The 69,994-nt window shown below is 47.1% G+C and overlaps 5 protein-coding genes across 8 annotated transcripts; 2 read left to right on the top strand and 3 right to left on the bottom strand.

Annotated features, from left to right (window-relative positions):
- Positions 1-33,228: 33,228 nt before the first annotated feature.
- LOC311312044 (ectoderm-neural cortex protein 1-like) lies at positions 33,229-35,004 on the bottom strand (the record flags this gene model as incomplete). The annotated part of the gene is made up of 1 exon (XM_084441901.1): positions 33,229-35,004. The coding sequence occupies one exon, from the start codon at positions 35,002-35,004 to the stop codon at positions 33,229-33,231; it is 1,776 nt and encodes a 591-aa protein (XP_084298027.1).
- A 3,315-nt stretch (positions 35,005-38,319) lies between these two features.
- hexb (hexosaminidase B (beta polypeptide)) lies at positions 38,320-49,077 on the top strand. 3 transcript variants are annotated; one of them, XM_084442105.1, is made up of 14 exons: positions 38,320-38,682; positions 38,948-39,093; positions 39,822-39,887; positions 40,353-40,399; positions 40,667-40,777; positions 41,071-41,172; positions 41,938-42,070; positions 42,306-42,486; positions 42,648-42,734; positions 42,900-42,972; positions 47,244-47,424; positions 47,925-48,015; positions 48,178-48,282; positions 48,789-49,077. In XM_084442105.1, the coding sequence occupies exons 1-14, from the start codon at positions 38,438-38,440 to the stop codon at positions 48,850-48,852; spliced, it is 1,632 nt and encodes a 543-aa protein (XP_084298231.1). In that variant the 5' UTR covers positions 38,320-38,437; the 3' UTR covers positions 48,853-49,077. The 3 variants fall into 3 exon arrangements, with proteins under 3 accessions (XP_084298231.1, XP_084298233.1, XP_084298232.1); XM_084442107.1 differs by lacking the exon at positions 47,244-47,424 and adding an exon at positions 45,057-45,231; XM_084442106.1 differs by lacking the exon at positions 47,244-47,424 and adding an exon at positions 43,338-43,512.
- A 152-nt stretch (positions 49,078-49,229) lies between these two features.
- gfm2 (GTP dependent ribosome recycling factor mitochondrial 2) lies at positions 49,230-56,946 on the bottom strand. The gene is made up of 20 exons (XM_084441693.1): positions 56,686-56,946; positions 56,509-56,587; positions 56,349-56,394; positions 56,147-56,244; positions 55,918-56,043; positions 55,732-55,820; positions 55,504-55,592; positions 55,316-55,376; positions 54,990-55,175; positions 54,786-54,866; positions 54,411-54,559; positions 53,692-53,832; positions 53,446-53,545; positions 51,936-52,131; positions 51,641-51,717; positions 51,136-51,274; positions 50,709-50,885; positions 50,226-50,341; positions 49,767-49,949; positions 49,230-49,560 (listed from the first exon to the last, which is right to left on the bottom strand). The coding sequence occupies exons 1-20, from the start codon at positions 56,731-56,733 to the stop codon at positions 49,432-49,434; spliced, it is 2,310 nt and encodes a 769-aa protein (XP_084297819.1). The 5' UTR covers positions 56,734-56,946; the 3' UTR covers positions 49,230-49,431.
- A 284-nt stretch (positions 56,947-57,230) lies between these two features.
- nsa2 (NSA2 ribosome biogenesis homolog) lies at positions 57,231-59,834 on the top strand. Its single transcript, XM_084442256.1, has 6 exons — positions 57,231-57,366; positions 57,896-58,083; positions 58,353-58,503; positions 58,745-58,924; positions 59,166-59,358; positions 59,550-59,834. The coding sequence occupies exons 1-6, from the start codon at positions 57,364-57,366 to the stop codon at positions 59,615-59,617; spliced, it is 783 nt and encodes a 260-aa protein (XP_084298382.1). The 5' UTR covers positions 57,231-57,363; the 3' UTR covers positions 59,618-59,834.
- A 180-nt stretch (positions 59,835-60,014) lies between these two features.
- On the bottom strand, positions 60,015-66,004 carry tor1 (torsin family 1). Of its 2 annotated transcripts, XM_084441931.1 has the most exons (7): positions 65,909-66,004; positions 65,607-65,818; positions 65,254-65,574; positions 62,898-63,163; positions 62,564-62,739; positions 62,101-62,228; positions 60,015-61,524 (listed from the first exon to the last, which is right to left on the bottom strand). In XM_084441931.1, the coding sequence occupies exons 2-7, from the start codon at positions 65,680-65,682 to the stop codon at positions 61,280-61,282; spliced, it is 1,212 nt and encodes a 403-aa protein (XP_084298057.1). In that variant the 5' UTR covers positions 65,683-65,818; positions 65,909-66,004; the 3' UTR covers positions 60,015-61,279. The 2 variants fall into 2 exon arrangements, with proteins under 2 accessions (XP_084298057.1, XP_084298058.1); XM_084441932.1 differs by having other exon boundaries at positions 65,254-65,818.
- Positions 66,005-69,994: the final 3,990 nt, after the last annotated feature.

Genomic DNA, 69,994 nt, shown 5'->3' with positions numbered 1-69,994 from the left:
TTCAACCCCCGCCATAACATCGGCCTTGCTTTCAGGAAACCGAAAATGGACTTGGGGATTTGAACCGAGCCTATTGGGGGTCGTGAACCCTGCAAGGCCGGGCTGGGGCGGATCAGGATTTGAATGCCAACCAGAGGGTGTTGTGACATCGAAGTCCGTCTGTACTTTCGGTCACAACACCCGTTCTGTTTTTCCATAACACGATACAGTGCAGGTTAATTGGCAGGTTCTAGTGTGATTTATTCATGGAACCGCTCCTGTATTATTCAGGAGAACACAACTCATCTCTGTTGTGAGTTCAACGGTAGAGCTACTCTGTCCTGAGATGGCTTAATGTTACCTGAGACGCTTCCTGACACCCTCCATTCTCTCTCTCTCTCTCTCTCTCTCTCTCTTTCTCTCCATCCTATTTTCCTCTCTTTATCTTTATTGGTCTCTCTCTCCCTCTCTCTCCCTCCCTCCATCTCTCTTTCTCTCTCACCCCTCCCTCTCTCCCCTTTCTCTCTCCCCTCTCCCACCCTCTCTCTCTCCCTCTCTCTCCCCTCTCTCTCCCTCTCTCTCCCCTCTCTCTCTCTCTCTCTCCCCTCTCAGTCCCTCTCGCTCCCTCTCTCTCCCCTCTCGCTCCCTCTCTCTCTCTCCCTCTCTCTCCCTCTCTCCCTCCCCTCTCGGTCCCTCTCGCTCTCTCTCTCCCTCTCTCTCCCCTCTCTCTCCCTCTCTCTCCCTCCCTCTCTCTCCCCCCCCTCTCTCTCTCTCTCTCTCATTACTCTGATGAATGATGCTGACATGCTCCAGTCAGGAGTCATACATCAGCAGAGCTCGGCCACAGAGACAGAGATGGCCATCAAATATTAACGCTCTTTCCCCCTCCATGCTCCTCCCAGTCCTCCCTGCACCAATCACAACTCCCAGACATATGGCCCTGTGCATTATTAAAGCCCCCCCATTAGCACTTTCCACTGCCACACATACCCTTGGACACGCCACTTCAAACTGTGAGCACATTCACTTAGCACAAGATGTCCTAAGGGCAGATCCTGGATCAGCATATACACTAACCCTAACCCCATTTAATGAATGTTACCACTGGAGGGAATGAAACACTGACCTTAAATCAGCATGGCTGGGTGGGAACTTGGTGATACTCCATCCCAGTCACTTACGTGAGCCCTTAGAGGCAGACGAGCTGTCATGTAAATCTAACTCATCAGTCGACTGAGCAGGATTTGGACTGAGCACTTGGACTTGGTCCCTGGGTGCCCCTGGCGAGGCTGCCCATTGCTCCTGGCTGCCCCTGGAGGAGGACGGCTGGGATGGGTTAAATGCAAGGAACAATTTCGACCGGCGACCGCAGATGCATGTGTGTGTGTTGTGTGTGGTTGCTGTGTGTTGTGTGTTGATCACTGTGTGGCAAATTAAAGACAGAAAATTATTAAAGACCTGGACAATAAATATTATTATTATTATTATTATTATTATTATTATTATACAGTATAAGTTGGAATATGTACGTGCTATACATGGATATAAATACATAATAAATAACCGGGGGGGGGGATTGGTGAGTTATGTACATGCTATAGCTATAATAAATAATCCCAGGGGGTGTATGACTTTTGTGCTGTAAGTGGTTGCGTTATGTATGCTAGATATTGTGCTCCCCTGGGTATAGTTTTACTATAAGTTAGATTAAGTCATTAAGGAGCCAGATGGCTTGCGGAAAGCAGCTCTTCCTGAGTCTCTCCGCGCTCGCCCTGTGTGTGCGGTATCTTTTCCCTGACCGTAGCAGAGAGAACAGTCCGTTGCCTGGGTGTCTGGGGTCTCTCGGGATCCCGTTGGCCTTGGTCCTTCATCTTCTGGAGTAGATGTCTTCAAGGGGGGGGGAGTGCCCCCCCCCCCCCCCCCATGGTACCTTCATCTGACCGTACCACTCTCTGTTGGGCCTTGCAATCCTGAGTGCTGCTGTTCCTGTACCAGGTGATGATATTCCCAGTCAGGATGCTCTCGATTGTGGATGAGTAGAAGCTCTGGTGGGACGCTCTGAATTTCTTCAGTTGTCTGAGGTGATACAGTCTCTGACATGCTTTCCTCACCACCAGTGTCTATGTGTGTTCTGTGGTTGCCCACCTTCACCGCCTGGGGTCTGTCTGACAGGAAGTCCAGGATCCACAGAGGGTGCTGCTTTGCCACAAGACCCTGAGCTTGTTGTCGAGTTTAGGTGGGGTTAGATAGTGTTGAAAGCTGAACTGTAGTCAGTGAACAGCAGTCTCACATAACCCGACACGTTCCCCTTGCTCTTGTCTACAGGTAGGTGGGATAGGGTGGTGTGGAGGATGTGAGCTATTCCATCTGCTGTGGATCTGTTGGGTTTGTATGCGAACTGTAGGGGGTTTAGTGTGCTGGGCAGTGAGGAGCAGATGTGTTCCTTGACCAGCTTCTCAAAACACTTCATCACCACGGATGTGAGAGCTACTGTAGTCATTGAGGGAGGCTGGTCTTGGCTTCTTCAGTACCGGGATGATGGAGGACTTCTTGAAGCATGTGACGATGGACTGGGCCAGGAACTGGTTGAATATCACTGTGAACACAGGAGCCAGTACCGTCCGGTCCCACGGCTTTCCTGGTTCACCTGTTTAAACCCCCTTCTGACGTCTTGTTCAGAGAGAGTGAGTGCTCTCTCCCCCTCCACTCTCCTCCACCTCAGGTGCGACGGTCGTCCGGCTGCTGCTGGTCTCAAAGCGTGCATTGAAAGTGTTGAGGCCTCCTGAGGAGGATGGAGATCCCTTGTAGTCAGTCATTTGATCCCTGCCACACACTTCTGAGGTCACCTTGCTTGAATTTCAATTCCATTTTCTCACCGTATTCCTTCTTGGCTTCACTGCTCTCCTTACGTTGTATGCTGTGCCTTATAATCGTCCATGTTGCCAGTCTCTAGTCCTAGTTTGTGAGTAGTGGTGTGTTTCTTTAGGGCATCACATGTTTTATTGTTGATCCAGGGTTTCTGGTTTGGGTAGATTTTGATGGTCTGTTTGGCTGCATTCTTCTCTGTAGCCTTCATGATTATTTCAATTACTTCCTCTGTGAGTGTGTTTATATCCGTGTTGTCTTTTAGCAGTTGGTCAACAGTTGTAGCCTATTAGTGAACCTACACCTAGCGTGTCGTATACCCTTCTCTTCTCTGCGTGCAGTAGGAATCACAGAGACCCGCGCCGTTAGCCTAGCTTAGCCGCAATCGCTGGAAGTGGCTTATACCAGTTTGCCTAGCTCCCTCAAAAGTGGCACAAAAGTAGACTTTCCAACAACTCCAAAATGTTCTTATTTACATGTTGTGACTTGTGTATTTACGACATGTAGAAATAACAATGTTAAATGAGACATTGTAATTTTTTACTCGGAACTATTTTCTTCTTGCCGAACCACCGCTGCCTGAGCGCAGTGATTGTAACTTTGCTGTAACTTGCGTCAACAAAACAGTTGGTTTCTATGATTCCTACTGCATGCACAAAGAAGAGAAGGGTATGTATCTTCTTGTCTGACTCTAGGGAAGATGGCCAATTTCCCAAAAAGTTGGCGTGCGCCTTTAACTATTAGCATTACAGCAGGCCTGCACACTGCGGCCCTCATTCATATGCATCAGGCTCTATTATGAGGTGGTTAACCGGGCGGAAGCTAAGCTAATGACCAGTCATCATTCTCACTGCGGCGCACAATGGCTGTCAGGGGCATGTGTGATGCCCAACCTCCCCTATTCAACCTCAAACACAGACACACGCTAAAGACAACTTCAGTCTATCATTCAGTTCTTTTGAGTGCCTGGCTGTTGTACGTGAATCGCGAGTAAGAATGAGGCTCGTTATGTCGAGCACAGGGCCCCCCTCTGCACCCCGTCATGCAACCCTGCGCCCCCATCTCTCTCCTTCTCTCCCTTTTCCTTCTCTCCACCTCTCTCTTTCTCTCCCTTCCTTCTCTCCTCTTCTCTCCTCTCTGTCCGTCTCTATTTTTCTCTCGTCTCTCCTCGTTTCCTCTCTCCTTCTCACCCTTTCTCTCTTTCACACTTTGGGGTGTGAGGGGGGGGGGGGGGGGGGGGGGTTGCAGACCAGGGGTGTCTGGAGGGGGCGTTGGTTGGGGGGGCGGGGGGGGTTCTTTCTGTTGGCCCCTGTCCTCCCTTCCCCCACAGATGGGACCCTAGCGGGAGGCTAACAGGCGGATGGTAGTTTGTCCAGGCGGGTGACACGTGGAGCGGACACGCTCTGCTGAGGAGGGAGGGGGGAAGAAGGGAGGAGGAGAAGGATGACAGGAGATGAGAAGGGGGGGGAGTTAGGGGTACGGGGTGATGGGTGGATGGATGGAGAGGATAATTGGATGGATGGGTGGTTGGATGGATGGATGGATGGATGGATGGATGGATGGATGGATGGATGGAGAGGGCATTTTTACCCATATCCTTATGTCTGGTGTTCTAAGGAAATCAATAAATAAGGATGGCTATAACACCAAGGCTGGATAACCTTATCCTTGAATGTTTCTTGTATAAATCCGCTGAACAGGGGCGCTCTATTCCTGCACACACACACACACACACACGCACACACGCACACGCACGCACGCACGCACGCACACACACACACCACGCTCTCTCACACGTTTTTATGAATGGGAGCGAGGGGTGGGGGTGGAGGAGAAAGACTAGTAGGGAGTCTGTTTCCTCACGCTCGCCTCATAGAGCACGTCTGTTCTAGAGGGGATTAATCAGCAGAGTCGGGTCCGTTTGGGGGCCTGTAGACCCTGCCACTGGAGCCCCAGGCCTCTTTCCAAAACATGTGTGAGTGATTACCTCAGAAGAGCGGACTGTTGTAGGAGAGAGGGGTCTGGGAAGGGGGGGGGGGTATAATGAGGGTTAGAGGTAGGTTTGAGGAAGCGTGACTCTTTCTGTGTCATTGCACTTGAACTGAGACATCGGGATGACTTAGTCCGATCACTATGACTGTGTCTGTCCCTAATGTTTGACTGGCCCATCGCCCCGGCACTCAGAGAACGCTCATCTCCTTTATAGGTCTGCTCCGGGAAGCCAATCCCTTTTATTTGAGGAAGCTTATGAGCTGTTTCCTGTAAACAAACAGTGGACAGTCCTTCTGGTGCCAAACAGCTCCCTCTGCCCTCTCTGCACCACGCTAAGGGTTGTGTTGAGCAGGGCTGTGAGCAGACTGAGTCCGGCTCTCTCTGGACCAATCCACCTCTGCTTAGAGGAAGTATTAGTGTTAATGGGTAAACAAATCTCTCTCTCTCTGTCTGCCAGTCTCTCTCTCTCAATCTCTCTCAGTCTCTCTCTCAATCTCTCTCAATCTCTCTGTCTCTCAATCTCTCTCAATCTCTCTCTCAATCTATCTCTCTCTCTGTCTCTCTCTCAGTCTCTCTCTCTCTCAATCTCTCTCTCTCTCAATCTCCCACTCTCTCAATCTCTCTCTGCAGAGGTATTCCAGCTGCCTCGCTTCACTCAGCTGTGGTGGGAGAACATTCAAAGCGTCGAAAAAACAGCAGAAATCTCATTACTGAGAAATAATATTCAAAGGAGAAAAAAATAAAATAATACCAATCCGCTCCAGTACAAATTAAAAGCGCAGTGGTGAAGAGCGTAGCGGAGGGTCGTTAGTGAGTCAGCGTGCGGAGCAGAGCGCATGGGAGAGAAGGTTTCACGTCCACAGAGCTGCCTGTACATGACTGCTTTAACGAGTGGGGTGAGCTAACATTTAACCTGTGGTCTCTAACAACTGCACCCCCCCCTCACCTCCGCCTTTCTCTTCTTTTCCCTCTCTCTCTCTCTCTCTCTCTCTCTCCCTTTAGAGCATAGTGACTGATTTGCATCTAAGACGTGACGACTGGAATTTCGGTGAGAAGCAATAGCCTGGAGGGCTTCGCAGTGAGGCAGGTGTGTGTGTGTGTATGCATGCATGCATGTTTGTCTGTGTGTGTGTGTGTGTGTGTGTGTGTGTGTGTGTCCGTGTGTGTGTCTGTATGCATGTGTAACTGCTCCAGGTCTCTCTAGCTGGAGAGAAAAACACACTGATTTCTGGGTCAATTAACATTCCAGGGTAGTTTCACAGGCCTGTGGACCTTAGCAGGCATGACCCACAGCACCAGGGCAGGCTGGGATAGAGGAGGCCTGGAGGAACACGGAGCCACCCAACCATTCTCCTGACCTCTGACCTGTTCCTGCGAGTCAGCCGCAAGAGGAACACTGGAGAGAACCGATAATAGTTAGTGTGTTCGAGGTCTCGTGCTGTATAAGGCTCTAGGCAGTGTTTAAGAAGCAGGAAGAATGTTAAGCCTTGAGTCATGTGTATTAGTGCATTAACATGTTTGAGTGCATTAAAATGCACACACACACACACACACACACACACACACACGCATACACACACATACACACACACACACACGCACACACACACACACACACACACTCACACACACACATACACACATACACACACACACACACACTCACAAACACATACAGTACATTATATGGACAAAAATATTGCGACACCTACACATTACACCTACAGGAGCTTTTATGACCTCACATTCTAAATTCAAAGGCATTGATATAGAGTTGGTTCCCCCTACGCAGCTATAACAGCTCCCACTCTTCTGGGAAGGCTTTCTACAAGATTTTGGAGTGTGTCTGTGGGAATTTTTGCCCATTCATCCAGAAGAGCATTTGTGAGCTCAGACACTGATGTTGGATGAGAGAGCCTGGCTCGCAATCTCCGTTCTAGTTCATCCCAAAGGTGTTTGATGGGGTTGAGGTCAGGGCTCTGTGCGGGACAGTCAAGTTCTTCCACACCAACCTCACCCAACCATGCCTTTATGGACCTTGCTTTGTGCACTGGGGCACAGTCATGCTGGAACAGAAAAGGACCTTCCCCAAACTGTTCCCAAAAAGCTGGAAGCATAGAATTGTCCTGTTAAGCTGGAGCATTAACATTTTGGATAATTCGAAGCTTCCAATGTAGGGGCGTGATATTTAAATGCCGATTGTTTTCATCCGCCACATTTATCAACGCCCGATCATTCTTACGATGGGATTGGCGGCATACGAATGTTTGATAGATCACACGTGGACGCTGTCGAACCATCATTCCTGTGATCGGATCTGACCTCGGATCTGCGCTCCATTGATAAACGAGGGCCACGGTCTGCCTGACGTGACAGGGAACGTGAATATTAAGTGATGACCTTTTGAGGAACCAGAGAGACCCTTGGCTCGCTCCATCCTGATTGGACCACTGCCAGGACAGGGTCACCCCCGCTGTGCTAACATGGGCTCCTCCGGACCGGACTGAACCAGACCTGAGCCAAACTGATGACTCAGTCAGGAGATCCCCAGAACTGTGGGCCCTGCTGACGAAGAGGACAGGAGGAGAGGACAAGAGCAGAGAAGATGAGAAGAGGAGAAGAGGAGAAGAGAAAAGAAAAGTAAGAAAGTGAAAGAAAAAAAGAACAGAGGTCTGGAGCAGGATTCTGGTGTACTGTGGAGCAATGGCCAGGGAGTTGGACTGAGCACAGCAGCACCGTGCATAAGTGAATGTTCCATTAGTCATCACTGATGGGTGCATGGGAGGAAACCATGTTTGTTTTCAGATAGGATAGCTAGAGATGTATGAGTCACCTCAACTGTCCTAGAGAAAGACAGGGAGACAGAGAGAAAGAGAGGGGGAGAGAGCAGAGCTTTTTGTGGGATCTCTTTGCGTGGGAAGGACAGTCTTTTAGGATGAGCGACTGTTCCGGGTGATTGGTTGCTGGGGAGGTCTGGGATGGGGGGGGGTACTTTCTGCGTTTCGCAGGGTATCTGATAGATGGAGGATGTCAGCCCGCTCACACAGCAGGAGTCAGGCAGAGTTGAAAGTTGAGAAGTGGGTCAGCGTCTGGGAGGGATGGGGAACGTAGAGGAGGGCTGGCGGTCGCAGGCAGAGATAATAATGCAGGAGGGAGGAGTGCAGCACATACAGTAGAGTATTAGAGCAGTGTTTTTCAAAGTGGGGGCCGGGGCCCAGAGGGGGGCCAGTTGGGAGGGAGAAGAAAAGGGAAAAAGCAAAAAAAAAAAAAGAATATATATATATATATATATATATATATATATATATGTATATATATATATATATATATATATATATATATAAACAAAATCCACTTCAATTAGAATTCAATTCATAATATTTTTGTACCGGTTTAAAATAAAATATGAATTGAATACTGTAAAATCCATTCATATCGAAATGCCCTTTCAGTCATGCCGAATCTATGCGTCTGCCTGACAAAAATTCAAAACATCAACCTACAACTGCTTGTGCTAGCTAGCTCACGTTATCTTTACCGGATTCAAAAAATGCACGACCACAGAACTCGTCTTATATAGCCTATGCCAGTTTTTTGGTTTTGGATTTTTGCCATCTTGTAATAGGGGGCCGCTAGCCTATTCGCTATTCGCAAATGCGGAGAGAAACAGAATGTGAGCTCACGTCATCAGGATGGCATTGCCAGGCTAGGGGGCCGTAACCAGAGGCTACAGTTATTTGGGGGTCCTTGGCATGGCAAAGTTTGGGAACACCTGTATTAGAGTATTAGAGGTGCAGCTTTTTGTAAATAAAAAATAATGATCTGCAGTAAATATATATATATATATAGTCTATATATATACATAGACTGCAGACCATTGTAGAAAGGATAAAAAAGCTGGACCTCTAATACACTACTGTGTGTGTGTTATGTGTCTTATAATATGCTACTGTAGTTGTGATGTTATATTTCATAAATGAAGTCTCCGACGCAAATTCAGCCAAGGCACGTACGTCAGCCGGGGTCAGCAGAGGTTAATCTGTCACGCATGACGCAGCACCAGCTGACTGTAGCTGTCATAGCATTGTCAGCTCACCAGAGCGCAGGTATTTAAGCTGTCAAAACATGTCATTATTCGCGCTTGCTTACTGCTGTCGTAATTGCATGCTGCCATTCTGCTATTTGCTCGCTGCTCCGCGTCTTGCTCGCGTTCCGTGTCATATTGTGTCTTGGTCAAGCCCCCAGGATCAGCTTGGCGCATTGAAGCCACCATGGGCTTTCAGGCCAAGCCCGGTATTGCAGGGCATGCGGCCCAAGAACCCTTATTTCCCATGTTAGTGGATGATGATAGATAGGGCTAGAAAAGGAAAACAAAATTTTTCTGGGTATCATTCAGCATCAGAGACCAATCTTATCAATATAAACTTTTAGTTTTAGGGGTTTTGGGGTTTTTGAAGCCACCAATACCTGTATTGAGCCATTTAAACATGTGCTGTGCACGAGCCTCGGGGACGCGCTGGTCGCGCGTTCGTGAGTCCTGCGAGCTCGGGAAAGCACGTGACCATAGGAAGACCCGCCCTACTCTGCCTCTGATTGGATAGGAAGTCATGTAATGACGTCGGTTAACATTTGCAATGCGTTAGCAATGAAGCTTATGATCATGCTAATCATAGATATGAACGTATGTCTATGATGCAAATGATCATGACATGTGGTTACTTTAGGACATCGTTGGAAAAGATCTAGAGGGTAAGTGGGTCAATGTTGAATAACTTAGCTAACATTACCTAATGTTACATTTCTTTATATTAACATCAACTATATTGATAGGCTAGGGAGCTATGCTAACGGTAGCTAATGCTAACGGCTTAGGGTTAACGTTAGTTAGTTAATGCTAACGTTACGTTCGGAGGTCTCAGATGTATTTCAATTTTAACAATGTTGAGCATGATCAATGTGACATTGTTCATACATTGATTACAGTCTGTAATCTTGTCTGGCATTATTTAGCTATAGTGGGCTGATGCTTGCTGCTGCTACTATAGCATTTGCCACATTATACATCAAATTAATCAAGCATAGTGTTATTACCTGAAGGCATTATTACCATTGCAAGTAAGCATGCCATGTATATGCCATGCCTGGAAATCAAATTAATAGTGTAATTATTCCCCATCATAGCTCATTGTACACTGATATAATCATTCTCCTTGCCTTTGCTAATACTCATCTCTTTTATCAAACTTTGTGCTAGGAAAGAAATCTGGCTGTGATTCGTCACTAGTGCTCATCCAGGCTGTTGTCATCTCCCGCCTGGACTCCTGCAACTCCCTACTTGCTGCCATCCTGCAGCGTTGGCCATCAGACTCCTGGAGAAAGCTGCTGCTAATCCCGTGTTCAACGGCCCCATGCTCTTCCACACAACTTCCCTACTCCTATATGTATAGTCTATATGTTTTTACGTGTTTCTTTACATGTCTTTACATGTGTATTTGTCAGGGTTTGTCTGTTAGTGATTGTCGTGTCCCCACTCTTGGCCTGCACCTTGACGTGGTGAGTGGGCTTTAAACCAAGCCAGGCCTTTTATAGTTGTGTTTTGTGTTTTTCTGTTTGCTTAAGTGTCTAATATTGAAGGTACAAAACCTTTAAAAAAAGAAAGAAAAAAGAAGCCCCTTCCTTCCCATAAAATTCCTGCGATTGTAACAGGTGTATTGATTCCACCACACTTGCCCACACTGGGTTCAAACCCGGGTCCTCTGACTTAGGAACGCACATGACCACCTTTCTAGAACACTGCCACCAGCTATCCCAATGAAAAGCTAGCGAATCAATTGTGCACATGGGCAGTACTAATACTGAGGACAGAGTTTAAACCAGTTCAACCAGATATTCACTGAGCCTGACGGGCACCTGCCAGCTAAAAACCTAGTACTGTCACCCTCGACTTCTGCTGCGCCTGTATCCAGCCATAGGGGCTGATTATTTATAATGATGTTGATGAAGTTTAAAACCTTATTTACACATAGTGTTTGCTGTTTTAAAAGATAAATGCAGTGATATGAGGCGCCACCTATTGGTGAGGACAAAATCATTTTTTGACTGACTAGATGAGATAATGAATTCCTGATGTGCATAATGATGTCACTAAATCCCACTGTGATTGCTTTTTCAGTCAGTGAACAGGAAGCAGAGCAACCCCTCTGTGTTCGATCACCTGATAGAAGAACCTCCTAGGTGAGACCACACTACAGTACGTTGCTCCAGTAAACATATGAAGACCCAGCTGTATTTAAGCTGTCTTGTCTAATTTGAGCTGTCTTGTGAAGTCCCTGTTTTTCACATACTCCCCCCAACCCCCCCCCCACCTACAGATGTGTAGTGCTCTGATCTACAGTCCCCCAAGTACAGGCAAGACCCCAGTGGCGCGGGTGCAGACTAACGAGTGTAGGCAGGGAAACACAAAGGTGTCTATAAGGAAAGGAGCTGACTGCCTTAGCAAGTGGGTTGGTGAATCAGAACACATAATCAGCTCTGCCTTCTCTTTGACCAGGTTAGCCAATGGGGCAACTGTGGCGGTGGGGGGAGGGGGGTATAATTATTGGACAGGACACCTGACCATCATCCTCAGTGTTGACTGAGAGCTTGTGATGGCTGTTTGTTGGTCTCTCCCAAGGTCAACCTAATGAGACCCTCCTTCATCTTCTTCCACAAGATAGACCGGCTGGCCCCAGTATGCTCCAGCAGACAGGACCAGATACACAGGTGAGGCCTGTCTGTCACGGAGCCACCGCCTCGCTCCGCCTCTGATGTAACTCGGTTCTTCAGCTTGGCTGCGTACTTGATTGATGTTGCACATGGGCGATTGGAACTAAACTAACCTTGCGTTGCATTTGTCTCTCTCTCTCTGGCTCTATCGTGTCCACTCTGCTGGCGCTGATGGATGGGTTGGACAGTCAAGGGAGCCAGCCAGTGGTCCAGTTCCTGTTCATGCTTGGTTGTTGCCTACTCACCTTCCCATCTCCTGCATCACCTGCCACCTGTCTCCACTCTGCCCAGCTGCACCTCATCCCTCATTACTCTTATCATTAATACCAGTCAATTTCCCTTGGTTCTCTGTAAGATCATCCAGTCATCTACCAAGTCTGCTCAGCTCTTCTGTCTGCCATATTTTGGAGTTGTTTATTGAAATTGAGTTAAAGTAGTTTGTATGGGTCAAGCATCCTCCAGTTTGTATGACTCAAGATCTGTTTACTGCCATGTATATGGTTCACACATACTAGAAATTTGACTAGGGTTAAGGCATACACTGGTGACATGTTTTTAATTGTTTTGTGATCACTGTCTTTGTGATATTTTCTGATGACCAAGCCTTTGATCTAAGCAGAGCCTTAGCACATTATGGAGGAACCATGTCCCTTTCTTTTACCGATCCCTGAGAGCAAGACCTGTGAATGTCCTGAACAGTGTGGTGGCCACATTTGTTGGGAATTTGGGTGGAAACAGTGTGGAACATCATTGCATAGTTTGACTGCCATTTCATACCAACATTAAGAGAAAGTGGAGAAGTAGGCTATACCTAGAAAATACTATAGTTGTGCAATTCGTTTGTACAGTCTAGTAGTTAAATGGTTAAAAATGGGCAAGCAATAACATTGGAGGGAAATGTATACTGACACTGATGATTGTTTCAGAAATGGTCTGAGACAAAATAATGAAATGTTATACATCAGTATTGTGAAACACTGAACATATTTTAATGACTGACAAGGAGAGAGGAAACAGTCCAAGTTAATCAATAATAACTAGGCTCACTATGAACAGTGTGTATTATTGGCTCTGTTCTGACATCAGTGCACAGTTCATTCCACCACTGAGGCCAGGACAGAAAAAAGCCATGGCCGTTACAATCTGCCGTAGGGGGGCTTGGAGCAACTGGGGAACCAATCACCTCAAGGCAGCAGAGCTTGACCACAGCCTGGAGGTCGGAGGGAGCTGTTCATTTGCCCTGTAGGCTCGAACCACTGTCCTAAACTGGATGGGACAGCGCAGGGAGCCAGTGCAGAGAACAGAGTAGGGAAGTTTTGTGGAAGAGCATGGGGCTGTTGAACACCAGGTCAGCAGCAGCTTTCTCCAGGAGTCTGATGGCCAACGCTGCAGGATGGCAGCAAGTAGGGAGTTGCAGGAGTCCAGGCGGGAGATGACAACAGCCTGGATGAGCACTAGCGACGAATCACAGCCAGATTTCTTTCCTAGCACAAAGTTTGATAAAAGAGATGAGTATTAGCAAAGGCAAGGAGAATGATTATATCAGTGTACAATGAGCTATGATGGGGAATAATTACACTATTAATTTGATTTCCAGGCATGGCATATACATGGCATGCTTACTTGCAATGGTAATAATGCCTTCAGGTAATAACACTATGCTTGATTAATTTGATGTATAATGTGGCAAATGCTATAGTAGCAGCAGCAAGCATCAGCCCACTATAGCTAAATAATGCCAGACAAGATTACAGACTGTAATCAATGTATGAACAATGTCACATTGATCATGCTCAACATTGTTAAAATTGAAATACATCTGAGACCTCCGAACGTAACGTTAGCATTAACTAACTAACGTTAACCCTAAGCCGTTAGCATTAGCTACCGTTAGCATAGCTCCCTAGCCTATCAATATAGTTGATGTTAATATAAAGAAATGTAACATTAGGTAATGTTAGCTAAGTTATTCAACATTGACCCACTTACCCTCTAGATCTTTTCCAACGATGTCCTAAAGTAACCACATGTCATGATCATTTGCATCATAGACATACGTTCATATCTATGATTAGCATGATCATAAGCTTCATTGCTAACGCATTGCAAATGTTAACCGACGTCATTACATGACTTCCTATCCAATCAGAGGCAGAGTAGGGCGGGTCTTCCTATGGTCACGTGCTTTCCCGAGCTCGCAGGACTCACGAACGCGCGACCAGCGCGTCCCCGAGGCTCGTGCACAGCACATGTTTAAATGGCTCAATACAGGTATTGGTGGCTTCAAAAACCCCAAAACCCCTAAAACTAAAAGTTTATATTGATAAGATTGGTCTCTGATGCTGAATGATACCCAGAAAAATTTTGTTTTCCTTTTCTAGCCCTATCTATCATCATCCACTAACATGGGAAATAAGGGTTCTTGGGCCGCATGCCTTGATTTGACTTGCAATACCGGGCTTTGGCCACTACGTCAAATGGCTTCATGCGCCGGTGAGCAACTTTCATTGAAATGAATAGGCAGCCATTTTCAATGCCGTCTCCAGTTATATTATACCTCCATGGTCTTGGTGCGTTGCTACCTGCCGCCCGCGGTGTCCTCGCTGCTTCCGCGTTCCCCTCTGCCCGTCGTCTCTCCGGTCCGTGGTTTGGGTGTCCGTTTAGTGGCGTCGTGGAGCGCCGGCTTCCGAGGCCGGGGAGCCCGTCTCCCTGTAGCTCCGTGTGCCATACTTGCGTATGGTTCGTTGCTCGCTTAGCTTGCGTTGGAAGTCCGTTAGGCATTGCTACGCGCCGGTCACTGGGTTTCATTCATGAGCCGCTATGTCGGTGTTGTCCATGTCGTCTGCCGCGTACTCAACTGTCGATGTGCGCCGGGTGCATTCACCATTGGAATGTTTGCGGTTCGGGCGTGGACGTGCTGTGTGTGTTCTCTATGTATTTGGTTCATCTCGTGGTGCGTTCGTTTGTAAATGGGAGGTGGCTAATTGCGGCTTGCTACTAGGAATACTGAAATACACCACCGCATGAACTCGCACTTCCTCGTCGCACATTCGGATATGTTCTCAGCCCCCAGTTGCTCGATGCACTAGATATAACTAGGTGGCTGTGATATTATGTTGTATAGATATAACTAGGTGACTGTGATATGATATTCTATAGCTCGATGCACACCGGTCGGAGGTAGGTATTTTGCCACTGCGACTTGCCTCCTCCGGCCACTAACGACTGCGCCATAAGTCCTCCCCTCGCGGCTCGTTCGTGGATTCGCTGGCCGCATGACAGGCTATACTGCTAGTTGCTATCTAGCTGGCGTTCGTCAAGGTTCCCGTATTGCACGTCGGGGCATCATTATGTTGGATTGCATACTCGCTCGTGATTCATTTTGTTAGATTGCTAATACTAGCTCATGATTCATTATGTTAGATTGCTAAATACTGGCTCATGGTTCATTATGTTAGGTTGCTAATGCTGGCTCATGATTCTGTTACTGGCTCATGATTCTAATGCTAGCGCTTGACGTTCATGATCGCTTCGGTATTGCTTCCGGAGATGCGAACCATGTATGCTATTTGAGGGATTAATTGATGACTGTAAGTATGTGATAAGGACGATCGATGTTATGGTATTTAAGGCTGTCTCGCCTGTCTGGTAGGCCTGGGTTGTTTGGCCGATTGCTTCGGCATGTCTAACCTCGTTCGGGGACAACGACGGCGATGATGCCTTACCAATTATTGCGTTTTGGCTTTATATAGTTCGGGTCAGTAGCATCGGGCTACTGCATGGTTCTTAGGGCATCGTACTGTAACCTGTGCGTTGTCGTCTATTGTTCAAGCATTATGCTGCAATCTGCTGGGTGTGCGCGACTATCTGGCTGTTCGGTGTAACGCGGTGCTTCTTCCGCCATTTCCGTTCGTCGCCTGCTCCTCCGCGTTGTTTGGGGGCAAGGTTTACGGGCTTATTTCTGATGTAAAAGGGATGTATGCTGCGCTGATCACGCTCGATGTCGGATGTGTCATTTTACGCTGCGTTGGGATACTGCATTGCTCTTCGCATTAGCCCTGCGTTGTTTCAAAGACTAATCACCTTATTATAATCCACTACGCTGCTCAATATTCAATGTAAACGTCATGCTGTGGATATTCATACTATAGCATTCATAGTTCATTGTGTCGTGTCTAGGCGGCTGCGGCCTCAGTCGGTTATGAGTTTGTTGCAGGTGTTCATTCCACATGCGATGCCTGGACCCCTCCACCGTTTCTCGGCAGGGGAACCGATCCGTCCAGCTCCTCCTTAATGGCATCACGGAGAGCATCCCCAAGGCATGGATGTACGTCTTCCCTTCACTCCTTCGCTCGTTCGACGGTTATCGCACGGTTGAGGCAGGGGTGTTTTGGTGGTCACTCGTATTTAATGTTAGAAACAGTCATTCTCACGGCTTTCTATGGGTTCCTTAAGGTCGGTGCATATTCTACACGCACTTTGTCATTCGACCCCGCGCACGACCTCACTCGGGCAGATGTCACGTTGCACGCGCTCTATTTCGTCCTGCGCTGTAGCATTCAAGGCGGACGGAGCTGGTGCCGGCGTGACCGTTTGTTGTCAGGCAATAACACCTTGTTTTGTCCTCTGTCCTCCATGAGCTCCTACCTGACGTGCAGACCCCAGGCCGGTGAGGAGGAGCCCCTCTTCATAAGAGAGGCAAAGCCATGACCGGTGCCTGGTTTGCCGCCTGACTCCGCGCCCTCTGCCAGGCGTGCGGGCTCCCACCGGTCCAGTACACCGCACCCTCCCTCCGTATAGGTGCGGCAACCACCGCCGCCGCCATCACCCCGGTGTATACCCTGAAGTCCATGGGCCGATGGTCCTCATCCGCTTATGAAGCTGCCTACGGCCTGGAGTCCAGGACATTCCGGATGCCCAGAGGGCTATGAGTGGACTGTGACTTTGGGGTTGGGGGGATACTGCGTTTCAGGTGATCATGTAGCTGTTGCACTATCAAATGTTGTCTGACATCAGTCAGAGCGCTCTCCGTCAACCCGCTGCGCATGCGGGCCGCGGAGTTGCTGGTGTGTTCTTGGGGGGTAGTTTGCAGGTATTCCACCGGCGTCGGCCGGTGGATGCCAGAGTAGCCGCTAGCTGGTCTCTGTGGCTATCCGTGGCGGGCGCCATGGACACAGAGGCGCGAGTGCTGTATCTCCCGCGGAACCCACGAAGCGTCGGCCCGTGGGGACCGGGGACTATAATGTACAGCAGTCCTCCTGTGGCACTCTTTGACGGTCTTAGTGGGCTGAGTTACCTCCGAGCGTTTTCCCGATCGCGGCCTTTTCCCGATCGCGGCCCACTCTGATCGTCATTGAGGCAGGGGGCTAGATGCCGTTCCCCCTGGCTGTCTGGGCCAAGGGCTTGGCCCAGAGGGGGGGAACACCTAGATTGCCTCCCCCTGCTAACGCGCTCCACGCGCGTGGAGCGCTTCCACGCCGGTGGGCAGGGGGCCCCCCGGACAGAGCACACCGCCAAAATTCATATGCATGTATTATGCCGCTTGTATAATTATGCTGTTGTATAATAAATGTTCAAATTTGACAAAAGTGATCTTGTCTGAAATGAAGTCTCCGACGCAAATTCAGCCAAGGCACGTACGTCAGCCGGGGTCAGCAGAGGTTAATCTGTCACGCATGACGCAGCACCAGCTGACTGTAGCTGTCATAGCATTGTCAGCTCACCAGAGCGCAGGTATTTAAGCTGTCAAAACATGTCATTATTCGCGCTTGCTTACTGCTGTCGTAATTGCATGCTCGCCCCACCACCTCCCCTGCTCCTCCTGCGTATGTATGTCGTCTGTTGTCGTCATTGCTCTCTGTCCGGGGTAGTTTGCAGGTATTCCACCGGCGTCGGCCGGTGGATGCCAGAGTAGCCGCTAGCTGGTCTCTGTGGCTATCCGTGGCGGGCGCCATGGACACAGAGGCGCGAGTGCTGTATCTCCCGCGGAACCCACGAAGCGTCGGCCCGTGGGGACCGGGGACTATAATGTACAGCAGTCCTCCTGTGGCACTCTGACGGTCTTAGTGGGCTGAGTTACCTCCGAGCGTTTTCCCGATCGCGGCCTTTTCCCGATCGCGGCCCACTCTGATCGTCATTGAGGCAGGGGGCTAGATGCCGTTCCCCCTGGCTGTCTGGGCCAAGGGCTTGGCCCAGAGGGGGGGAACACCTAGATTGCCTCCCCCTTCTAACGTGCTCCACGCGCGTGGAGCGCTTCCACGCCGGTGGGCAGGGGGCCCCCCGGACAGAGCACACCGCCAAAATTCATATGCATGTATTATGCCGCTTGTATAATTATGCTGTTGTATAATAAATGTTCAAATTTGACAAAAGTGATCTTGTCTGAATGTGGTATTATGACTAACGTTCAACATAACCTTCGGGCAAGTCTAAATCTAGACCCATATAGGCAGATAAGTCTCTATAGTTAATTCAACATTTTCCGGTAGCTTGCGTGTAAATGTTTTAGTGCCTTTTATAATGTTTCTAATGTGTCATAGTGAGAGTCACACAATGCTCTGGTTTCTCATTAGAATGATCTGCTGCTACATGCAGCTTCTAAACCTGCTCTATACTATACCTGCTAGAAGGGGAGAGGTGGAGAACCTTCTTGTTGAGCAGCGTGGGGTGCTGAGAGAGAGAGAGAGGGGGGGGGGCATATTACAGGAACATATTTCAGGAAGAGGAGCGGTAGGCCCTTGTTAACGACTCCTCTGGTTCCCAATCTACCCGGAAGTCTCGAAGCAGAGGAACCTCCTCTTATCCGGGGTTTCTGGGTACTGGTGTAAATTGCCTTTGATGTAAGTACGGGAACATCAGCGGGAATCGTGTCTGCCACTCTCTGGCTATGGGAGACCAGAAAGAGGCGGTCGAGAGTAATGGCGCCGTAGACCAACAGGGCTGCTGGGTAATGGCAGAGGGAGGACGCCCCCCCCCCCCCCCAGCCAATGGCTGACCTGCTCCCACATCAACCTGGGAACACCGTAAGAATAGTGGGTTCGCAGAACAGTCCAATTGGTTGAAAAGAAGAACGGCCATGAGAAGGAGAGAGGGAAGGGGGGCGGAAGACAGAGAGAGATATAAGATAATACAAATAAAAGAGAAAGGGTCAAAGAATCAAGGAGGTGAAGAAAAGGCAAATTCATTGTAGATAAAGGAGCATTCCTTCGTGTACACTAACCCTATTAAGCACTCCTTCATGATAAACCTCTGCCTGCCCTCCCCTCCCTTTAGTTAACTGTTAGCCATTAGAACGAGAGGCCGCGGCGGTTATCGCTCCCTGACACGTTGACATTTACACCGTGGACTTTTGCCAAAAGTCGTATCCTATTTTACACCAGCGCCCTTTCCCGCAATTAAAACATCCCGGATTGCGATTGGCCCGCCGTCTCACGCTCGAACGCCATGGCGGGGGGGCGGGGTCGAGCTCACACCCAAAGGTGCTGCGCCCCAGAGATAAAACGCCACACCAGCAGCCTTATCAATTAACACCTGCGCGGACCAGGTACTGGCTGATGGAAAGGGCTGTGTGCCTACGTTGAGATTACAGTAAAGGTTAATGGTGGTTTGCGTGCGTGCGTGTGTTTGTGTGTGTGTCCCTCCTCATCTCTCTCTCTCCCTCCTCCTCTCTCTTGCACTCCGGCTGGTTTCCCTCCTCCCATCCCCTCCCTCTCGTCATGTCTCATGCAGCGGTATTTCTGCCAGGTGCTCAGGGCCATTCCTTACACCGCCTGAGGAATCCGCAGGAAGAATAGTGTCTGTGAGTGACTTTGCGGAAGGGCAAAGTCATATTCCTCTATAATTGGAATACTTTGTCATTTCATTCTATCACGTCTGAGCTAGTGCAGAAAGAGAGGGGGGAGAGAGAGACAGAGAGCGAGAGAGAGAGAGAGAGAGAGAGAGAGAGACCTTGTAATGAGCATCCAGCTCAAGTTGTCCTGCCAAGCTCTTACTCTCTGCACATTGCAAGCAAACATATACACACACTCACACATACACACACACACACACACACACACACACACACAGACACACACACACACACACACACACACACACACACACACACAGAGACAGCCTGCTGTCTTGTCCCTTCACCCTCTAAGGCTAAATCATCTTGCTAATCTCCAATTAAAATGGTGATAATAGATGTTAGCATAACCCAATGACAAACACCACTCCCTCCTCCCCTGAGTCAGAGCTGTCACGGGCTCTCTCTCTCTTTCACACACACACACACACACACACACACACACACACACACACACACACACACACAAACAAATACACACACACACACACGCACACACACACACACACACACACACAAACACGCTCACACACATACTTGCAAACCCCAACAGACTCTCAAAAGTGCCCCATGAGGATTGACCTAGACTGAGCCCACTTCACAAACTAATTTCTGTGAACACAAAAGGGGATTAGTGCAGATTAAGATGACAGGGTCTAGAGGCTGTAACGGGCCTGGGCCAATTATAATTACTAGGGCTAATCCAACCCACTAAGGCCAGCACTGGAATCGGTTACGGACCCGAAGATTTCTCCTCACTATAAATACCCTGCTGCCTCTGTTGCTAGCCTCATGTTAGCTGTGCTTGTCTTCTTGACACAGTGCTACAGGGTCTCGTCTCTCCCGTCTCCCCATGCTAATACAAGAGCTGCTAAAGGGGTTAACAGTCTTCTCAGTGTCATTCTGTTCAGTTGTAGTAGTGGTCTAACAACAGTAGAGGGTTAATCATTCTTAGCTCTGGTACTGGGCGTCTATGACTGCTGCACACAAAATTGTCAACATGGGGGATTACAGCAAATTACCAATTATGCAAAACAGAGGTGGGTGGATCTACTTGAAAAACAATCTAATTGCTATATTTCCATATAGGCCCCGATGCTGTGTGGAATCCAAAAGGAAATAGAGTCAGTCCCTCACGTTTTCTAGCAATGACTTGCATGGCATAAAGAATACCAAATGTGGAACATCGAGTGCTCTTTCCATCTCTTCTCCTCTCTCCCCCTCACTTCATACCCATTGACAGGTCTTGTGAGGAACATCCGCCTAAAAGCCTCTTTCATGTCTCCTCGAAACCCCATCAGGGCATCTGAGTAATAGAGTCCCTTATCAGATCAAGGCCTTTTCATCTGCACCGAGGCAAAGCTGTGGCAGTTTGGAAATGTGGTAGGAACATATGGGCGTCTGGGTGGGAGTCAGCCGGCGTGTGCTAATGGTTGACTGAATGTGTTTGTGGGTGTTTGGAAGTGTGTCCGGCGAACGTGTGTGGTTACAGTAAGTGTGGGGGAGGGCTTGTGTGTGTGTGTGTGTGTGTGTACGCCTGTATGTGTCTAGTGAATGTATCTGTGTGTGGTCCCTACCAGGCAGAACCAAAGCAGGACACACATCGGGAGAGTTGGCGTGTGTGTGCTACATTCCAGGAGCAGAAGAGGAGCAGCCTTTCATCTGAGCTCGTGTGCACTGACACCCTGATGGGGACCACATGTCTGCGCTAGGCAAAGCATCCTTCAGCGTGAGGAATGCTAAAAGTTTATGTTCGTGTGTGTGTGTGTGTGTGCGTGCATATGTATGTGCAGGCATGTTATTGAGCTTGATTAGAGGCCGTATGTGTGTTTGTACTGTATGTGTATGTCTGTGTGTGTGTGTGTGTGTGTGTGTGTGTGTGTGTGTGCGTGTGTGCGTGTGTGTGTGTGTGAGGGAGTATTTCGATGGTTGGACCTCTCCCCTGTGTCCACAGCTGAGGTATGGGGCAACGCACCAGACCTCCGACGGGGTCAATGTGAGCGCCAAGGGAATCTCTGGGAGACCCAGCTAACGAGCTTCCGTTGGGGGCAGAGCATTAAAACAACCCGTCCAGATCCTGGCCAGCTGTCGGACGTCCTGTTTAACTCCGCCGATCACCGAACACAGTGGGCTCCCCGTAACACTCCTCCTCCCCATCCTCCCTGCTACCCAGACGCCCCTCCCCCCCCCCCCCCCCCCTCACCATCATCACCATAAACCCCGCCAAAGCCCCCCCCCTCCCACCCACCCCTGCCCGGTGCCTTCCGTCACCCACCTCCACTCCATCTGCCCGCAAGCTGCTTAATTAGGGGGAGCTCTTTTAAATGATGACTTGATGAAAGAGAGCGCAACGCTACAAACTTCAAACCGCAGACTCGCGGCGCTTATAAAAATGCCAGAGAAAGTGGGTCTCTTTCCGCCGCCGCTGTCTCCTTCATTAGCGGGAGGCTACGCGCGGCTAGGCTAGCCCGGGCTAGCTCATCGCGTTGCACTCCGTTCGGGCTTGGCGGCGAGCGTGCCCGGCGTGCCTCCTCCCTTGTTCAGCTATGCTTTCTTTGTGTTTGTGATGTGCTAATTTCCGGTCGTTTGGGTTTGCAGATAAAAGGAGAGAGTCTTAGCTGGAAGCGCTTGCTTTTTGCACGCTAGGCTGACAGATTGGCAGAAGACAGGTAGCCTATCTCCCTCGGGGTTGGGGGTGGGAGGGGGGGTGGGTCAGATCTGTTCTGACTGTTGTGGGGGGGATGGCCAGGGAGGCCTGCCAGAGAAGAGTAGGTTATTGATCATTTTGATCCAAGCAGATGCAATCACATCAGACAACCCTTTTTTGCGCCAAGACAAGCCTTGATGCGCCAGCCGGCTCGGTGCCTGGGTGAGTGAGTGAGTGAGTGGAGGCACACATGATTTATCAGTATTATGCTGTCTATCAAGATCCTACTCTCCTCTCCCTGCCTTCCTCACTTATCACTCTGAGGAGAGTGTTTAACCTGGTTCTCCCTCACATCCTAGTGTGTGTGTGTGTGTGTGATGGCACGTCGACGACGCCCGTCGATAAAGCGATGGAGTGAACTGGGTCAATATTGACGTCTCCTCTACAGGCTCCTCCGGCGCGATCCGTCTCTGTTGTGGTGTTTGAAAAGGCCAGCTGACAGACAGACAATCATTGGGTCTGATAACATCCACATGGGCTCACTCCCCAACCGCTGTCTCATTGGCACATTCCGATCCATAATTAGACAGCTCGAGGTAATTGATTGTTTCTCGGCTCCCGCTGACCTCAAAGGGGGAATGCTGTTTACTGTTTAACAGGCCTCACCAAAACGATGCTGCTTTAAAGAGGAATATGCCGCCTGCCCCCCCGACGACCCACCTAAACCGCCAGCCCCCCCTTCACCTCAGCCTCTCCTTATCCAACCTCAACCACACCCCGGAGAAAATCCACAGAATGGCAGCAATTGCAGGGCTTTGGAACTCCTCTGAGAGAGACTGATTAAAAGACCAGCCTGCCCCCGTTTCAAAGCGAGGGTAAACAATGTTATGAGCGCACCCGCCTGCAGTGACGGAGACCAAGCTGTTATTACATCCACCTCATGAGGTCGAGCTGCGTTTCATCTCTCTCCATCTTGCTCTCCGCCGCGAGATAAGGCCGGCAGCGCTGAGGTAAGCTAAGTGGCACTAAAAGCTACACTTAAGCAGTTAATAATTACTTCCTAACGACCCTAAACACATTTTATCAACATGAAAGGCGCTGATAAAACCCTATCATATTCCGCGGGCCGTGTGCTAGGATCTACAGGCATGGGAGGGAGGCTTTTAAATCCTCAGCTGTCAGAGGAATGAGGCTATGTTGTTGTAGTCAAGGCTGCAGCCCACAGGTATGGAGCCCACTGCTGAACAGAAACCATAGACTATTACCTTATCAGTACGACCTAGGGAGTTAAAGGCCTTATCAAGGTGGCAGAATGTAAAACCATTAGCTGTAAGCTGTATTTCTGTGTTCCGGGTGAATAGCCTACTAATGTCAATAGCCTACTAATTGTAAATGTTCTCCATAGAAATAGAGATAAGGTAGATTCAGTTCAGCCATTTCAGGCTACTTGGGAATGCCCTAAGAATCGGTCGTGACACACCGTCTTCAACCCAGTAAACGGGAGCCCCTGTTTACAGTGTGCATGGAAACCACCAACCCCCGTGCCACAGGTACCACTCATTTGACTGACTGCATGTTATCTTGGGCCAACAGTTTCCCGCTCACGTCCGGGTCGTATTTCAAAGCAGCGTGGGCTGTCTGGGATGTGGCAGGGCTGGATTAGGGAGCATCCTGCTGCTTATCCAGCGCAGATAAGGTGTGTCAGCCTCGCCGCTGATAAGCAGAGCCGCCGCGGAGGACACAGGCTCCGCTCTCCTCCTCCTGCGCCTTGTCCTTCCTCTGACACGTTCATTTCCTCATCCCTCGCCCCCCCCCCCCCTCCGTCCCCTCCCCCCGACACGCTCATCCCATCGCACGCCAGAGACGTCGACAAACTCAAGGTCAGCTGGTTATTTGTTACTCCCAAGCGTTCGTTTAATTACAGCGCCTGGCTAAAAACCACTTCAGAGGATGTTGAGGGAGTAAATTATTCTCTGATTGAAGGAGAACCCAATCAGCTACAGAACTGAGACTAAGAACAAAGAGAGGGGTAAATCGGTGATTAGAGGCAAAGTGAAGTTAAAAGAGTAAATGAGCTGAAAGTGGACGAGGGAGGAGAGTGGGAGGAGGGAGGGAGGAGAAACAGAGAAATCGGGGTAAATTGAGTGCATGAAGCCATTGGGATGTTATTCTGGATAGGCCTAGTCGCGGCTAATTACACCCATTTCCCCTCCAGCCAAACAATCATAGTGTCTGGCAGAGAAGCAGATGTGACATGTGGGGAAGCAGACAGAGAGAGGGGACAGGATTAGACAGGGTTTCACATACCTGCTGTGTGGTCCAGAGCAGAGCCCGTCAAACACCGCCTCTGTTGGCTCCTGTCCCTCTTCCCCATCTCTCTCTCTCTCTCTCTCTCTCTCTCTCTCTCGTCCTATGAGTGTTATCTCTCCGTCTGCCTGGTGATCCAGATAAGCAGGCGAGCGGAGGTCAGGAGGAGGGCTCGGGCCGGACAGCAGTCTTTCATTAACGCGGCTGAGGTGCGCCTCAGACCACAGCTCAGGAGGTTCTGTTCCATGGAGACACATGCAGTTTCACAAAGGTCTGCCTCACCTCTTCTTATCAATCACGGAAGCGGATCTCCTGTACTGTCCCACTTCCAACCCACATTTGTAAATCCTGCAATGCAGTTTCAGCTGAAAAATGACTACTAATATCCCCTAAAATGGTTCTCTTTTACAAAGTATGATATGATTTTAGTTGGAGATTGGAAGCTGCTAGTATTCTGGGAAGGTTTCTGCTCTGGCAGTGACACATCTATCTCCATCCCCTTGCCAGCAGGTAGCTGGGCCGGCTTGGCTCTGTCCCTTTCAGCTTTGACAGGAGTGTGTGTGTAGGTGTGTGTGTGTGTGTGTGTGTGTGTGTGCACGTTTGTGTGGGTCGTTGAGGAGTGCAAAATGAAGGCCGTACTCGGCACCATCACGGCTTGTCATTTCTGTGTGTGTTTGTGTGTTACTGTGTGTGTGTGTGTGTGTGTGTGTGTGTGTGTGTGTGTACACAGCTGAATCAGTGTTGCCTGGAGACAGTGACATGAGGTTGCCTGGAGACAGTGACATGAGGGGACATTGTTTTTACCACTAGTGGGCACATTAAAGGAGTAGTAAAGGGAAAATGCATGTTTAGCCTTTTTTTAAGGTTACTTCTTTGAAATCGAGAGTTTAACATGTTTTTGAAAGATTTAGCAATTATCAGACTTTCTCAAAAGTGCTAGTTTTGTCAACGTTTTGATCGGAACCATTGTATATGATCATAAGTAACCTTAAAACAGGGCTAAACATGCATTTTCCCTTTACTACTCCTTTAAGGCAGCCAGAGCGTGGGTGTTTGGTTATGATTTTGTCCAAGCTATCTCCTTGTCATTTTTATGCTCTCTAGAATATGCCTACATTGCATTAACTGTACATCCATCATCAAATAACATTGGATCGTCTCATGAACAATTTCATCCCCGTGGTGAAAGTTGAATCCTCATTGGTATGTTTCGAGGACCCAATCTCCTGGCACACACAGGGCTGATTATCAACCTCGCGCACGATGATAGTTATTTCCCTGACTCTCCAGAATCTCAAGTTCCCCTCTCCGCGCGCAGGGAGGGTGTGTGGTGTTTGTCTACCTTGAAGGTCGGAGCCTGAGCCAGTAGAACTGGGGTTTCAGTAGAACTGGGGTTTCAGTAGAACTGGGGTTTCTCAAACTGCCGCCGTCCTCGTTGTTTCAGGGAAGAATGTAAACAGCCGGAGGAATGCGGCCAGGACGCTGCCCGTCGCTGGCTCGCTAATGGGATGTTAAACCTGTCAGTTCCCGGGGATGGTCAAACACACGGCCAACTGCCCACGGGACGCAGTTGGCAGGCAGCTTGGCCCTACATTTCACTGATGGGAAGTGTGAGAGAAAGAGAGAGTAGGGAGAGAGAGGGGGAGAGAGAGAGGGGAGAGAAAGAGCAGAGAAAGAGAGATAGGAGGGGGGGGGGGGGGGGGTGTAAGTTTTCATGTTTTCCTTCAGTCCCCACAATTTGCAGATAAAGGTCACGGTTGCCAAGGTGACTCAGCAGGAAAAAGGAAAGTATCTGCTAGTTTGAGGCTCTTTACTGAGCAGGAACAGCAATCACACGCACAGAGAAGATGATTTCACCCTCTCTCCTCCACTGAACAATGGCTGTTTGGATAATACACTGGGTTTAATACCCCAACCGAGTCCTACATTCCCTCTAAAGCTTCCTAACTATGTGAAACATGCAGTAATGAGCTAGGATAGCGCCCAAGGCGGTGTTGGAATGAGTCGGGTGTGCATTCTTCATTCCTGACTTCTACTTCAGAGCTATGGCAAAATATTTGCAAGTGGTTTCAGAGGGAAATGTGCTGGAAATTTGAGGGGTTTTACATTAAAAACCTCAAGTGTCTGGTGTGTTTGTTTGGAAAATACATGGTTGATTTGAAGAAATATCTTGTTGAAGTTAGGAGATAGTGAGTCTGCAGTAGCCTATCAGTTGATATAATTGCATAAAAAATACATTAAAATCGAATGTTTACAGTCAAGAGGAAAAACTCTTATGTTTATTTGCCATGAATTTCACATTGTGAAAAAATGTACAAAACAATGTCATTAAAAAAATAGAAATAAAATAAAATCTTGACATGACAATAAACACAAGCGCATTTGACAGTTTTAAAAGATGCATACTGTCTAAATTTACATCATAATTTTTGTGAATGCAGAAAGCCAGACAGTCATAGAGAGAGCAAGAGAGAGAGAGAGAGACACAGAGAGATCTCAGTCCTGTGCGAGCAAGTTTAGATCTGAGTGAAGAGAGGTGAACAAGGCCATGAGGAAAACGCCACTCAACAGTTATGTGTTGGAGGGGCATTATTGTTGACTGTTGCCAGGGTAACTTCACAAAGGTCTTGTTCTAAAAGGAGGGAACACTCTTATCTGATTGGGTGCAGTGTTCTGTGTAAAGTGGTTTAGGAGTTGACATCAAGGAGTCTCTGTATAATTTCTCAAGTTGTTCCTGCCTTTGTGAGGGCAGAACAAATAATCAGACAGGAATGTGAATTATTTATCCATTAAGATCTGAAATGTTGTGTGTCGATTCACTGAATCCACCAATGTGCACACTCAGAGGGAAAATAATCGACATGAATCTCAGCTTATATACCTTGACGATATACAGTACAATGATTTGATGAATGCTTAAGAGTCAGTGTTGAGATCACCCAGATAGACATAACACACAAAAACATCCAGAAATCAATGACAGGTACCACATTTTTAGATGCAATTATTGAAGACATTCTCTTTTTTTTGGTCTTTTGAAACTCTCTCATTTTTTTGTTTTTGTTTTTTTTGTGCCGTTTTTGTTTTTTTCGTGCATCAGTGACACTATGGTGAAAAGCACTGCGGTGTCTGCCCTTACGAACGCACGTCTCAGAGGGTCAGATGACTAACCCTCCTCTTCCTCATCCTAACCGTCCTCATCCTCATTCTGTGACTCGGGGGTCTGTCGGGGAGGGAGGGAGTCAGAGTGAGTCCAGGAGCATGTGACACAGTGCCAGCTGTTCTGAGGGCAGCTGTCCCTGCACATTCCTCACATAGCTGCAGCAGGACTGGCGGTGTCAGGGACAGGGTCAGAATGTGTTGCTGTGGCGATGTCCCTGACCATTACAGCGACAGGCCGGCATACCTCTGCTCTGCGTCCGGCCTCTCTAACCCACAGACGTCCCGTCGGCCATCTTGTTTTTAGCTGTAGTGTCGTTGTGGTAATACAGAATGTATCCCCTTCTCAGAACATCTGCTGAGGCCGTTCGTTGTGGTAAATGCTTGGAGTTAAATCTGAATCTTTCAGTTAAAGTTCACGAATCCAAACTGTTTAAGTGGCTCCTAACAGAGGCAGCCAGGGGAATGAGAGAGGTGGGCGGGCCCCACCTCTACCACGCCCTCTGTCTGGCCAGTGACCTTCTGACCTGGCCACGTGCACGCTGGGTAATCTGAGATATGTCATCCCTCCCTACACTGACCGTTCACCTCAAACCCCCACACCCCCATTGGAAAAGAACAGGTTCCACTGGTCACAACCATTATTGAACTGTGCAAAAAAAAAGAAAGGCAGCTCAAGAGAAGATCAAATCAAACATATTTAACCTGGGCCATGCATGGTACACCCCAAACGGACATTCACTTATGTATGAATGCAGGCAGATAAACAATAAATAGGATTAAACATTTAAACATAATCAAAGTAATAATTTTCATATAAATTAAGACTAGGGAGATTACATTACGCAGAAAAATAAGAGGACTGAAAATTCAGTTTGAGTTTGGTTACCGGGGCGTCAAGGTTCTTATGACCACCGAGACGTGTCTGAGCATGCTCCGAGTCCTCTGCAACGTTGAACGTCCATCGGTAGCCAATGACACAGCTTCTTTCGTTGGAATAACGTTAGATCAAGAAGTCTATACTGTATATAGTGTACACCACATTGGATCGTCCGTTGTGCTGCTCGGTTCTGTGTCATCCAGCTCTGAGCTGTACCTTCGCGGTCGTCGGGGGAATCGTAGCTTCAACAGGCATGTCAGGGCATGACCCTCCAGGACCCCCTCGTCCACTGTCCTCACCCCCACCTTTCTGGAGATCAGCTGGTGCTGGGTCTCTAAGCCCCCAGGACCTGTAGTGACAGCCAGAGCCGGGCCTCACACAGGCTGCTTGCTCTCCTGTCAGCATGGTCAAACGCAGGGAGAAGAGAGAGAGAGAGAGGGGGGGGGGGGGGGTCGTCCATGTTCCTCCTCCTGTTGAGAGACCGCCGAGCAGGAGTAACCCTCCGAGAGCAAGAGACTGAAGTCTCAGGAAGAAGGGAGGAGGAGGGAGGGAGGGAAGAATAGAGGAAAGGAGTTTGGTGAAGGAGAGAGAGAGAGGGGGGGGTTCTCATTCATTGTGCAGTGAGGGGATCAGCTGTGGGATTGTCCTCTGTCTCTCTCTCTGTTCACCAACACGCTGATCACTGATAGCCATCCCTCCCTCTCTCCACCCCCGGCAGTTCATCCTTCATGCTATACTGTACATTACAGTCGCTGTGCAGAGGGGCGGCCATTTTTTTTTTTTCTATTTTCTTTTCTTTTTTTATATCATAGAGAAGGGTCGCAACCGGGTCAATACCAGTCTTTCACGATTGAATGGAAGAAATGCAGGGGATGTAAGGGATTGATCTGTGTGTGTGTGTGTGTGTGTGTGTGTGTGTGTGTGTGTGTGTGTGTGTGTGTGTGTGTGTGGGTAGGGCTATGACAGGCTGAAAAGCGTGAAATGCCAGAAGCGTGAAATGCCAAAAGCATACCGCGTTGGTGTGGGCGGCTCTATCTTTTTTTTGGAACAAGCAGCAGTTTGTTTGGTGCACGTGCTTGAACAACCAATGGGCAAGCGTTGGTCTCGGGAAGGGGCTGCGGTGACATCACTCCGGTCACAGGTGGGGTCTACTCAGGAACACCGTGGCTCCGCGGTTCAGACGTCTATGTGTAGTCGCAGTGTTGAGATGGACAGGTCTTACACTAGTGTTCAGGATGTTTTAAGAATGAGGAGTTTGCGTGTTTTCGATTGCACAGGAAGCTGAAGGGAGTGCGTCTTCTTCACAGTTGGAATCCAGTGGATGATGTAATAGATGGAAATCTGAGGAGGAAGAAGAGAGAAAAAGAAGAACAACGACTATTAGACGACAGCAGAGGACGTGTGTGTTTAAGATGATGTCTAACTCCACTGCAGCCGTCAGCATCCGCCATCAGCCGCCGGACGCTGAGGGAACAGATCCGTCGTAATTAATGACAGCGGCTCCGCTGTAGCCGTCGTGTCGCATTCGACGCCGGAGGTTCGTATCTCTCTTTTTTGACGGCAGAACGTCGACAGCCGACGCCGACGACCGCGGCGGAGACGTGCCGTGAGAGCTCGACGATAACGTTACAGTCTGTTCTGTCATAACTGCCAAACTCAGTCATAACAACTATACAGCCTGCTTGGAAAAAGACTATTAAACACATTTCTCAAGAGTCAAAAGTTCAGGGATGAAAACCCTAGATAGACTCCCAGACCCCCCCCCCCCTCCAACCCCCCCAGGACCCCTGTCTTTTCTTTCACCCAGAGTCAAACCAAAACAACCAGTGGCCTTGCCGGCATTAGCACCTGTTCCACTGCGGCCATTTGTCAGAATGATCAAGCGGTAGGCTAATGGCTTCTACTTCCTTTTTCCTTCCTTGCTTCTCTCCGAACGCCAGCCGCCTCCCTCGTTTCCTCGAAGGCGTTTGGCCTCTCTTTATCACTCCCTCAGCCAACTGCAGTACATCTTTCACGTCCGACTCCCTCTGACCATTTCATACTGACCTTTCTGTCTTAAAAGCTTTTTTTCTTTTTCATCCTCTGATCCTCAACTCTCTACCACAGATGGTTTATAGCTCTCAGACCCCCTGCCCCCCCCCCCCCACACACACACACCCATGTGTAATGTGAGTCTGATATCCATTTTAAAGACAGATTATCCACCATCTCCCCTGCCCCACATGGGGCCCTATTAGGGAAGTTCATCTTTCACTGACAGAGGACGCACACACACACACGCACACACACACACGCACACACACTACAGAAGACCTCCAGTACTAGTACCAAGCTCAACCTCCCTGAAGACCCATTTCTATGTTGGCTATAAAGAAAGAAATAACCAGCAAAGGTCTCACTCTTCTCAGACGCATCAGTTAAGTGAATGAGAGAACTGGTTACCTGACCAGTAGGACCACAGTTCTGTTAACATAAACCCATCAATGGAGTGGGAAGAGAAGAGAGGAGGAAAAATGTGTGAAAACCAGGAAGAAAAGCAGGATTTATTTGCCCATTCACGCCACACAAAAGGCAGGACTGGCAGTTTATAACACACAGCCTCCCACAGTGGGTAACAGCCCAGACATCGTTGGCAGTCGTGACTGACAGAGCACCAATTAAGACCTTCAGAATGAAATAAGCCGGCCTTTACAGACTCCACTGACTGCTGTGTTGTACTGCTAAAACTAACTAAAACCCTTCTCTGCAGGCAATCTGTGCCTTTCTATCTCCTTCTCTCTCTTTCTCCCTCTCTCTCTCTCTCTTTCAGAGATGAGTCACAGAGAAAGAAGGCAAGTAGAAGTCAGGGAGTGTTTGGTCTGAGGAGACTGGATCAGTACCCAGCCAGCGAAGCTGCTTTGGGCCTCTCCTCTCCCAGCTCTGTCGAACACAACACTGGAGCACGCTGTGCAGCTGGGCACTTATGGAACTCCTTTTTCTTTTTCTTTTCTTTCTTTCTTTCTTTCTTTCTTTCTTTCTTTCTTTCTTTCTTTCTTTCTTTCTTTCTTTCTTTCTTTCTTTCTTTCTTTCTTCAAAACTTTTTGCTGTTTGTGTATGATTGCGCATGCGTATGTTCTCACGCGTGTGTGTGAGTTGGAAAGCGCGAGTGGGATTATGACACCAAAGCCGACATTGTGCAGACAGAGCAGGCAGGGCTGCCAGCTGCCCGAGCTGCACATCCGTCTGGCCTGTTTATCATCACAGACGAGAGAGAGAGAGAGAGAGAGAGAGAGACAGAGAGAAAGAGAGAGAGAGACAGGGAGAGAGAGAGAGAGAGAGAGAGAGAGAGACAGAGAGAGAGACACAGAGAAAGAGAGAGAGAGAGGTTACCATGAGGTTGTCCAAGGGAGTAAGGTGGGGAGGACGGAATAAACGCTCACTTCCTGGTCAGACAGTTATTTGTCAAGGTCTGGCTGTGTGTGTGTGTGTGTGTGTGTGTGTGTGTGTGTATGTGTGTGTGCGTGCGCGTGTGCTCATAGTGAGCCCAGCCCAGCTCATTCCAGTCCAGTCCAGTCTAGACCAGCCCAGTTCCATAAACCCATCAGCAGAATGTGATTGAAAGCGAATTAGCCTCCTCTGGGTGTTATAGGCTGTCTGTGTGTAGCTTAATTGGCTGCCCTCCTCTCTCTCCCCCTTAGACAAATCTCCCCCAATGGGACAATAAAAGTATTCTATTCTGTTTCAATTACCCCCATCGGTCCCCCGCCCCCCACCCCAACCCTGGAGCCTCATAACTCACTCCACATCTTCACACACGGTCGCCTGTCAACCCCCACTGAGACACACACGCGCTCGCACACACACAAACAGGCTAGCGTGCATGGCACACCCACACAAGGCCAAACACGTCGCGATCGTCGTCCGCTGTCCGTTTCGGCGGTAGAGGGAGCACAGCGGAGGCTCGGTGGTGACAGGGCCGCTCAATACAGTAACTGTACTGTACATCACCGTACCGTACTGTAACACTGAGCATCCTCGGGTTACCTCCACCCAGCGACTGCCAGCCTCAGTTTGGACCGTCTCTTCAGTCCCAAGCCAGACAGAAACATACACTCCACTGAGCAATCCCCTTCTCTCCCCGCCTTCCGGCACAGAGAGATATCAGCCTGCTCTAGTCACCATCCTCCTCATAATCCTCCATATTTGACCGAAGTTATCGTTTACCTATGGCCTCAAAGGCCGCTTTCTCTGAATTCAGCAGAGCAGCGCATTGCCAGAGAGCACGCCATAGAAACCGTCTGCTAGAGCTGAGAACCAGACGCTGAGAGTAAACAAAGAAATAAGGAAGTGGATAAATACCGTCTGGTTGGTTAGTATTCCAAGCATGCTGTTGCAGACAACCTAAATTACATAGCAATCGAATTATTCTATCAATGCTCAGTTTGTGCCTGATTCAATAAGGATCTTTGTCCTTGTAGACGACCCGGTGGGCTGACACTTGAGGGGTGTGAAACGTGATTTGTCTGCTGGCGAGGATAACGCCTGCCTTTAAGCTGGGAACAGAGCGTGAGTGTGAGCGCTTGCACATATGAATGCCAACGGATCGACCTTCAACCGCAGTCGCACGGAAATACGACAACGACGTACCGCGCCACGGACTCGTCTCAGACGAGGAGCCTTGAAATGTACCGGCTGCTGACAAGATTAAACACAGACCGCGGTTCGAGAGGTGTAGCAGTAACCGATCGCCTTACCTCGCGGGCGGGGGGGCTGGGTGGCTGCCGGGGCCGTCCCAGAATGCCGCGCTCAGGCGGGCTGGTGTTTCCAGGTGCTGACGAAGGCGGTGGGGATGAGCGAGTAGGGCACGGTGGTGATGCTGTTCCAGGCGTCCAGCGTGGGGTCATAACAGTCCAGCGTCTTGCAGCGCTGCGTGCCGAAGTACCCGCCCACCACATACAGTTTGTTGCCGGACGCCACCGCCTGGCAGCTCATCCGTTTGGCCGTGACGTCGCCGACTTTAGTCCACTGGTAGGTCTCGCTGCTGAACTTGTAGGCCGAGCACGCAGAGAACTCCGTGTCGCCGCCCATGACGAAGATCTGGCTGCCGAGGACGGCGGCGGCTGTGTAGCGCCAGGGTTGCGGGCAGGAGGCGGGCACCGTCCAGCGGTTTTCCTGCGGGTCGTAGCACTGCACCTTGGGCAGCTTGTCGTGGGTGACACTGGTGCCGCCGAACGCGAAGAGCTTGAGCTTGACGCTGACCACCGCCGCGTTGCTCACGCCCTCCCTCAGCGGCGCCACCATGGTCCACTTGTTGGCCGCCGGGTCGAACTGCTCCACCTGTTTGAGCGACACCGAGGGCGAGGCCGGGAGGCAGCCCGTGGCCGCAGTGTGCCCTCCCACCACGTAGAGGCAGTGTTTCAGCTCGGCCGAGCCGTGGCCAAACCGGGCGATCAGCATGGGCGCCGCCTTGGACCACTCCTCCTGGACGGTGTCGTACACCCACACGTCTTTGGACACGCCGTTCTCCGAGCCCCGCCCCCCGGTGACGTAGACCTTGCAGCCGATGGCGCAGGCGCTGAACTCCTTCCTGGGGCTGGGGATGTCCGCCTTGGGGATGATCTCCTTGGCCTTTTGGTCCACCAGGTACAGCTTGTCGCACATGAAGGTCTGTCCGCCCAGCAGGAAGAGGGCGTGGCTGGTCTTGCGAGGGCGGGCGCACGGGCTGTTGACCACGCCCTCGTTCTGCAGGATCTTCAGCTTGCAGCGGATGGCTTCGTCCACCAGCGACTTGCTCTCGACCTGGGCGTTGATCAGCTCCTCCGTGGACACGTTCTCCATGAGGAAGATGGCGGGCAGCAGCGCCAGGCGCACTGTTGCCAGCAGCGCGGCCAGGTGGCGGTGGCGCCTCTCCGGGTCGTAGTTGACCCAGTTGAGGGCGGCCTCGTAGACCAGCCTCTCATCCTCCGTCTCCAGCTCCTCGTGGGCCAGCAGCTGCACCACCATGTCCTTGGGCAGCTGGAGGAAGTCCTCCGTCTTGCAGATGGTGGGGAAGTTGCTGAGGCACATGCCCCAGGACAGCTCGGACAGCTTGGCGCACTGGTGGGCGTCGGACAACAGCAGCATGCCCAGGCAGTTGGACGGGTGCAGGTTCCTCTCCAGGAACTCGGCGCAGGCGTCGCGGATGTCCTGGAACTCCAGCATGTCGCCGGCCTCCAGGAGGGACTCTGCGTTCTCCTCGTTGATGACCACGCGGGAGGAGTAGGCGTAGTCCAGGAGAAGCTCCAGGACCTCGGGGTGGATGGAGTCGCGGAAGTCCACCTCGCTGGCCTGGCTCTCCCGCAGCCCGCCGCTGAACATGGCCTCGAAGTAGCGGCTGCAGGCGGCGAGCACGGCGCGGTGGCAGGGGAAGGAGCGACTCCCGGCGTGGAGCAGGACGTCGGTGAACAGCTGCTGCTGCCGGAGGGAGTTGAGGTGCATGAGCACGCTGTCCGCGTATGAGGACTTGTGGAACAGGTAGATGTTCATGGAGCCGGTGCTGGCACGCGACTTGCGGTTCTCGTGGACGCAGACGGACATTTTCATTGAATCCTGGAAGAGACGGGAGAGAGAGAGAGAGAGAGAGAGAGAGAGAGAGAGAGAGAGAGAGAGAGAGAGAGCGCAATTGTTTTAAGTGAGTGCATATAGGGTGAGATAATTCTGATATTCTGACAGCGTGATTACTTGAACCGGCAATACATTGGAACATATTGACTGAGGAAAAAAAGCGAAGCCTCATACCATTAAAACTATAGGGACATCGATCAGACTGAACAAAGATCCCAGCCAAGCCCAATTAGAGTACTGTAGTATGACTCATCTCCGTGGTCAGAGCAGACAGAGGCAGGAGAGACCCCGCTGCCCTGGTCTCACTCCACTCCACAGGCGTGCGTCTGATGTGATCAGTGTCAGCGGTATCTCTCTGGACTGACCCGAGAGCAGGGGGCAAACGCCTAAGACGCACACATGGATGAGGGCGGAGAGGGACGACGGATGATGTCATGCCACACACACACGTGTGCACGCACACGCACACATCCGTGTCTGATGTCTGGCTGGAAGCTGTATAATCATTACCAGGTGTGTGAGAGAGTGAGGAAAAGAGAGAGAGAGAGAGAGAGAGAGAGAAAGAGAGAGAGGGAGGGAGGGAGAGAGACAAAGAGAGGGAGGGAGAGAGAGAGAAAGAGAGGGAGGGAGAGAGAGAGAAAGAGAGGGAGGGAGAGGGTGAAAGAGAGAGGGAGGAGAGAGGGAGGGAGAGAGAGAGAAAGAGGGAGGGAGAGAGACAAAGAGAGGGAGGGAGAGAGAGAGAGAAAGAGAGGGAGGGAGAGAGAGAGAAAGAGAGGGAGGGAGAGGGTGAAAGAGAGAGGGAGGAGAGAGGGAGGGAGAGAGAGTGAGGGAGTGAGAGGGGGAGAGAGAGAGAGAGAGAGAGAGAGAGAGAGCGAGAGAGAGAGCGAGAGAGAGAGAGATAGAACTTTTCAAAGTAAACACTAAGGCATACAGTATATCTGTCCAATGAGCGCTGTCACCGGGCAGGACTGCAGCACGGTCTAGCGGAGTAAACAGCTGCCATCTGCTTGTCTGAAAGTGCATATTCAAATCCAATCAATTCTGATTGTCATGTAACCGATACCGGGCTCCCAGTCCCTGGCCAGCTGTCAAGCGTCCTCACTTTGGCCGAGGTTAATTGTGTGTCTGCCAGCAGCCAGAGCTCCACGGCAACTGAAACCATGTTCCTTAGCGAATTAGGACACGAATGGCACATCAACCGGGCTGATCATCGCACCTGATGCCCCTGGCTAATCCATTTACACCCGGAGCATATGTGAAGGGTGAGCAGGGACATGGCTGAGTGTGAATTAAAAACCAAATGACCTTCCTGTGCACAGCGAAAAAGGCTCCCAGAGGGCAAGGGTTAATGGGAGCCTTTATGTGTCATGGGCTAGGTTCAAAGATAATTCAATCTGTTGACTACATAGATGAGCATGTAAGCTGAAGGACATGGGTAATGTGAAGTCAGCCGAAATAAAAAGTAGCCTATTCCAAATCAGTCTGTGATTTCAACATTTGTGCAGCACAACTTTCATGTTTTGGGATCACTGAAGTATCAATGAACTAATCAAATGTTGCTTGTACCTAAATGTTTCTTAGCTACAGTTGTTATGTGAACAGCAAAAGGGGGCAGGCAACACCATTCCAAATATATACAAATTTAATAAAAATCATGAATGGGGCGTTTCCTAAACCACAACAATAATACCTCTATGGAGATAGATGGATACACTCATATCACAGTCCAAGCGCCGTACACACAGTTCTCATTGGGTGGGTGCGAGTGCGTATAGACAACAATTCTCGTGTAGCCTACAATATAAATATGTCATACCTCTTTGGGTGAAAGTAGGAGTTCAATTCTGTCCGCTTTATCCCTCGAACATGCCACTGCTGAAAGAGCCACGATGATGGTTCAGTCAAGCCACTTGTGCTTGGCAGTGCGTGTTTCTTCTTGGATCACTTGCCCGGGCAAGGAATCGAATCGCAGATCTTCAATGTACCGCGACTTTATTCTACACGCTTGGATGTGTCGCTGACTCTAATCCTGCTATTTTTACATTAGGCGATGAACTGTTCCATTTAAATAAGACGTTCCGTACGGATCACTGGAATCGTGGCGCTTAGCGGGTGGATGCTCTCGCCTCTGCTGGGGTACGGCGCGTCTGTGCCTGTGTGCGCTATGCGCTCCGGTCTTCCCTCAGTTAAGTCAATGGGTGTGTTTATTCGAGCGAGGGGGAGGAATATCCGCGTGTCTAGGAAGGAAAGTAGGAGGGTTATGCAAAGTAGAGTGGTGCTGGGAACTGGCCCTTGGTGGCCCCTATACGGTCTGTGAATAGATAATAACATATGAGAAAATTGAAATGTAATGGAAATGTAGGCCTATTATCCACCTGTAGAACAGGCCATTTATATGATTTGTGTATGATCTTTCTCTGTTGGTTACGCCATGGGTACGTGTGTTTATCTAGGCTATCTATTCCACTGGGGAAGAAAAAAACCGAATTGTTTCTAATTCCGTATGGGATACATTAAGAAGCCTGTTATATTACATTCGTACACATTCAGCCTATCGATGTGAAACGCAAGATATGCAAGAAGTGTCTGGTGTTAATATCTATGTCTGCAGCGTCGCCTGATGGATATTATTGGAACAGCACAGAAATCAATGAGAATTTGTGAGAAGTGTTCTTTCTTATAAAGGCTGTCAATGAACAACTTTAAAAATGTGTTATTTAGCTGCGTAATTGCTGCAATGTGATGCTGAATGCTCAGTGCTTTCCCTCAGAGATGACTATTAAATGGCTTAGTAGGTACCAATTAAGGTACTGAGTGCCAAACGTTGGTTTCTTTATAATAATGCACATGCAAATAGAGTGTGCGACCTTCTTTGTCCTTTTAAAGTTTGGACTTCCTCCATTAGTCAGCACTTCGACAAACCTGGGTGTTCTGCATCCTTAAGTCTCTACAAATTAGTATGTATCCTGAAAAATTGAAGCCTTTTTTTTAACATAAGCATAGTTTTATTATTTATCACAGTTTACAGATTATTATTATTATTGCAGTTGTCGTTTTATTATTATTATTATTGCTATTATTATTATTATTATTAGGCTATTATTATTAGGCTATCATTATTAGTCGTAGTCGTAGTCGTAGTAGTAGTATCATCAAACTCTTTGTTGGTAGCCCATGGATGTGGTAGCCTCGCGTCACCAGGCTCTCTGGTTTCAGTCATGTGAGCGATCTTATGATTTGCTACATTTTCACCGTTCATTTCCGCATTAAGCCTCGCCCCCTTCAGGATGGCTTCTCTACCAAAACCGAAACACTACCGCGAACTCGACAGTTGCAGCCGAGTTCTGTCTGACAACTGAGGAAAAGTTAGACCATAACAGGTTATTTTATCTATCAACCTACAGTAGTTGCGATGCTGAGGTTTGCTACGCTGTTGCTAGCGGTGGTTGTATGCCAGGGTCTACGATATAATGGCATAGATCAGGCTGAGGAACCAACCGCGTCCAATTCGAAATATGGCTCTTTGTGGCCCTTGCCACAGAAAGTCCAAATATCCGAATCTGCATTCAAACTGAGCAGTGGCAGTTTTCAAATTGTCGACTCAAAACAGTCATCTTCCGGTGCAAGCTGCAGTCTTCTGCAAAATGCATATCGAAGGTAAGTCATGTGAAATGTCATGGTTTTATCAATGGTCGTTTACGTGATGTCTAACTTTGAATTAACTTTGGAATGAAAGATGCGGTCTTTGCTTGCCTTTAATAATTTTAATGTAAGCGCACGATGTTTGAGAGCAGATTTACCGTGATTACTGTGATGTAAAGTCAACAGTCATGACAATCCTGCCTGAGGTTGGCTATAAAGGCCCTCTTCACATGATCTATTGTGAGTGGTTAGACTGGCTTGTTTGGTTCTTGTTATGCAGGTACTATGACTACATATTTGGTAGTATGAGGAAGCGACACACCGAGAAGAAGTCCGCCCCATCCGGGATCGCAGAGCTCCAGGTGTGGATCACCTCGCCTGACTCCGAGTGTGACAGCTACCCCAATGTGACTTCTGATGAGTCATGTGAGTCTCATGATCTCTTCTTCTGGTGTCCTGCTCATCAGATGAGTTGTCTATGACCGTATAAGGTGGACTCTCTGCCTAGTCATGTACTGGCACAGTTTGTCCCACACAACAGTTGTACTCAGGAGGCCACAAAGCAGCCACAACTTAGACAACTTAACAATAGAACACCATTGTCCCATCTCTGATATTAATGCTGGCTTAAATGTTGTAGCTGTTCCTCTTTCAAGGGAATTGTTCTATGGCTCAGTGCCAATGCTTGTAGTAGTCATGAGGTGGCCCAGTACCTGAAGGAGTACCTTCTGACTGACAACTCCCAATAAGGAGAGTGATTACTTGGTAGAGACGGGATAAGGATTAAAAAGGATTTACAGGTCAGGAGTATAGGTAACCACCTTAGCCGTCTTAAAAGATTGGTAATTATATCCACATGGGACACCAACCTAGCATATCTTTGGTGCATGTGTAACAGGTGTCACTGCATCATTCGTCAGTATAGCTTCCACCCTCACTTTGCCGACACTGGGTTCGAACTCAGGCCCTCTGACTTGGGACACACGAGACCACCTTTTACAAACACCGCTAATAATACAAATAATATCCAAAGACTAGTTTACGTACAGATAGTAATCATGATTGTCTTCAGCTGTTGTATTGAGAGTAATCAGACTATTTTAATCAGGCAATTTTCTTGTCATCTACTCTCATCTTATCCCCCCTGCCCCCAGATGAGCTGTCGGTGGACCAGCCGTATGCTGTGCTGAAAGCTGCAAAGGTGTGGGGAGCCCTGAGAGGTAAGAGACTATCTGTCTGCACATTAACCATAGACTGCACAGGTACATCAGACTGTACAAGATAACCTTGGACTGCCTTCATGTGTAGCTTGTGCTTTGATGGCGTTTTGGCAGGACGGTCATATCAAACTTTTATAAGTCATTTTACCATTATAGTTCAATTTGTATGCTATTCTGACTGTTCCTTGCTAGTAGAAGTTACACCTCGGTTTCTCTGAAACCTTAGATGTTGCTGCATTTTATTGTGCCCATTTTAGATCACAGAGACCTGAAGTTAAAGTTCATCCCAATATGTTGTAAAGCAATTTATGTGAACAAAGATTGATATGAATCATGTTGCACATCACGCACATTTACAAGCCTGTTGTTACTGGGATTATGTGCCATGGCTTTTGTGTGTGTGCGTGTGTGTGTGTGTGTGTGTGTGTGTGTGTGTGTGTGTGTGTGTGTTTTCCTGATGAACAGGTCTGGAGACATTCAGTCAGCTGGTGTATGAGGATGACTTTGGAGCCGTAGGTTTACTTCAGTTATTTGTAATGAACATAGAACAGTACAATGCTTTGTTATACAGTACATCCACATCACAATGAATGACAGGCATGTCACAGAGCATGGAAGCAGAATGAGGAAGTTTCTTCATCGGTTTACAGTGCTGCCAGGAAATATTTAGCAATTTCCATATTTTGCAGTACTGTACATCACTGTAGAGTGATGAGCAAGCAAGAGTTTAGCAGGTCACCTCTTTTTTCGGATTCAATCTTGTTCTTTTGTCTCCCCAGAAAACTATTAATGGGACAGCGATTAGTGACTCTCCGCGTTTTCCACACCGAGGCGTCCTATTGGATACCTCGCGTCACTTCATTTCCATCAAAGTCATCCTGGCCAATCTGGTGAGTGTGTTCTGTTATTATTTATTAGTTATTATTCCTGAGTATTGTTGATTTTTTAACACCTGTGTGCTCTGTAGATGTAACATAACCTCTCCCCACGTCTAGTCTTTTATTCCTGTATTTTATTTTTCCTGCATTTTGTTTTAAATGTCATTTTTGGCATTTCGTTTTATATGACCTTCTATGTGTTGCACTTTGTCTTGATGCTTTTAATGTCTCATGTAAAGCACTTACAATTGCCTTGTTGCTGAAATGTGCTCTACAAATAAACTTGCCTTGCCTTGTCTATACAGGAAGCCATGGCGATGAACAAGTATAATGTTTTCCACTGGCACATTGTGGACGACCCCTCCTTCCCCTACCTGAGTCGTACCTTCCCTCAGCTCAGCCAGCAGGTCAGGGGTCACAGCTGGGTGAAGGGTGGGCTTCGCAGATCTGAAAGGTCAAGGATGATTATATACTGTACAAGGATGCGGGGTCTTCTATTGGGTTAAAGTGAAGAAGCGTAGTCGAAGCCTGGCGGTATATATTATTTCACATAAGGCAATTGAACATTTGTCTGTAGTAGGGATGGGACTTTCTGGCAAATCTGCTATTCGAAAATCGCAGGGCAAAAATCGATTTTTCTTCGAAAATTGCATCTCATCATTGCTCGTCTGTGCGACTTTTCCGGCCAATAGGGCCTATCCTATTTCTTCATATTTTTATTTAGAAATATGAGTATATCGACATGGACGGGATGGAGACAGGTGCGCAGTCTATTGACGATAAGTCGTGCCGCGGAAAAGACCCTCTCCGAGGGTATGATGTTGTAGGTACACTCAAGTACGCATTCGACAGTTTTGCTGTTCCACACAGAACTTTTCGTTGGCTGCGTTAGCCGCTGCATGTCTGGTCCGGTCGAGTCTCATCTGACCTCACGCGCTGCGTAAATGACGCCTACTACTTATCCAAGGTTACAGTACTCAAACTGTCTTCCGCACGTGCCTTTCTCTCGTCTCGCACCGCGAAAAACAAGGCAACTAGTTTTTTATAAGACAAGACGAACATACAATTGTCAAATTATAAAACCGATTTTTAATAATTTAATAACTTAGAATTTTCGAAGATCATGTCCCATCCCTAGTCTGTAGGTGACTTGGTGTTGTGTTTGATGACAGGGAGCATACCATCCGTACACCCACGTGTACACCCCCTCGGACGTGAAGATGGTCATCGAGTTCGGACGCCTCAGGGGCATCCGGGTCATCCCGGAGTTCGATACCCCGGGGCACACGGAGTCGTGGGGCAAAGGTTAGACACTCAGTTACAGTAGGTGTACAGTATGGTCTGGTTGCAGATATTCACTCTAGAACATCCGCTCACTAGAGTTGATCGGGACTACTCCTTTAAGCTTTGTTTAATCAGGGAGTCACGTTAAGACCTGTTCCGACGTGTCGTATTCGTACAGACGTTGTGAGCGTCGTCTCAGGACTCTTCAGCGAGCGTTGAGTCCAGTCTCGGTAATGACAGGCCTCCTCTCCCTCAGGTCAGAGGGACCTGCTCACTCCGTGCTACTCCGGGTCCAGCCCCTCCGGAACCTTCGGACCGGTCAACCCCATCCTCAACACCACCTATGTCTTCATGAGCCAGCTGTTCAAGGAGATCAGCGCAGTGTTCCCCGACGCCTACGTTCACCTGGGGGGGGACGAGGTGGACTTCAGCTGCTGGTGAGACTGTCCTCAAACACGACATGATGTGAAAACGCTTGCTTGTGGGCAATGGAGTTTAAGATAAGAATTTGAATGCATTTTCCGATAGATTTTTACTTGTTTTTAATAGCTTCTTACATGGAGTCTAAATGTCTTTCTGTTTTTTTTCTGCTGTGCAGGAAGTCCAACCCAGATATCCAGAAGTTCATGAGTCAGCAGGGCTTTGGTCAGGACTACAGCAAACTGGAGTCCTATTACATCCAGAGGTGTCCTTCCCCTCTGACCTGGTCTTCTTCGTCTGACCCACCAAGAGATCAACACACATTTAGCCAAAAATAATCATTTCTGCCACCTGTAGTCTCAATCACACAGGCTTTCACAGAGGCAGTCATTAACGATATCTTACTTACTGTCCATGTTTCATATGACAGGCTGCTGGATATTGTCACGACAACTGGCAAGGGGTACATGATCTGGCAGGAGGTGTTTGACAATGGTGTCAAGGTAACCAGCTCGTCTTATCTCGCATAGAAGGTCGCCATGATGTTCAGAGATGGGAGATACATTGTTAAATCAATTTGTAATAGCCAGGCCTATTGTATGGCCAAGATTATTACCTACATTGCCTTTGCTTCCCGTGAACACTGCGAAAATGATGCATTACTCACGTTCATTTTACTGTCATTTATAATTTACAGCACATGCCCAACTCTAAAAATCATGGCTTTTCATCTTGGCTTCATTTCCTTTTCTTGTGCTATTCTAGCCTAGTGCTAACCAAAACTAACAGCCCTTTTCTGTTGGTTTGAGGTTCCCTTATTTGTCAAGCGGGTCTTTGTTGAATAGTGTGGCCTGTCTGACTGTTGCAGCTGAAGCCAGACACGGTAGTGCACGTGTGGAAGGGTGACAAGCTGGACGAAGAGCTGCACAACGTGACTGGGTCGGGCTACACCACCATCCTGTCCTCCCCCTGGTACCTAGATTACATTAGCTACGGGCAGGACTGGCAGAAGTACTACAAGGTGGAACCGCTCAGCTTCCATGGTCAGTTCTGACTGTCGAGTGTCTGGGTACTGTTAGTAGTCCAGGAGTCCCCAGAGTGGCACATGTCATATCTCATATTCATACATACAGTTCTACTCCCTTTGAGAAATTTGTCATAAGCGTCCCGTTAACAGTAAATCAGGTGTAATAATTATCTTCTCATGCAGCTGGGGATGAGAGTTAGTGGGAAATACTCCTCTAATTTCCTTCAGCAGGCTTACACTTGACAGTTGCACGAGGTCCCTCTGGGTTTAGTTGTGTTGTTGGCGTTAAGAGACGTTGTTGTTGTTGTTGTTGGTCAGTGGGTTTGGAGCTCTGGGGCCTCATTTATCATTGTGGATACACCCTTTTTCATTTACACCTGATTTTTGTACTTGCTTTTCTCCGCAAATAATGTGATGTATCATGACAAAACTCGATGGGAAATATTGTGAGATATATACACAATATTTCCCATCGAGTTTCGTCATGATACATCACATTATTTGCGGAGAAAAGCAAGTACAAAAATCAGGTGTAAATGAAAAAGGGTGTATCCACAATGATAAATGAGGCCCCTGGTGTGGTGTCGGAGTTGAGTTAAGTGTTGGTACTGTAGGGGTTTTATAATGCATCTCCGACACTGTAGCTGTAACATGTTGAAGACTCTGAAACTAGTGGTTTTATATTTGCAGTACTCTAGAACCAAATCTAGGCCCACTTAGCCTGATGGAGGAAAGGTAAAGTGGATAGTGTATTAATACTGTATTACCAAGAAATTTTTACTTAAAACCTCAGTTATCTGGCTCCATTTCACATTACTTAACAATCTGTGCAAAGACCTCCACCCTGGCGACAGCTGAGGTAATGTTTTCAGTGGCCTGTTTTTACTGGTTGGTTGGTTTATTGTTTGTTGGTTTATTTGTTAGCAGGATTACGCAAAACCTACCTGACTGATTTTCATGAAACTCGGTGGAAGGGTGTAGCATGGGCCAACTTAGAACCCTTTACATTTTTAGAGCGGATCTGAATTACCGGGCGGGTCCACAAGCCACCAAACACGGCTGGCCATTCACCTTCGTTAATTTTTGGATGTTCGCATTTCATATGACAGGCACCTGGATATTGTCATGACAACTAGCACGGGGTACATGATCTGACAAGAGGTGTTTGACGATGGTGTCAAGGTAACCAGCTCCTCTGATCTCACCTAGAAGGTCGCCATGATGTTCAGAGATGGGAGATACATTTTTAAATCCAATTCTAATAGCCAGTCCTATTGTATGGCCTGGATGATCTCCTCCATTGCCTATGATGCCTGTTAACATAAAAAATTATGTATCTTTAATTTTGCTGTTATTTAAAATTTACAGCACATGCCCAACTCTAAAAATCATGGCTTTTCACCTTGGCTCATCTTTTTTTGTTAGTATTTCCTTTTTTGGTGGTGGTGCTATTCTAGCCTAGTGCTAACCAAAACTAACAGCCCTTTTCTGTTGGTTTGAGGTTCCCTTATTTGTCAAGCGGGTCTTTGTTGAATAGTGTGGCCTGTCTGACTGTTGCAGCTGAAGCCAGACACGGTAGTTCACGTGTGGAAGGGCTACAAACTGGAAGAGGAGCTGCAAAGAGTGACGGGGTCGGGTTACACCACCATCCTGTCCTCCCCCTGGTACCTAGATTACATTAGCATCGGGCAGGACTGGCAGAACTACTACAAGGTGGAACCGCTCAACTTCCCTGGTCAGTTCTGACTGTAGAGTGTCTGGTCTGGACTCCCTGGAGTGTTTGGATACTGTAGTCCAGAGTCCCTGGAGTGGCGCATGAATGAATGAATGAATGAAATGAAATGAAATGAAATATTTATTCACACATTACCAAAGAAAAGAAAACATTTTACAGCAGAGGTGGCAGTAACAGTTGGCATGAGTGAATGCGTCCCCCATAACAAGCTACTGAAAGCAATGACGAGTGCTCTTGATGTGCTGAAGCATATATTGTAGAGACTCTTCTGTCAAACAAAGGTTCATATAGGAATTAGGGCTGTCAATCGATAAAAGCTTGTAGCTGCATTGGAGGACATAATTTGCAATGCTTCCATTAAGCCCTAGTCTTCTACCATAGCAGTTGACCTGCAGTCCATAGCAAGTCATTTTGCGTTTGAGTTTGTGGTAAACTTAGCTTACTCATTCTGTGCTGCCTGCTCTCTGTAGCCTACGGGGTCTGCTGGGCAAACTCAGTTAATGTAAAAACAACAAAAACGTTTTAAAAATTTTTACACATTATTTTGCATAATAAATTGAGCTAATTAGAATTGACAGCCCTAATCAGAATTGAATTCAAATAGTGGTATACAAATTACAGTTTAACTAGACATTAATTCCCCTTTGGAAAATGTGTCATAAGCATCAGTAAAGCAGGTATAATAATTATCTTCTCGTGCAGCTGGGGATGAGAGTTAGTGGGAATTTCAGGGCACAGGCGCTCAGAAATGCGCGCTTTCACAGCCAAACATGCCATATTGTATAGCCTTTAGATTAACCGAGTAGTGTTTATTTTCCGACTAGTAGATCGCCTACTCGGGTACTTGAGTACTCGATTAACCGTGCACAACCCTAGTGGGAAATAACTTAACTTCCTTCAGCAGGCTTACACTTGACAGTTGCACAAGGACCCTCTGGGCTTAGTTGTGTCGTTATGAGTTAAACTAGACGAGCATTGTCAGTGATGTTAAATGTCTATTCATTACATTGCATAAATCAATTACAAGGCACACATGTTTAGATCCTACCATACTTTTGTGATGTGAGATTAGATAGAGAGAGAGAGACGGAGAGAGAGAGAGGGAGACTCGAGGCCTATGAGGAGAGAGCCCAAGGAAGAAAGCACAACGAGAGGAAGAGCAGTAGAAGAAGAGAGAACAAAGGTCTCCATTACCTCTCATACCCGACCATCAGCTGTCAGGATTCAAACTCCGTGTGGCTGTGAGGATGACCAGTCACACCACACCTACCTTGTAATCTTTATGACACCATTGCAAGAAAAACAACAACCAACGGGCCATCAGAAACCCACGTTTCTTCCATATGAGACGTGTTAGGGTTTCTCCCAGCCTGCATCTCACCAGTAAGGGCTGTGTCAGGTTACACCGTTTCCTGTGTTGGCTGATAACAGGCAGGTTGTGCGTATTTTGCGGTGTGTTCATTTATGAGGAACTGCACAGCCAACCGCAGCCAGTTTGCCAAAGGATTGCCTGGTAGCCATCTTGCATATCGTGGCCTTAATGATTTTCTCCGAATCTTGTCCAGGCTACATCTGTGATCTATGAACATCCGTTTAAAAATGTTGCTTGCATGATGCATGCTTTGCTTTGCTACTCCTTCCATGTCGGGTACATTTAAGATCAACGATCAACTACCATGTTGAAAAACTGATACCAAAACATGGAGATGCATGTAGGTCTGTTGTCAAGACACTGACATAAGTCTGTGCTGATGTCCCTGGTATGTTATGTCATACGATGAAGAGACTAAACAAAGACCCGAGCGAAAAACACTCACAATGGGAAGCATCAATCCACCTCATGGACCGAGCCTTCAATTATTTCACCATTTCATCACCATTTTGCGTCTTGAATGTACCCTGAGATGAAGCTCATCCATGGAAGACTCCCCTGTAACAGCTTCCTCACCTAATCCCATCGTGAATGGCCTGGTGTTGTGCTCATGATGTACATGTGTGTGTGTGCACCGTAGCTGAAGCCAGACACACTCATCCACGTGTGGAAGGGCAACAAGCAGCAGTACCAGGATGAGATGGCCAGGGTGACGTCCTCAGGGTACCAGACCCTCCTCTCCACCCCCTGGTACCTCAACCGTATCTCCTATGGGCAGGACTGGCAGGGTATATACAAGGCAGACCCCCAAGACTTCAAGGGTGTGTGTCTTCAATACGGTCGCTTCGTAACAAACACGCTCAAATCAGGAGATGGCATTCCTCTCACGGTTGCTTTGCCAGCGCAGATGCTAGTTTTTTTTATTTTTATTACTCACTGCATATCTACAGTGGGTGTGTGGTCACGTACTGTATCATTGTTTTGTTGTCTGTTGATCAATGTAGACTTTGCCTCCAATCTGCTCCATATTGTTTTATGTGGTTTTATGAGGCCCAACCCACCTGTCCTGAACAGTGTAAACCAGTACCTCACCAAAAGCTTGTACAGTATGTGTGTGTACCATTTAGTTGTGCAGTTTTGACATGCCGGATTCTGTGCAAATAAGTGTAAGCCTGTTGTCTGAAGCAGAGGAAAAAGCCTTTACTTTTTTAAAACACCTCAGTTTGTGCATGAGTAACAAATTTGTCAGTTACCTGTTTAACGTGATTTATTGTATGCATCTTGACCTTTTGACCCGATTGACCTTTGACCTGTGACTCAGGCACGGACGCTCAGAAGAAGCTGGTGATTGGTGGAGAGGCCTGTCTGTGGGGGGAGTATGTGGACGCCACTAACCTGACCCCCAGACTCTGGTAGGGGCACCGTTACGACTCCTGGACGAGCTGACAGAACGCTGCTTATTAGTCAACATCCCTCTGCTTCCTTCCAAAGTAGCAGCATCGCCTCTCACAAGTCCAGGCTGGTTAACGGTGGTGCGTGTGTGTGTGTGTGCGTGCGTGTGTGCGCGCCTCCAGGCCTCGTGCCAGTGCCGTGGCAGAGCGATTGTGGAGCAGCAAGGACGTGACTGACATCAACGACGCCTACAGCCGGCTGGTCCAGCACCGCTGTCGCATGGTTGAGTACGTACCAGGCTACCACTCTATACAACATAACCATACCACCACCACACTACCTCTACAGGTGCATCTCAGAAAATTAGAATATTGTGGAAAGTTCGTTATTATCCGTAATTTAATTCAAAAAGTGAAACTTTCATATACTATAGATTTATTACGCATGTAGTGAAATATTTCAAGGCTGATTGCCTCCATGCCACGCTCCACGTTGATGCAGTAATTTGGGCAAAAGGAGCCCCCACCAAGTATTGAGTGTATAAATGAACATACTGTACAATCATAAAGATTAAAACAAAAAAGTCTTGAAATATTTCACTTTGTGTAATGGATCTAGAATACATGAAAGTTTCGAACCTGTTTGAATTAAATTACGGAAAATAATTTTAATAGTTAATTTTTCACAATATTCTAATTTTTGGGATGCACCTGTTTATACCGTCCTTAATGTTTTATAAAAGGTAGCGTAGCTAAGCTTAATCCACCTCATCGAGTCTGAAAATCTCTCTCAGGCGTGGGATCCCGGCAGAGCCTCTGATTACCGGGTACTGTCCTCACGAGTACCAAGGCCTCTGAGAAGGAGGGAGGGAAAAGGCTTTAACTGAGGAATCAAACCCGAGGAATCAAACCTGAAGAATCAGACCAGAGGAATCAAACCCGAGGAATCAAACCAGAGGACGCCTCCATGAAGTGTTTGATGCACTGAGTCAAATCAGTCTTTCTAGTTGTACAGTACGGAACAATGACTGAACGTGCCAATGTCACACATTGATCAACCATCTCTTTTTTTTAGATGAATGTTTTTATGATTGAAATAAAATAAAAAAATCAAAATGACTGTTGTTGATATTGAAAAGATGAGCATTTATTGAACACATCAGGACAGATTAACAATCTATGTACACACTTAATACAGATTTATCAAGGAAATACAATAAAACAATTTCAGCTGAATTACTTTGACAGTAGAGTTGACAGAGCAGAAACAGGTTTGTGACTCAAACATGTGATAGATTCCTGCCATTCACCAGACAACAGCCCATCTAATGATGCTTGCTATTCAGTCAAACAGCAATAACAAAGTTTGGTGTCTGCGACTCAAGGTGTCCACCAAGTCCTTTGAACTTCAGGAAGTGACCTCAGGAAGTGACGACCTCAGGCCAGGCCGGCCATCCTGTTGAGCAAGGCACTCTGGTGCTGGGGGTTCATGGCTTCGTAGGAGTCCAGCTGCAGGGAGAAGGTGGCGTTCCCTGAGGTCAGAGTTCGCAGCGCTGTCGAGTAGCCCTGGAATACAGGGGAGAGAGATTCATCACAAGCTGCTTACAGGTGCTTCAGCGTGTTTGGCCTCTGTCAGGTTCACTAATTGCCCTAATTACACAGCCTCAACAACAACAACAATATTTACTATCATTGTTGTTTTGACAGAATGGCAAAATATTGCTGTTGTTTTTCACAAAGTGAGGTTTTCATGACGGTGGTCAGTCACTCACCATCATCTCGGCCAATGGCACGGTGGCCAGCAGCACCTTGCTGTCATGGCGACTCTGGATGTCCCTGACGGCCCCGCGCCTCTGGGCGAGGTCCCCCAGCATGGGGCTCAGGTGCTCCTCCCCCACCGTCACCTCCAGTGACATCACAGGCTCCAGGACCTGCCCCCCAGCCTGGTTCAGAGCCTGCAGGGGTGACGATCACAACTGCTGTTAACATCCACAATCACAACATCAACATGCCGTTACTTACCCCACTGTTGTTACCACACGGTCGTACGGCATTCTGTTAGTAACCCTCATTGATCCTTCATCAAACTTACACATGAGCGTAGATCATTTCGTATTGAACAAAATGAACAATAAAGTTTTAAACTATAGAGCCATCAGCCACAGTACAGTCTGTTACTTGTAATCATGAGACCCTGAGTCCAGCGTCTGCGTCCAATGGTGCAGCGGTACCTTGAGCATGCAGCGCGACACACATGCGGACACCATGGCGAGAGACGTCCCCGGCTGCATGCTCACGCTCTGGATCACCGTGGAAACCCCCTGCACTGGGTAACCTAGCAACGGACCTGGGGGGTGGGGGGGGGGAGAGGAGGAGGGAGGAGGAGACACGCGTGGAAATTCAGGGTTAGGCAACATGCTGACACACAGAATAGAAGGCTTTGTTTGGTCGATTAGTGCAGTGTGGCAGGAACAGGTCAAAAGTAGTTTCCCAAAGGAATCCATAAACATTTTATGCACATCGGTCGTGCGCTGAGGTAAACAATTTAAAATAGTGAGGTCCGCACACAGCTACTGCTCCACCAAAATGTATTGTGCAACACACAATGTTTCGACCTGCAAAGGTCTTCTCACCTGACGAAGACCTTTGGAGGTTGAAACGTGTGTTGCACAATAAATTAGTTGTTTGTTAGTTTTGTCACTTCGGACCCTTACCTTGGAGATAGGAGCTGTGCACGCCGTTCTCCACTGCCTCCCTCACGTCCGGTGACAGCTGCTCCTCCACTTCCTCCTCCATGGTGATGTCACAGGAAGTGGTGTCCGTGACGGGGCTGACCGCCAGGCCTACCGTCACCACATGTCTCCTCTCCCCCACCGTACGGTCCAGCGTGTCTGAAAATCACACCGATACCTTTTATTTGCACTTTTAAATAAAGTAATTCTGACACAAAGAAAAAAAGTACAGTCGCCATGTGGGGACACTAAGAGTTCAGGTATGTAAACTAAAGCCTATGTCGTGTCGAGTGGACAACCTAACCCGTTACATGACGAACCGGACACAATCTTCTCTACTCTCACTGAATCAACGACTGAACAACATTTAGCCGTGTGCTTTTGATTGGCCGCTGGCTGTCGGGGGTACCTGTGGTGGAGACCGGTCGGAGGATGGTCTCTCTGTAGGCCACCTGCAGGGGTCCCAGGTGCGTCTCGATGCCGTACTCCCTCCTGATGCGGTCGTGCAGGACCTCGATGTGCAGCTCCCCCATCCCACACAGGACGGTCTGGGACAACACAGGTTTCGCACGTTCACACTCGCACGCGACGGACAGCTCACCAAGCCCAAAGCACACGGCAGGCCACGGGTGACAAACGATTGCGAGAGAATGAGAAACGCCAAGTAATTTAAACCAGGTAGGCGCGGCCCGAATACATTTTCTGGGCTTTCATGCCTTCTTCTTCAATTTTAAGAACTGTAGCGCGATGCAATGTGTCCTTTGGGCCTCACAACTTTAGTCTGATATCAGAGGAATATTCTAAAATGTAGAACTGCCACAGCACAGGGCTACACTAGTATCTCTCCTGTGATGTGTATCACCTGTCCAGAGTCGGTATGTGTATCACCTGTCCAGAGTCTGTATGTGTTTTACCTGTCCAGAGTCTGGGTCCACCCTGACTTTAAGGCTGGGGTCTTCTCTCTGTAGACAAGTGAGGGCATTCTCCAGATCTGACAGAGAAACACAGCACATTCACATTCATTACTGGATTGTTAGAACTGTCATGTTGACGAATGTTGCTGAATGCTGATATGTGTAACATGAACATAAAAAGGCCCATTGGCTGAAATACCAATATAGAAGACGTAACCCAAGAACAAGGTCATGCTGTAAGAGACAGTTTGCCTGACAGTAAGACGATGAGGGGAGTTCCATGGCGGTCACCTGCCTGCTTGTTTGGCCATGGTGGGCGGCTCTATGGAGCAGAAGAATACCGGCTCAGGGACCTCCACTCCGGCCAGGACCAGACTGCTCAGCTCCCCTCCTCCTCCTCTCCTCCTCCCTCCCTCTCCCTCCTTGTGCGCCCGCCGGGCTGCAGCTGCCGCCGAGGCCTTGGACGATACGATGGTGTCCCCCGTCACCGTCTGAGAGAGGGGGAGACCACAATGAAACACTGGGGTCCCCTACAGCAGTGTTTAAAATCTACATTTTTAAATGGTATTTTTGTTAAATGTATCAACACACATTCACAACTGTCACATTAGCGGAGCGGAGCACTCATTCTTGAAACAATGATTCAAAAAGATAGCAAATTAAGTGTCATAGAAGCCATAAAATGTGTACAATTTTTACTTTTTGTGGTGCAAAAAAAAGGGTGGGGAAAAAAGCTTGAAACTGGCCTATATTAAGATAATTAATGTTAAATATGAATACCATAGAAATTACTGTTATGGCTTCTTATATGGGCCTACTAAACAGACCCATCGCTAGGGCTCAGTCTTAAACGGGGGGCATATGAACTGCATGAGGGAGCACAATTATTCAATATTTTTGATAATACAATATGCTATTGTATTTGCACAACACTGAAGCATGCTAATTATACTGAGCTCTCGCGTCCTCTGGAGTGTAAGTAAGTAAGTTTTATTTATAGAGTGCACACCTAAGCTCTCAGCTGAAATCCCAACTGAAATCACACTTGTGGTAACTGCTATATTGGCATGACTTCCTTTTTCTGTATTTTTGTCCATCAAACAAAAAACACCATTGTTTCTAAATATCTTCATTTATAAGGAATCTAACGTTAGTATTTTTAATTTAACAGAAAAATACTATAATTATTTTTTTTATATATTTTTTTTAAATTAATTATCAAGTGCACAGTGAACCTGTCATCCCCCACCCATGATGCATGTGGTCAGCATGTACAGAATGTGTAAGTGGACTGGGCTTTTCTAGGTTAGATTTATCTATAGAGCCGGCATATAGTCTAATCCTAACCTTTAGAATAAACCATGATAGTGCCATTGCTACCATGAAGTGCCATAGATAAGCCATGTTTGTACCATGACTAGAAGCATAGTAATCATAGTTCATCATGGTTACCATAAAGTACCATAATGTACCATGGTAAAAAAAAAGATCCAAAGCTTAACATCTCCATCTAGTGGAGAGCCAGCCAGCCAGCCAGCATGTGTGTGTTCGTTAGTATATAGATAGTCTGTGGGTTCAACAGTGTCTTCGTAGCAGCTGCCATGCAAGGTGTAACTGTAGCCTGCTCATATGGGAGCAATTTGGGGTTCAGCGTTTTGCCCAGGGACCCTTCGGCATGTGGATAGTAGGAGTCGGGATTCAAACCGCCGACCCTATGATCATTGGACGACCCGCTCGACCTCCTGGGCCACAGCCTCTGGTCTTGCAGTATGCCAGAAAGCAGTGTTTCCTTGATGGAGCCCAACCTGCTTGAGTCCCACGGTGAGAGCGATGTTTCCTGCAGTCAGAGAGGGGATCTCCACATGCTGGTCAGCAAACGGCAGCAGCAAACGACTCATCCTCTCCCTGCACACGCCCAGGGAAGCACAGTTACAAAGAACTTATATGCATGTAAGCCAATGGAGTGATTTTAATGTGTGTGTGTGTGTGTGTGTGTGTGTGTGTGTGTGTGTGTGTGTGTGTGTGTGTGTGTGTGTGCGTGCAACACCCACGTGTTGTTCCTGTTGATGTTGTGGACGGCTGACTGAGGCTTCATGGTGCCCGAGTAGATCCTGACGAACACCAGAGGACCACGCTGCTTGTCATGGAGGACCTTGAAGGCCAGGGCGCACAGGTCATCGTTGTACCAACGCCTACAAACACAAGACATACGGAGTATATATACACAGTATATGCAGGGTCAAATAGAAGTTGAACAGGGAGGGACAACATTGTAGCGAGTGACTACAGGGATCAGACTGTCATGGGCCAGGGGTCTTAAAGATGCAATGAAATCAAAAATGTACTTTTTTCGATTTTGGATCACATCCTTGGTCAGTGTGTACCTATTTAACAATATATGCCAAACATTTTTCAGTTTAAGTTTCCGTTTCGTTGTAGTCTTATGTTTTTTTTCTTCCTGTAAAACAAAATCTCCCGAGTGCTTACGTCAGCAATGCAAGAGCAAGGTCAACCAATAATCTCACAACATCAATCAACACTATCTGTCTATTGAATCTGTCTAAAGTTGTTATAATCCGCCAACTTGTCAACGTTCCGGTCAAACTCCTCTAAACGTTATGTCCTGCCCCTATAGCCTGTTTCAGTCAGATATACGTCAAACTATTAAGTTAGATGATCTCAAAAGTCTGTTTTAGCTGGACTTTAACAAGGTGTTCAGATCATCCCTGAGCAGCAGGGTACAGGCGGGAGGGAAGAAGGGCCCACTCACACCAGGTCATGGTGCCTCTCATTGGGGGCGGGAAGGTAGGCCGTGATGGCGTCCAGGAGGGGCTGGACCCCCTTGTTCCTCAGAGAGCTCCCACACAGCACCGGGACACCCTTACGGGCTAGGGTTACCCGCCTCACCGCCTCCTGGAGCTGTGTGTGTGTGTTCGAGAGAGAGAGAGAACATGAACTCCATCAAATCCACATGGCTAATCATTCAATGTCCAGTCCTACTGATGAAACAAACTCTTCTGTGAAGACAAGCCCAGACCACTTCTGTCGTCTGACAGACTGGGAACAGTGCTCTGGTCTTCCTTCCACCAGTGTTTTTTTATTTACATTTTATTTACTTTACTGTGTGATTCGATGACTTTCTTACTTTGACAGAAGGAACTGCGTCAAAATTGTCACCGTAGTCCCCAAGTAACAGCTCCGCAAACTCATCGTCCAGATCAGCAATCTGGGAAAGAAAATAATAAATCAATCAACTCAATATAAATATTCCGCATATTTTCTGCCATTAATCTTAAGAGTATCACTGTGAGAGTTATACTAACCACTGCATATGAGTCACATCCTATACCTGTTCAATCAAAGTTCCCCTGGCCTCTTTGGCTTCTTGTAAGAGCTCTGGCTCATCTGACTGGCTGAGGGCTTTGGTCTCGAACACACGGCCATCGTCTTCCCTGGACTTCATCCGCCATGTCATTCGCTGCTTGGTTATCAAGTCAACCAATCCTGTGAAGCTTTTCCCACTGCCAATGGGAATCTGTATATCATGTGAAGCGATATGGTAAGAACTCAACAGAGCAGGGTGACTTGAAAAGGGCTCTTGTATATCAAGGTTTAACATTCAAGATCTCTGAAACCTACTGAGATAATATCCCAGGATATTACATGCAAACGTACCTGCAGGAGAACAGGATTGGCCTTCAGCTTCTGCCTTATGCTCTCAGTGGAAAAACTCAAACTGAAACAAAGACAGAAACACACTTTCAAGACACTGAGAATCCTGAATCCTTCAGACAAGCGTGTTTCTTCTTGTGTTTTTCATGAGCAAGGGCTCATTAGTCTAGGCTGGAAACGCATGATGCTACCTCGCCCCAGGCTTGTCCATCTTGTTCAAGAAACAAATGCACGGCACACTGTGTTTGTCCGCTTGCCTCCACACTGTCAGAGTCTGAGCCTGGCGCACCATCGCAGAACACAGAAAAACATGCATCAATATAGTTACAACCCAGCCAGCCGATCACAGAGAGGCACACATCTCAATCAGTATCGGAAGGAAATATGCAACACTGGATTGACAGATGCAGGGGGCTGACCTCCACCCCAGCAGAGGCGTCGAACACCGCCACAGCCCCATCCAGAACACGCAGAGCACGCTCTACCTCCAGAGTGAAGTCCACGTGTCCTGAAACACATGCACAGAGGATTGAAGGGTTCAATGCAATGCTTGCATGTTTATTGTTTTTACATGGAGCTGATTCATCATATGAGGCTGGCTCCACCTGGGGTATCTATGAGGTTGATCCTATACTGTTTCCAGTCGAAAGTGACTGCCGCTGACTGTATGGTGATCCCACGTTCCCTCTCCTGAACCATGAAGTCTGTTACTGTGTCCCCGTCATCAACATCTGGGAGAGAGAGAGAGAGAGAGAGAGAGAGAGAGAGAGGCATTATATCAGAGTAATGGGCCACGTAGTAATAATAAAACAAGATCAATGGCTATGGCCACACCTCCTAGAGCCCTGGTGTATCCAGAGTAATACAGCATCCTCTCGGTGGTGGTTGTCTTCCCTGCATCTATGTGGGCCATGATGCCTATGTTCCGAATTCTAGAGACAACCCACAGTGGAGAGAGGTGTGAAGGCCTGACATTCTGGATCATGGCATTGCACATAACTTGAGCTACTGTATAACACAGGCTGTCATCACTTACTTGGATATGTCCGGATTCACCACAGTTCGCAGTGATTTGACATCATCTATGGCAATGGATAGAACATATTGTTATGACTGGTAATAACATTGGTTAAGTTATAACTGATTCACATTAAACAAGCAGTTGTGTTGTTATGATGTAAAGTTGAATTATGCACCTGGCAGAAAGCTATATGTTCTTTTCCCCTGATTTCTCCACCTGCATGTTTGGGTTCCATTCTTGAATAAACCCGTACCCTATCAAAATGAACAGAGCAGACACTGATTATGATGATTTTACAAGATGACTTATTTGTGAAATTAACAGTTAGGGAATCTCTGGCCTCTGTACGTACCACAACCACCACCCTAAACGTCCCAACGGCTGCCATAAGAAGTCGCATCTTGAACGTGTGCTTGACATTCAAGTTGATTCGTAACCATCAGAGATAGTTTCCCATTGACATTGCAGTTACTGACTGCACTACACAGCCAAAAGTCAAGGTGAGGCATGCATGCATAAACCAGACCTCCAGCTGACTAGCCAGGAAAAGAAAGACATTCTCTAAAAACCTGCCATTCATTTCTGGAAAATTATCCAAACTGGTAAACTATCTTTTATGTGCATATTACCCCTCTCTATCAATTCACGCTTTCCTGGTGAAGTGCATCTTCAAAATACGTCCCCAAAGAAGATATACGTCCTGTTTCTGTTCCAGGTTTCGCATAAAAATGTTATTCTGGGTTACTATATATACATGCACAATAATCTCAAATTATTTGAGTAACATCATTTTTTACACAATAATCTTATAATTTAGGAGTCACCAGAAAGCGCAAGATAGTAACGTTAAGTGGAAGACGACGCACTTTAAGAGGACACTTGAATTACGTACTTCCTCTAAAGTGTTGGCTTCGGGAAAATAACACCAACGACCCGAGCCCGAAGTGAATTAGACATAAATAACAACACAAGTAACAACCAATTCCGTCCCCTAAGCTTTCACAAGAACACGTAACTTTCAAGACACAAAATGGTAAGTTTCTCATCGGTATTAAATTCACCGTATCGTTTAAAACGTCATTTAGCCTACTGCGCTAAGCTAACATGTGGCAGCAGAGACGTTCAAGTGTTCACGTTGACGTTAGCTATTGCAGCTAATGCTACCTAGCAGTGCTTTTCAACCAATACATCCATGTTTTCAACACACTGCAATTTCACACGGTCATATAATGCAATGGCTTTCACTCATACAACAGCTAACGTTAGCTTGTATTAATAACATTACAATATTTAATGAATTATGAACGTACTTGTGTACTGAATTGTCTTGGTTTGGTGAAGTGTCACACAGCCCACCCAGTATTGTATTTGCATAGGCTTATCGACTAGCCAGTGCTGGTACAGTCTGTGTTGGTTTAGCTATCAAAATAATATTATAATTGTGCAATTACCAAAAAGTATTAGGTGTTGTGTGACGTGGTAAAAACCCAGTACTCAGTAATACCATTACCAACTCCTTGACCAATATACTGACATCACATTGCCATCTCTGACCCTCTCAGCCCCAGAACGAGCACATTGAGTTGGCTCGCAAGCGCCATGGCTACCGCCTGGACCACCATGAGAGGAAGAGGAAGAAGGAGAGCCGTGAGGCACACGAGCGTTCTCACAAGGCCAGGAAGATGATCGGTCTGAAGGCCAAACTGTACCACAAACAGAGGCATTCTGAGAAGATACAGATGAAGAAGACGTGAGTACACTCTCCCAACCTCAAGTCAAGAGTTGTAGTCAGTGTTTGAGAGCAGTGTTTTTTTCCCTGTGCAAAAGGATTATTTTTTTTACTGTATCGATACTGTACCGCGGAAAATCAATACAGTATTGCAGATTAAAATATTGCGATGTATTTGTTTAGATTTGATTGCACAGCCCTATCTTTGACTAACACTGCGTTGTCCTGGGGGAAAACATCCAGTTGCCGTCTGTCCTGAGCATTTACTCACTCCTGTTCCATCTCTGCAGCCTCAAAATGCACGAACAGAGGAAGACCAAGCAGAAGAACGATGACAAGACCCCCGAGGGAGCCGTGCCAGCCTACCTGCTGGACAGAGAGGGCCAGTCCAGGGCCAAGGTCCTCTCCAACATGATCAAACAGAAGAGGAAAGAGAAGGCTGTGAGTTCCCTCAGGCATTTCATCTTCACTCAGACTGGTGCTTTGTCTCCATGTAGGCCTACCACTGGCAATAGGGGATGCCTTGTATAAATGCAGGCTAAAAGATAACTGGATTATATGTAAGGGATTATTGTTGACGTTGATTTCCTGAAAGTTTCCCGTGTTAATGTAGGTTGTGCTCCAACATCTCACCAGCTCTGCTGTGGTGGTTCTGATGATCCATTCTGTGTTCTTCCCCCAGGGTAAATGGGAGGTGCCCCTGCCCAAGGTCCGAGCCCAAGGGGAGACGGAGGTGCTCAAGGTCATCCGCACAGGAAAGAGGCAGAAGAAGGCCTGGAAGAGGATGGTCACCAAAGTCTGCTTCGTTGGTGAAGGCTTCACCCGCAAGCCACCCAAATACGAGCGCTTCATTAGGCCCATGGTAAGATGGCCGCAGAACACCATACATTACATAGTGTTGTATTTTTGCTAGTTTGTATCTGCCAGATTGCTGGCTCAAAGTTTTCATTAGTCGTTAGGGAATATGACTTTTGGAAAGTGTTAATTTCTTCCTAAAATGTTGTCCTTATTTTAAACTGGTGTTTTTGAACTGTAATAACAGAACAACACTTCCACTACTGTCTATAGCTTATGAACACTGATGGCTTCTCTCCCCTCTCCAGGGCTTACGTTTCAAGAAGGCCCATGTGACCCACCCAGAGCTGAAGGCCACATTCTGCCTGCCCATCCTGGGGGTGAAGAAGAACCCCTCGTCCCCCCTCTACACCACCCTGGGGGTCATCACCAAGGGAACCGTCATTGAGGTCAATGTCAGCGAGCTGGGCCTGGTCACGCAGGGGGGAAAGGTCATCTGGGGTGAGTGATGTCATTGTCATCATTAGGACAAACTGCCTCATATGACTGGAGAGCTGACAGGAAGTTGTGCTTGCCTTGGTGATACCTTATTGCTGCCATAAGTATAAACTATATAAAACTAGTATGCGTTGTGGTGTGTGCTGGCACTGATTATAGTTGGTGACTTAATGTTGCTCTCCTCTCTCTCCCAGGTAAATATGCCCAGGTGACGAATAACCCAGAGAACGACGGCTGCATTAATGCAGTTCTGCTAGTGTAAAGAAAAGACTCTTCATACAGACTTTACCAGAGATACACCTGGCTCTCACATCTCACACTGACCAAGGGGACCGTAGGTGTAGATTGGTTTGAGACAAGGAAACATCAGATGGATTTGTAGGTATTTTGCTGTAACTAAATATCCTCAAACTAATGTGTAACAAAATGAAAAGGGGTTGATTTTCGTTGTCTAATAAAAGTTGTCATGCATAAACGCTTCTGATAATTGTATTTGACTGAAAGGGGATCCTCTTTGTTCATGACACAAAGACTGCTAGGACAAGGATCTTTTTTTAAACAGTATCTTCACACACTGTTAGAATATGTCCAAACGTATCTTAGACATATCTGAGTGGTAGTACCTCCAGAATGAGACAGCTTCACGGTGAAGGTTTTGATAAGAGAACAAAGGTGTTAAAATCACCTGCTTTATTTTTTGATTCAGATGTGCATCTGTACAACTGACATGAAAGAGGTGTTAGCAAAGAAGCTCCTGTGTACAGTGGCACTCATTCATTGTGGACTCGTCAATCACAGATGAGCTTTAAACACTCCCTATGAAAGGGTGGAGTAGTGAAGGTCATAGAATACTGTAACTGTACATCTGATGCATCACAAGGTCAATCTAAACTAGACATGGTCCCAGGAGTTGACCTTTAGATAACTAGGCTTTAAAAGCACTCCGTAACTTTGTCTGGTTTTCAATACCTGGTATACTGACCAGAGTTTACAAAACTAGTGCCTGGCGCCTCTGTCTTTCAAACTCACTTCACAGTAGCATTTTGAGATATCCACCCACCATAATTATAGAATTAGAGTTCTTGTATTGGTTTAAAATAATAGTTTCATACAGATATTTGATGGCATTGCATGAAACACTGGGTGCTTATTTTGGGTCATTATTTAGTAGAAGCTGTTAACTGCATGCCAAGGCCCAGTCTACAGAGATGTTCACTTCATCAGTGGATTGACTTGAAATTAACATCAGTAGCTATACATTTCCATCTTAATGTAGAACCAAGCTGAAGCTTTTGAGTATTATATTACTATCATCATACTATAATGGCAGGAATCTGTCAATAGCAAACACCTAGCAGCCAGAGGGCACTGTGCACAGGTTTTGAACAGGCACTGCACTAGTAAAGTAAAGTAAACCAGAAGCGAGTCTTTATACACACACAATGTGTCTGGTGAATGTTGAATAATAAAAAATTAAATAAAAATAAAGCTGTAACTGACATTGGAAGGCATACATTTCCATGTTGATAGGTGAACCAAATACACATAGAAGGTATCTTGTGCACCACAAATGCACAATAAAACAATTTTCCCAATGACACACAACATAACTTCATCTTCATTCTTCACTTGAGTTCATGTGCATCAGAATCTCCTGAAAAGCAGGACATCATCTTCAAGATTCTCATTTAGTGAACACATAAAAATAGGGATCATCAGGCACCATGATGTAGTGTCCCCCTCTCAGCTTTCCACATGATCATACTGTAGGAAAGGTGAGAAATCTACAGGAGATTAACCTCCCTACATTAAGAGTTAAGTCACTGGCTTTCTTTCTCTGACTGGCAGCAACCTTTTCATTAAGAAAGTGCACACAGTGGGCAACAGTAATGTCTCCTCTCCACTCCCTCTGAGGCTCAGTCTTTTATGTGTAATAGTCCAGTTTGTTCTGTATGGCCTTGCAGCCTTTGACGGAGAAGACCCTCTCTTCCTTGGGGAAATAGACGAGGTCTCTGGCCACCTGGTGTGCGATCTCGGAGTCTAGCTCGTAGCCCCTGGAGACCATCTCTGCCTCAGTACACTGGACCACGTGTTTGTACTCAAGAGGCAGGAAGGGAACAAAGAAGTCAACCAGGTTCTTATCTATCAGACTGGTGTGCCATAACCCACCTAGAGGGAGAGAGAGAGAGAGATATGAGAGAAAGTAGTGACGTAAGAACAGCCGCTGCTGCGTACAAGAGAAGGTACTCTGGAAAATATGTAAAGTTTAGGCTTTACCCATTCCATTGCCATTCGTGCATAGGGCCCACATTTTGTTACACATCTCTAGGGATGAGACGGTATACCGTAAAACCGTGGACCGCGGTATAAAATGTCCACAGTATTAGAACCGTGACATTCCCTGTGTTTACGGTATTACGTTTACAGTATTACACAATAATGCGCTGCTGAAACTTCACATTTCAAGTTGCTTGTTAATTTTGTAATATAATATAAGCTTGCTATTAATAAACTGAGCGTAATTACAATAGTGTGTATTTTCCATCATGTGTTGCACTGTAGTTCCTTCAAAGTAAAATACTTGTTTTTTTTATGTGTGTTGGGTAGGTGAAATGCCATATACCGTGAAATACCGTAAACCGTACAGTATAACTAGATACCGTACCGTACCGTAATGCAAAAATCCATACCGTCTCATCCCTACACATCTCACAGAGGGACAGCACAGTGAGGACATTTGCTTACTTTGCTTGTTATTGAACACGGAGAGCGAGATTGCCGTCTCCAGGTCATTCAGTTTGATTGTGTCTCGGTCCAGGCCTGCATTCCAGAAATCCAGAGCTGTCTTTGTAATGCTCTCTCCTCCAGCATTGCTATTAACATGAGCAAAGACAGAAAAACAACACATTGAATATGAATCACATAAACCAATTAAGGGTTAACCCTGACTGAAACAAAAACAGTTTCTGAAACTTGTAGCTAGGATTCTATTTGTAACTGATAATGATGAGTAGCTAGTATTCTACTTGTAAATAATGATTCGTTCTACTCTCACGATGGCATACTTTCGAGATCTCCTCCTCAGAAAGTCTAGCTGAGTGCAGTGTTCAGAGACTCACTCGTGAGTCTAGTGTTCTCTAGGCACTTGGGAGTAAACGCCAATGCAAGTGTCCACCTGCATCAGGCACTGCTGGCACGAGTTTCCCACCTGAGAAAGATGAAGATGGCTTTGCGATATGAGACACCGTCCAGTTTGTCGTAGTAGTCCAGGTAGGGCTTGATGCTGTCTATCAGGCCAGGTTGCATCTTGTCCATTTCATCAAAGATGAACATGGAGCGTGCACAGCTGGTGACGTTACCCTTGATCCATTGCTGCAACTGGGACTAGGGTGATAGAATAAGACAAAACGTGAAACAGTGCACAAAGTAAAGGAGTGAATATCCCAAACACCTTTCATTCACCTTGATTTAGGCTTTGGGGTCAGGTATTTCTAGCCAGGGTGGTTGAGTAGCTAAAGACTCTAGCTGAGGTCTGTACATACCTTGTATGTGTCAAGCTGATTTGCATGTGGGAAGTGAAGCTCTGACGTGAAGACATGGACAAAGCTGCTCTTCATTCCTTCTCTGTAGATGCTCTCAGCTATCAGCTGGCTGGCAAAGTTTTTCCCTGTGCCAGTCCATCCGTGGAGAGACATGACCAACGGTTTCTTAGGGTTCTCATTGTTCATGAACCCAGTAACAGCTTTCAGGATGATTCGGGAAGCAATATGCTGACCAAACATCTTTCTGTCCAGGTCAGCCTGCAGTCCTGATTGGGAAGGAGTCAGACGTGGCTTAGTGTGTAAGTGTGCCAACATGAGTTCTCAGATCTTACACGTCACATAACCATAATCAAATGAAAAATTGTGTGCATTTGATGTACTCGAAAAGGTTAATAGGGGGTGCGGTGATGGATACAGATCAAATTAACAAATGAATGTAGCTAGCTATCGTTAGCTTAGCAATAATCACACTGCCTGACCCAGCAATGTTATTGCATAGGGCTGGTGATAGCGTGTGGTAGCCTAGTAAGCAACATCACATTGCTCATCCTTACCCGTAGAATTGAAGGCAATCCAATATGGGCCACAACGTTCATAATAACTGAATATTTTACCCAATATTGTTGCACCCAGACCAACTACGAAGGGTTCGAACGCACTCGCGACAACACTTGTTATTAAAATATATCGTAACAAGGTTTTGCAAAATACTTTCATTTTCAAAAGGGGGTGATTAGCTAGCTTACTAGCTAGCTACAATAGGCCATGTCAAATTTTTCGAAGAGAAAGACTAGCTACTGTCCTTTCATTTACAGTACAGCAAACGCGTCAAGTTAGCTAGCTCACGAAATCCTCTTCCGTAATAAACACGAAGAAGCATTCAACATCAGCACCGTTCTGCAAGGTTATGCACATTGTTAAGGTAGCTACACTGAGTACGTTATACGCCAAAGCTGGTAATACACAAGTTGCCTTGTGTCTGATATTAGTAGGCTATATTTGCTCCTGGTATGCTACATGTCGTTCATGGCTGGTATGTGCCTCCCACACGGGATCCACAACCATCTTTGCTTACAAGACCCAAGGCTGGCAAGCCCTGCAAGATGTGTGGCTCTATGAGCCAGGCTATCGGAGATGCACGCAGTCTTGCATTCCCACCGCACTGCTGCAAGGCTGAGGAGCCAGAACCCAAGCATTTCACTCATATTATACTCTTGATGTTTATATAAATCAACTACAGGCGTGTCTGGCAGTAGCCTACATGTTCCGTCTATATGCATTTTATTCCGTTGGTGCTGCAAGGCTGAGGAGCCAGAACCCAAGCATTTCACTCATATTATGCTCTTGATGTCTATATAAATCAACTACAGGCATGTCTGGCAGTAGCCTACATGTTCCGTCTATATGCATTTTATTCCGTTGGTGCTGCAAGGCTGAGGAGCCAGAACCCAAGCATTTCACTCATATTATACTCTTGATGTCTATATAAAGAATCTTGAATCGGCATAATATGAAGCCGATCCGCCCACAGACGAAAAGGCGTCAGAGTTTGGTTGATTAAGCTAGCTAACGTTACCTGTTGAATTGAAGGCAATCCATGTTGAACCACAACTTTCTATTCCTCCAAAATAATAAGCCGCACAGGCTACAGTTACCAGTGCAAATGTGGTAGGTTCAAGTGCATTAGCGATAACACGTGTTATGAAAACGTATCCTAAAAACGTTTTGCAAGTTACTCTCATTTTCGTCAGCTACCGTTTTATTTACAACAATCGCGGTAGCAAGTTGGTTTAAAAATGATCTTCGTCGGAAGCTATCGCATCCTCTTCCGTGCGGACTGTTCATTCGGCAACACAGAAAAAGAGGCATTCAACATCAGCAACGTTCTGCAAGGTTATACAGTTCGCAATACGCACGTTGTCAGTCTGGGTGGTATTAGATATTGATTTAAAACACATTTATTCCCCGGGGGAGTCTAGCTAGGTCTTTGGTGTAACAATATCGTTTTCTAAACGGGCAGGCCCATTTGTCAACGATACCACAACATCGTTGCTTTCAGAGAACGGGGGGGGGGGGGGCAAAGTCTGTTGGTTATCAGCTGTGGTGGTAACGTTAGCTAACGTTAGTTATCCCGCTGAAATAAAAGCTATCGCCATGATATTTAATAACTGACCTCTAAAACTAGCAAAAACACGACGGTGTTATCGGTCTAACGTTACCTATATCGTGGTAGGCATGTCACTGCATGTCGCAGGTGCCAAGACAACACCAAGCAGACTTGGCTAGGACGCTAGCTGCTAACACGTTGTCACTGCAGCATTCCTTTAAACTATGTTAGTTAGGCTAGTAGGCCTACCTGATTTGTTGAAGGAGATCCACTCTGGTTGGCAACATTCATGGAAATAGTAAAAGATGTTCGGGTAGCTGGCTAGGATGCCAGTAAGAGCCGCAGCCATGCCCACCGCTATGCTGGTGCTGATGGGCTCAATAGCTGCGTTCATGCTGATGCCATTCAACAGCATCCACCAAACCAACAAATGTCCCCTTTTCGGCTTCATTTCACAGACAACACGGCTCCAGGTAACACACGTTTTCACAGTGGTATTGTGAAAATCACGGTCTCGACAACCTTGCCAAATCACCACAATGCCGCAGCATGGCTGCACACACCACGGCACTAAGTTGGCTGTCAATTTAGCTGTAGATAACAACAGCAAACTTGGTCAATGGTTGGTCTTAGGAACTCAAAGCTCAGTCGAACTGTTGTTCGAAACAGTGGGTGCATCGAATCCGACCCATCAGTTTGTAGGCGTACCCGGAAGTCTTGCCAGGAGAAGGGGGCTAATATGACGTCATGATCCAAAGATCAATCACACTTGTGTTGTGACCTGTCAGTAGCCCACTGTGAGTGACTGGACCTCCTGAATAGAATAGAACAGAAATGTTTTCCCATACTGAGTACAGGTATAGGTACATTGAAATTCTTGTCATTGTTTGATTCTTGTCTTTACAGTAACTTAGCAGCACTAATCAGTTCCTCATTTCAGTCCATGTAGCTAGACATTTAAAGGTTCCCAAACAGGCAATTTTTATACGTACAGCAGTCTACATACCTGCAAACTAGTCGCCTTTCGGCTACAATCGCCGTTTTTTTTGTCAATTGGGTCATTCACATGAATCGTGCAGATCCGGGGAGTTTTCCAAAAAGGGGGGTGATGGAAGAATGACTGCGTTTGATGTTCAGGCTAGAATAAACCTTATTGGATAATATTAACTGCTTGGCATAGATAAGTACAAACCTGCGTAAGCTAAATGTTATAGAGTGGGTCAATTCAATTCAGAATGTGAAATAGTTACTAACCACAGCAGACGAGGGTATAAATACAGATCCTGTTGGATGTAATGTTGCTTGATCTCGAGTTGAATAACGTCATGTCAACAATGTCCATCCATTCCAATTGCGTGAGTTTTCTCCCAGGTTCTCCTCATACAGCGTTTTTTTTCATACAGCCCAAATATCTCCAAAGCTGCTGCTGCTAATCACTTGTTAACGAAATTTCTGATCAGCTGTAGTTTGGATATTTTTGTGGTTTAAAATAAGGATAGAGGACACTATTGCCCCTCAAGCAGAAACGAAACTTATGTCCGCTTTCTTTCAAGGAATTCCAAAATGAAAGTCACAGAAAACAATTACACAACAAAAAACACTACTTTTTTTTTCTACTCACTTGTCATTGGTCCAAATGGTATACTGTATAGGCCTACTGAAGTATGAAGTCTACTGAATCTGATATATACAGAATAATATTTGGAGGGCCTATTCATCAGTTAATAAGTGATAATAATGGTTAACCTTGATCTAAATCTATGCAAGCAAAGACAGTGTCATCATATCGATACAATAATATGGGTAAGACCATTCTAAGAGGAGAAGTAATTTTTTGTGTTTTTTTATAAATCGTATCGGTATCGGCCGATCCTGAGGAAAATAATCGGTATCGGCCCAAAAAATTCCGAACGGAGCATCCCTAAAAGCTATCATGTCTCCCTGTCTCATTCTTTCCTGCATTTCAGGCAATGGAGGTTGGTTGTCTTTTTTTGAGAGCCAACAGGAGAAAAAAGTGTAAAAAAGTAATTGTTTGGTTGCTTAAGTATAACCAACTTTTTATGAGATATTTATTCTCTCTTTTTAGGGAAAAAGAAACATTGAAATTCTGATTAAAATGTTTAACTCTGAATCTGGATATCTACATAATTGTATTTGGGGTTGTAATTGGGATGGATATACTATGCGCCTCGCAAGAGCCATGTATCTACTCACACACAGAAATTCTAGTTTCAAAACGCTCCAAAAAGCATAATTTGCATATTAAAATCACAAAAAATATATTCCGGGGGAGGATGCACCCGGACCCCCCTACCATAACTAAGGTTTTGGACCTTGTCACCTTTTTCGCTCTTGTGAGTTTGCAGGTCTGAGTCTAATCTGGTCCTCATCCACATATCCCATCCTATCATGGGAGATGGTGTCCTTGATATAGGCAGAAGTGCAATTACATAACATTCAAGTGTATAGTTGTACAGAGTCTGTTTTTTGTCTATTGTACAGGCAAGTTCAATTGTTCAAGTGTTGTCAGGTGTTTGTTCAAGTGATCGGGTGTAGGCTACAGCAGTACAGAGTCAGTTGTGTCTATAATATAAACAATGTGCTCAAAGTGTCAAGTGTTCAGTTGTTGGTCCAGGGGGTGAGCGGGAGCATAATAAGCAGTGAGACACTGACTGTCAGGACACTTTCAGTGATGCTGCGGTTGAAGTTTACAAGTGTCTCTGTGCTCATGCCCCTTCTCCGCAGGCATCTCAGAAAGTAGAGGCGTTGTTGTTCCTTCTTTAGGATGGCCTCTGTGTTGAGTGTCCAGGTTAGGTCATCAGAGGTCTGCACCCCTAGTAATTTGAAGTGGCTCACTCTCTCCACTTCTGTCCCGTTAATGATGATGGGGGCGGGAGGGGGGGGGGCTTTTTCCTCCTCTCCTGAAGTCCACAATCGTCTCCATTGTCTTGCTAGTCTTCAGGGTCAGGTTGTTGTCTTGACACCATGTTGCTAGGTCTGACAACTCCTGGAGGAAGGCTGATTCGGACGAGTCATTGCCGGAGATCAGGCCTATCACAGTGGTGTCGTCCGCACACTTGATGATTCAATTGCTGCTGTGCTTGGCTGAGCAGTCGTGAGTGTACAGGCCTTGCGGGACTCCTGTGCTGATGTTCAGTGTGGATGAGGTGTTGCTGCCTATTCTCACCACTTGTGGTCTGTCAGTGAAGAAGTCCAGAGTCCAGTTGCATATGGAGCTGCTCAGGCCTACACTTCTCACCTCTCATGATGTGACTCCACATTTTTTGAAAGATGGAAGGACCTACATGTAGATAACCCAGTAGCCTATATTGCTTCACAATCACATAAGCCTAGTCTGGTTCAACAATAGGCCATTCTCCAGACACTCACTGTTAGACAAGTTCTCTGGAACCAGGCCAGGTCCAGCCTGGCTTATGTGCATGGCTGGATTGTTTCTGTTTAGGACTGGTAGGACGGAAGCTAGTCATGCCACTGAAATAGCTATGAATTGAAATGACATGAAATAATGTCTGATATATTAAGATAGGTCTTGTCGTCTGGACACATCAGTTCCAATGCTTCCAATGCTAATCCAGCACAATAAGAGCGGGATAGCCAGTTAGCTCATGAGCTCACAACAACTAGCAGCAGCTTCCATACCATTCATGGTAGCAGTCAGTGGCTAAAGCAGTAACACTGATGATTCCTGTAACATTAGCTATTTTGCTGCAATTGGTTCAACTTCTATTTCTGGACAAAGGTAAGGGATAAACCCAGATAACACAAGGCTAGCGGACCTACAGCGGGTCCTCTAGGGTGGCACTGGCCCCCACTGGAATCTGATTGGCCACCCCTGGTGCCCCCCCTAACATGATAGGCTATTGTCTCTTGAAAGAAGCCTCTCTAGACCAATGGGAATGGACCTAAAATGAGGGAACCAAAGTTGAATCTTCCGACTTCTGCATTCAGCAATCACCATTTTAGCCTGCTACGTCTGCTGCTGAGATGATAATAATAATAATAATAATAATAATAAGGTAGGTGAACTCAAGTTCAAATGTGTTGTTTTATGTTGACTGTAATTGCTGAATTTACAGAAAAATCGAAGTTGCTGTTCGCAAATTATTTACGTTATCTAGTTTAGCTAATTTGCGACCGCTGTAATGTTACTAAAACATGCTAGTAATGTGACATTAACTAACATTAATTCGCGAACTAGTCAACGTTAACTAACTTGAGAGAATATAGTCATGAGGTGACTTGGAGAGCTAGCTTGTTAGCTAATGTGTTTGGCTGGCTAGCTAACGTTAGTTTGTCATGAGGGCTGGATATCCTCACCAGCCACCCAAGTGCTGGTAAATCAACTGTGGAAGTTTTCATAATCTAGCCACTTGTCAGATAACAAACCATTCCTTAACAGTTATTTTATAGCCTATCGTACAAAAAATTTTTTTGGCTGGAACAAATGGCTGTAGATTTCGCAGTCCACCAACCACTGTGGCCGGGTCCACCACTGTGTAATATAGGTAGCTATTGTACTGATTTATTTTGACTTTTCGGCATCTGTCTACATGGGTAGACTATAGGAGATTTGCATGACTACCTGCAAAACTGTACACAGAGGACTCAATGGATATTTTGTTTTGAGCAAATAAACAGAATTGTAAGCACATGTTTTTGTCATACTATTCTCTGCTGTGTAGTGTTGATATTGATTGATATGCAACATCTTTTCTTTGGATGTGTGCATTTGTGCTGTGAGATGGTGAAATTAGTAGGCTATGGTTAATGAAAACTTCAGAACCACCGCTGTGGGCATGATCTGCACTTCGCACGCATACGCAATTTGTTCCAACGCGCCCCCCCCCCCCCCCAAATTGCAGCGTGCAAAAGTGTGCCCCCCATAGCTCTGTGCCCCACTTGTGCCACCCCAGTCAAAAAGGTCTGGAAACGCCTCTGGTCGTCAGTGACTAGGTTGTTCAAGACTACC

This window comes from Borostomias antarcticus (assembly GCF_949987555.1).
Source record: "Borostomias antarcticus genome assembly, chromosome: 8".
Lineage (NCBI taxonomy): Eukaryota > Metazoa > Chordata > Actinopteri > Stomiiformes > Stomiidae > Borostomias > Borostomias antarcticus.
The sequence above is the reverse complement of the archived record's forward strand: the minus strand, read 5'-3'. Positions and strand labels throughout refer to the sequence as shown.

Coding starts and splice junctions, on each gene's coding strand:
- hexb (XM_084442105.1), top strand. CDS start 38,438: ATGCTGAGGTTTGCTACGCTGTTGCTAGCGGTGGTTGTATGCCAGGGT. Junction 39,094..39,821: donor TGTGACTTCTGATGAGTCAT/GTGAGTCTCATG, acceptor CCCTGCCCCCAG/ATGAGCTGTCGGTGGACCAG. Junction 48,283..48,788: donor CACCGCTGTCGCATGGTTGA/GTACGTACCAGG, acceptor AATCTCTCTCAG/GCGTGGGATCCCGGCAGAGC.
- gfm2 (XM_084441693.1), bottom strand. CDS start 56,733: ATGCGACTTCTTATGGCAGCCGTTGGGACGTTTAGGGTGGTGGTTGTG. Junction 54,560..54,785: donor ACGCAGTTCCTTCTGTCAAA/GTAAGAAAGTCA, acceptor ACACACACACAG/CTCCAGGAGGCGGTGAGGCG. Junction 50,342..50,708: donor GCACAGCTCCTATCTCCAAG/GTAAGGGTCCGA, acceptor CCCACCCCCCAG/GTCCGTTGCTAGGTTACCCA.
- nsa2 (XM_084442256.1), top strand. Junction 58,925..59,165: donor AGCGCTTCATTAGGCCCATG/GTAAGATGGCCG, acceptor TCCCCTCTCCAG/GGCTTACGTTTCAAGAAGGC. Junction 59,359..59,549: donor GGGGGGAAAGGTCATCTGGG/GTGAGTGATGTC, acceptor TCTCTCTCCCAG/GTAAATATGCCCAGGTGACG.
- tor1 (XM_084441931.1), bottom strand. CDS start 65,682: ATGCACCCACTGTTTCGAACAACAGTTCGACTGAGCTTTGAGTTCCTA. Junction 62,740..62,897: donor ATCAGCTTGACACATACAAG/GTATGTACAGAC, acceptor CTATCACCCTAG/TCCCAGTTGCAGCAATGGAT. Junction 62,229..62,563: donor GCCATCTTCATCTTTCTCAG/GTGGGAAACTCG, acceptor TCATGTTAATAG/CAATGCTGGAGGAGAGAGCA.